Source organism: Natrix helvetica, assembly GCF_964273705.1.
Source record: "Natrix helvetica genome assembly, chromosome: 1".
NCBI classification, from domain to species: domain Eukaryota; kingdom Metazoa; phylum Chordata; class Lepidosauria; order Squamata; family Natricidae; genus Natrix; species Natrix helvetica.
Window position 1 is genome coordinate 123605693 of NC_138548.1, and position 72089 is coordinate 123677781.

At 40.4% G+C, this 72089-nt stretch overlaps 5 protein-coding genes across 5 annotated transcripts; 2 read left to right on the forward strand and 3 right to left on the reverse strand.

The window, feature by feature from the left end:
* Positions 1-7848: 7848 nt before the first annotated feature.
* On the forward strand, positions 7849-8808 carry LOC309392267 (olfactory receptor 5AR1-like; the record flags this gene model as incomplete). The annotated part of the gene is made up of 1 exon (XM_081953324.1): positions 7849-8808. One exon carries the CDS (start codon positions 7849-7851, stop codon positions 8806-8808), a length of 960 nt encoding a protein of 319 aa, XP_081809450.1.
* A 12881-nt stretch (positions 8809-21689) lies between these two features.
* LOC309392330 (olfactory receptor 5AR1-like) lies at positions 21690-22649 on the forward strand (the record flags this gene model as incomplete). Its single annotated transcript, XM_081953439.1, has 1 exon — positions 21690-22649. One exon carries the CDS (start codon positions 21690-21692, stop codon positions 22647-22649), a length of 960 nt encoding a protein of 319 aa, XP_081809565.1.
* A 5452-nt stretch (positions 22650-28101) lies between these two features.
* On the reverse strand, positions 28102-29040 carry LOC309392392 (olfactory receptor-like protein OLF1; the record flags this gene model as incomplete). Its single annotated transcript, XM_081953574.1, has 1 exon — positions 28102-29040. The coding sequence occupies one exon, from the start codon at positions 29038-29040 to the stop codon at positions 28102-28104; it is 939 nt and encodes a 312-aa protein (XP_081809700.1).
* Positions 29041-37798: 8758 nt separating this feature from the next.
* LOC309384858 (olfactory receptor 4S2-like) lies at positions 37799-38755 on the reverse strand (the record flags this gene model as incomplete). The annotated part of the gene is made up of 1 exon (XM_081938702.1): positions 37799-38755. One exon carries the CDS (start codon positions 38753-38755, stop codon positions 37799-37801), a length of 957 nt encoding a protein of 318 aa, XP_081794828.1.
* Positions 38756-63880: 25125 nt separating this feature from the next.
* LOC309382641 (olfactory receptor 4S2-like) lies at positions 63881-64837 on the reverse strand (the record flags this gene model as incomplete). The annotated part of the gene is made up of 1 exon (XM_081934362.1): positions 63881-64837. The coding sequence occupies one exon, from the start codon at positions 64835-64837 to the stop codon at positions 63881-63883; it is 957 nt and encodes a 318-aa protein (XP_081790488.1).
* Positions 64838-72089: the final 7252 nt, after the last annotated feature.

The following is a 72089-nucleotide window of genomic DNA, read 5'->3' on the forward strand; positions in this document are numbered from 1 at the left end:
GCACGAGTTTGTCCCTTTAACCTAATCTGTGCAGGAATATGCACCCATGCAGGAACTCCAAACGTGTGCAACTAGCTCAAGTCAGGTTTCCTACCATGCCAAAGAGTAAATGGTACTTCTCCAGTAGAAGCATTTACAACATTGTTCAGTAAATGATTAGCACACATCATGGCTTCACCCCATAATGTTTCCGGCAATCCTGAATCGGATAACATGGTTCTAGTCATAGCTTGTAACATTTGCCCTCTCCTTTCCACAAATGCATTGTGTTGAGGTCTATAAGGAGCAGAACATTTATGCTCAATACCAGCTGTTTTTAACATAGTTTGAAACTTATAATTTGTAAACTCCATCCCAGTATCAGTAACTGCAGTAATAACCTTGGCTTTTATCTTCCTTTCCGCAAATCTCAGCCAATTAAAAAATTGTTGGAATGTTTCTGCCTTGTCTTTCATTAAGTAGCAGAAACCATATCTTGAGTAATGATCCATGATACTCAAAACATAACAGGCACCTCTCAAACTGGGTTTTATAGGTCCAATCAGATCAGCAAATACTACTTCTAGAACTTCCTTCATTTTAAACCCATTATATCTGTTTGCTGGAGTAACCCTGCTCTTTTCCTTGCTACATACATTACAATTTAAATACTTACTGCAATGTTTTAATTTCACTCCCTCTGACAACTAACCAGTTTGTTGCAGCATCTTGAAATTAATGTGCCCCATATGCCTATGTAACAGATGTATACATTCATCATGTGGCTTAGCATTTTTATACACAGAATTAACCACACTTTCATGAGACATTACATACAAACCATTCTTTAAATTAGCAGTAACCCTTTTACCTGCTTTCTCTATGAGACATTTATCTCCCCTAAAAGTTTACTACATAACCAATCTTAACTAGAGCTCTTACTGATAGCAAATTGAATTTCAGTTTAGGTATATACAACATGGATAAATGCTCATTTACAAATGAACACCTCGCCATACCTTCACCAGATGCTTTCACCCTCCATTCATTTGCCAAAGATACATGTTGCTTGCTGGCAGACATTTTTATAAAACAATTCTTATTTCTAGTAATGCACAGTGAAGCTCCACTATCAACAACCCATGAATTATGGCTTATTGGTGCATTTCTAGAGATAGTTAAAGTAGACATACCTAAGTTGACATTATCATTTTTCTTAGCCTTTCTAGTATCCTGTTGTTTAGTATTTTTACAGAATCTAGCTATACGCCCCTTAGCCCCACAAGAAAAACATTTTCTAACAGTATAGGCAGTTGAAGGTGTCTCTTCATGTTGTGGTGGTTTCACTCTCAGTTGCTCTCTTTCCAACCTTCTTCTGGACTCTTCCAACAGGCGTACAGTTATGTCAGTCAATGTTAGTTCATTTTGGGTTAGGACCTCGAGGGACGATACAAAATCATCATAAGTCTCATCCAGTGATGACAGAATGATGTAAATTTGATGTAATTCTGAGAAAATAAGTTCTTTTTCATGTAGCTCTTGGAAAACTTGGAAAAAAGTTTTCGGGTAAGACGTATATGTGCACCTACAGTGTCACATACATATATCTTCTTCAAATTCTCCCAACATCTTGCTGCAGAATTCTCCCCACAAATATGAACTAATTGTTGGTCGGTCAACCTCAGACCAATTATACACAATGCTCGTTTGTTGCATCTTTGAAACTCTGCTATCTTCTTGGCATCATCCTCGTCATCTGGATCCCAAGAAGTCACGTCCGGTGGATTCTGTACAGCATCCCACAATCCCTCAGTACGCAGAAGTAAGCTGCACTTCATTGACCAGGAAACATAGTTTGTTCCATCCAACCGGGTTATCAGTGATAAATTTGCTGATGGTGCGTGTGCCATCTTCTCCATAATAGTAAACACTTACAAACTAAACAGCTATCTGTATACGGTATTGTGTTTCAACACCAACTCTCTTTTCAGCTACGTTTGGCACACTCGGGGTACACAGGGTACACTGGGCCCATAACCAGTGTTAAGTAATTAAGCTCCCCATTAGAAGAGCGAGTATGCAGAGAAGCATAATGAGAGTGATATGGAATAACATGCACAAACCAGCATACAGAGACACTGAATAGTATAAAAATATAGTAGTTTATTATGTAGAAATATAGAGGTATTCAGAGTCCGGTTAACAGTCCAAGTCATACGCAGTTCAGTAATTCAGTTATCAAATAGTCTCAGTTTAACCCACAAAGTAGATAACAGTTGCAAACCACAATACCTCAAAATACACCTGATCAGCTTCTAACAAAACAGAGAGAGAGCTAACAACCATTCTGGCTCCCTCTTATAGCTGCTTGAGGTAACAAGCCAATTACATATCTTAAGCATTTAAAGTAACAGTAAAGTAATCATAGCTTATATACATTGCCATGCCAAGCCTAGAGTTACATCCCTACATACCAGATTGGGGATATATGAATTTTTAAAGGATGTGGCCCTAGACAAATTTAATAGACAACTTACCATATTTTTCGGAGTATAAGATGCACCCTTTTCCCCCAAAAAAGAGGGTGAAAATCTGGGCTCGTCTTATACACTGAATGCAGCATTTTTTTTGCCTCCCCAAAACCCGGCCCCTTCACCAAAATGACTGTGCATAGCCTTTAGGAGGATTCCAGAGTGCTCCTGGGGGCTGGGGAAGGCAAAAATGAGTGAAAAACCAGCCATTTTTTGCTCATTTTCCCTGCCCTCCCAGCCCCTAGGAGCACTCTACAAGCCTCCTAAAGGCTATGCATGCCCTTTTTAAGAGAAAAAAATGGACTCGTTTTTGCGAAATACGGACTGTTTTTTGCTCGTTTTTGGCCCCCCCCTGCCCCCAGGAGCAGTCTACAACCCTCCTAAAGGCTATGCATGCCACCTTTATGCAAAAAAATGGGCCCATTTTTGGAAAAACGGGCCGTTTTTGGGAGGTCTGCAGAGTGCAAAAACTTTTTTTTTTTTTTGCCTCTTCAAAATCTTGGTGCATCCTCTACTTTGGTATGTCTTATACTCAGAAGAACATGGTAATAATAATTTCTACTACTTAAAAAAAAGAGGAAATTCAGTGGAAATAACAATACAGATATAATGTGTCTTAACCAAGTGTGAAAGCCACAACCTGTCAGCTAGTTTATGTAGAAAATGTTTGTGGTCAACCTAGGGGATATTTGTGGTCGACCCCTCTAGCTCTTGCTGATAGGTGTTAAAGAAATGCTACTTCTAGCAGGCAAAAACCCAAACAAGCTAAGCCTCTGGCTAAAGATAATTTATAGCTCACAAAAAACCCTCTAAGTACTTATTAATAAACTATTAAGCCACCAGGCCCTCCAGCTGGAGCGTTAATTAAAAATCAAGCAAATTTCCGTTCATCCTACAGTGGATCAAAATTTACATAATATTTCCAAATTGTTAAGTAGTATTTTACTTAATGTATTAACAAATGAAAACTATGAGAGTTGGGGGGTGCCATTCTCTGCACAATGTAGCTGCCATAATTTGTACCCTTTCCCACTACCCTTTTTCCTAAAAATTTTGTAAAACCAATAAAATTTTTGTTCATTAAAAAAAAAATTACATAATATTTCCAATATTCATTCCAAAATAGATTTTTGTAGAAATGGTCACACCACTAGCACAAATTATTAATATGTGTTCTCACGTGCAATGCCTCAGCAAATGAAGTAAATATTAGAATATCTGTACACATTGTCCTACTTTGTATTTTTGCTTAATGCATATTGATCAATCAATTAGATGAATGCAATAAAAATGTGGCCCTGGTCTTCTGGGTTATTGAGAAGCCAAAAAAGGAGGAACTCCAAAAAATGCAGATCATCTTCCTTCCTTTGATATATTTGTTATTTTTATGATTGTCCTCTCAATTTGTGTCACGGGGTATTAGGGAATGTTGGGATGATTCTATTGATTTGCACTAAATCTCAACTTCATAAACACATGTATTACTTTCTAGGAAACTTCTCCATTGTTTATCTTTGCTCCTCAGCCATTGTTCCTAAAATTCCAATTGATATATTAGTTGAAACTAAAATATTTTCTTACAGTGTTTTACAGCTGTTTTTGTATGCCATGCTTGTAGACATAGAGTACCTTTTATCACTCTGGTGCCTAATGGCAGATATTGGCCATCTGTAATCCATTTCTCTATTCAGCTATAAAATCCAAAAAAAAAAAAAACTCTGCCAGCAAATCATTGCTGTTCCATACAGTATAAGCCTTATGGATATGACAGTAGACACTTCCTCTACATTCTGATTACCATTCTGCACATCAAATAATATCAATCACTTGTTCTGAAACATATTTCCAAACTTAAGGATCTATCTATTTATCTGCTTTCACTTCTTTGAAGTGAGCAGGACAGCTATGATTCTGCTATGCTTTGTTTATATTTGGGGTACAATTCTGAGAATGTGCACTGCTGAGGGGCAGGCATAAGGTCTTTCTTGTTTGTGCTTCTCATTTGACAGCTTTTCAGATATTCCATAGAACCATAGTCTTCATGTACCTCCAGCCCTCATCCTAACCCTACCAGACATCCCAAATGCCACTGTCTCTTTGCTATCTGTGAAAGAGAGCCTTTCTCCTTTCTGACTACATTTCATCACCTCAAGAGTCAAGACATACTTAAATACTTAATACTTAATTCTCCTTTGATTGTAATTTTTAATTCCTTCTGTGTCCCTCTAATGTCCAACATTCAAGGGCCCATCCTATCATTTTTTTAAAAAGATCTCAAAATAAAAGCATGTTCTTATGGGAAAGAGTCTTATAATTAATTCCTAAGTCTTATTTCATCTGGATCTTTAATCCATTTATAATGTTCCAAAATCAAGGAACAAGCGGAAACAAGAGTCACAAGTTGTGAAGCCAAATGGTTGTCTCTAATAAAGACTATAATCAAAGTAGCTATCGCAATCTGTCTTTTGACAATTGGCTGTAATCACTCATGCTTTGTCAAGTGAGCAGTCTTATTGAGAGCCATAGTTCTACTGGCCTCTATAGAAGTCTAGATTTAGAGCTTGGGGATTGTGCCTTATCATCTAATTGCTCCAGACAAGGAGAGAAATAGTCTCCAATTAAAACTATCACAACAAAGTATGAAAATCCAACCACTTATTTCCAGGATCTGAGGTATTGAAATGCATAAGGGATAATATCCCAAGTGATATAAAAAAAGATTTAAGATCTCTGCCCCTATTTACAAGTTTTGTAAGAGCAAAAAAGCAACTGAATCAACTCCAGGTATGTTTGCTAATTCACAATAAGATTTACTTAAATGTTGAGATTAGCCTTTACACACTGAATATTTATAACAATCCATATGGGAAATATTACTGAGAAGTTTCTGAACTATATTAAAATCAGAGGCAATCTTAGTTTTAGACTTCAGTGGATTTATAATGGTTTGTACTTTTCAGATATTAAAACCTCTTAAAACTCTCTCTTGATTCCAGATTGATTATTTTGCTGTAAGAAAAGAGAAAATGCATAAATAAGAATTAATGCTGATCAAATGACTAGTATCAGAAAGATTCATTTAATAAGACTAACTCTTCCTCACCTAAAGAAATTCTTTCTTAATGTCTGATCTAAGCATTGCTAAATTTTATTTAATCTAATTAAATTGAATCACTCCAATTTGAGACCCATGTAAATCTAAATAAGAATAAGACATCACCTAGAGGCAGAATTAGGAAAACGTATCAAAGAGTGGCAGGAAATTGTTTGGATCATTGTCATGAAAATGGGAAAAGACATGCTTCCTGCCTTCTTGTCTATGGGGTGAATTGTCCAAGGGAGCTTTTCAGGCTTTCCTATTTGAAGACCAGCCTCCACGGCTTATGTCTGTCCAAACACCATCTAAACTCCATCATGAGAAGTTCGGATATTCTTTGTGGAGAAAAAAAACACATATTTATGACAAACATTGTGTCTTTTGAAGAAACATCATACCTAGGGAATCCATTTTGCTGTTTCAATGTGTGATTTCTTGTCTTCTCAGAAAGTGCATAAGATTTCATCTTCATCCAGCTTGCTTTATTAGGATGTCTAAGGACTTATCCTTGACAACAGTCAGTCAGATGAGATCACCAATACCTGATTTTCACACTGCCTCTTAAGAAGAGGTGTTGTGAATTTCTGAATTAAGAATAATCTCAGCCAAATTTTTGAAATTTAACCAAACTTACAGAGAGGGTTTTACTGATCATACAGTTTCAAGACTTCATAAATTAACCAAATTATCTTGAAGAGGCACCAGCCACAGATTTGACATACAGAGCTTTTGGTTATCATTATGAATGATTTATACTAGTAGAGACATTAGGAGAATGTAGCCCTCTTGGTACATCTACCTCTTTCATTGTGTTTTTACATCATTGATCATGGAGCAATATTTGAATAGAATAGAATATAGAATAGAAAATAGAATAGAATAAAAATAGAATAGAATAGAATTCTTTATTGGTCAAGTGTGATTGGACATACAAGGAACTTGTTTTTGGTGCATATGCTCTCAGTGTACATAAAAAGATTCATCAAGAATCATAAAGTGCAACACTTAATGATAGTCATAGGGTACAAATAAGCAATCAGGAAACAATCAATATCAATATAAATCAAATCAATATAAATAGTAAGGATACAAGCAACAAAGTTACAGTCCTGCAGTCATAAGTGGTGATTGGAGGCATTGCTTTGCAAAAGTTGAACTCCTGCCTTTTAAATGTCTCTAGAAATGATATTGACTAATATTTCAAGCTGTTATGATTGAAATATCAGTCAAAATTTATTTATTTCTTTGTTTATATATATCCTGCCTTTTATTATTTTTGCCAATAGCTCAAGGCAGTGAACTTATCCAACGCACCTTCCATCTTCTATTTTCTTCACAACAATACTGTGTGGTGAGTTGGACTGAGAAAGAATGACTTGCCCAAGATAAATAAACAGATTAATTGAATATCTTTACCTACTATATTTTGACTCCACATAAAAAGAGGTTCAACTATCAACACAGGCAAGAGATACCCTAAATATAGGAAGGTAACACTTGGGAGACAAGGAAGAAAAAATATGGAAACACAAACACAAATTTTGATAGAATATTGAGAGCCATGGAAATCAAGACTCTTTTAATGGCTGGTTGAACCTGAAACTTAGAACCCAAAGAAACAAAATTGGAAAATGGTATGGGAATTTCATGTGCTTTGCTACTCTCAACCTACCATCTACCTTCTGAAGGGAATATTTGGATAAATGGAACCTAAAATCGAAGATCTGGAGCTTTCAAATCATTCTCATTTCTAGGATATATTGCACGACTTAGAATGTGTGGAAGATGAGGGATTATGGCTGCTAGCAGACATAAATTCATTAAAATTTGACACATAGTTTTATAGCAACATATTACTCTAGTAATATATTACTCTGATTCGTTCACTTAACTGAAACAGGAAATGAAGCAGAGATAGATAGATAGATGATAGATAGATAGATAGATAGATAGATAGATAGATAGATAGATAGATAGATGCATGCATGCATAGATAGGGAGGGAGGGAGGGAGGAAGGGAGGGTGAGAGAGAGATATTCAAAGACTACATTTTTTTCATAATAAACAGATTCCACCAAGCAAATATGTGGTCTGTTGGAAAAAAATCCATATTCTTGTTGCATGAAAATAGAAACAGGGATGAAGCTCTAAGTAATATAATTTTCTTTTTCCTAACAAGGAATCAGAAAGTCGTTTCAGGATCAGCAAATCACCTGAACCAATCCATCTACTCAAGAAATCATGGATAAAGGAAATGGTTCTGCCTTTACTGAATTCATTCTTCAGGGCTTGACAGACAATCCCAAAATACAGCTTGTTCTTTTTACTGTCTTCCTTTTGGTTTATATCATCACTGTATTAGGGAATGTGGGGATGATTCTGCTGATTTGCACAAAACCCCAACTTCACAAACCCATGTATTACTTCCTGGGCAACCTCTCCTTTGTTGATCTCTGCTGTGCTTCAACCATTGCTCCTAAAATGCTATTTGATTTATTAAGTGAAACTAAAAGAATTTCTTATAGTGGCTGCGTTACTCAGCTCTTTGTATTTGCTATCCTTGCAGATGCAGAATGCCTTTTGTTGGCTGTCATGGCCTATGATAGATATGTGGCCATCTGCAATCCACTCCTCTATCCAACTGTAATGTCCAAAAAAGCCTGCCAGCAAATGATCTCTATTGTGTACTTTACAGTCCTGCTAGATTCAATGATACAAACTTCCTGTACATTCCAACTATCTTTTTGTAGTTCCAATGTTATCAACCACTTCTTCTGTGATGAACCTCCACTTCTAATGCTCTCCTGTTCTGACACATATATTACTGAGGTTGTGCTATTTACTATTGTTGGCTTTGGTGAAGCAGGCAGCATTGGAATGATTCTTGTATCCTATGTTTACATTTTGACTACAATCTTGAGAATGCACTCCGCTGAAGGCAGGCATAAAGCATTTTCCACTTGTGCTTCCCACTTGACAACTGTTGGGATATACCATGGGACACTACTCTTCATGTACTTCCGACCAAATTCTAGTTACTCCATGGACCAAGACAAATGGGCCTCTATGTTCTACACGGTTATGATCCCCATGCTCAATCCTTTGATCTACAGCCTGAGGAACAAGGAGGTGAAAGATGCTGTGTCAAAATCTCTTGGCGGTATATGGATTTGTATTGGGGGTAAAATTGCTTTACAATAACTTGAAAGAGTGACCATTTGAAGGAGGGTACATACAGAAGATCTATCTAGAAGGCACGGTAAAATCAGTTGGGGATATGTGAATTTTTAAAGAATGTGACCTTGGACAAATTTAATAGACAATAATATTCTCTACTACTTTGGGGAGGGGGACCCTGGAAAAATATATACATTGTATTCTCTTGTTTTTTCAACTGTGTATACACAGAATTGCATAATCCACTGAATATTATCTCAATATTAAGCATTTGTTATTTAAATATAATATGGTACACCAATACAAATCACACTTCTGCCAAAGGTCACTATTTCAGTTTAATCAGAGAAACCTGGCACTTCCAACTGGTTCAATTCTTTTACTCCCTTCCCACGATATTCACCCATGAAAAAAATGGCAGTTTGACAGCAGTCTATCAGAAAAAAAGGGTTCCTGGCAGTCATAAATCAAAATCACTTATTGTACAAAGCACAGACTCAAAACACGTTTATAACTATGGGCTTTAGAAATCAAAAGACTCTAACCATATATAATATTACATCATTCCACATGTGTAAATTAAATACTGCTGTTGGTTCTGAATTTGTCAAGTCATAAGCAGTTCAGTATGGGGTAAATCAAGTATTTCAGATATTTTTATTTAGCCATAATTACACAAGCTACTAGGCTTAGCTGGCCAATGTCTCCCACCCAATGACTAGGGTGGGAGTTGCAGGACTCCCACATTGTAAAGGAAGGTGAATTCTCAGAAGATTTTTTTTTTAATTCAGAGACTTCTCAAGAAAGAAGGAAAAAGAAGGTGTATTAGCACAGGGTCAGCCAGAAGGTGTGGGAATCCAGTATGAAGAAGCCAATGCTCACACAGGATCAAAGAAAGATAAAATTCTTTTATTTCTGCAGAACCAGAAGAGGACACCTTTGGGCTTCATTCCAAGGAGCATGCCAGAAATCAGGCACAGGTGTTTTTATATTATTATTTGCTGCAGGAAACAAAATAAGAGAATTACTGATTGGTACATGACAGTCACGCATGCAGATAAAGCAAAACCATTCCATAATATACAAAATGATTTAATTCTACTTCATTCTCATAGAAGTTGCAACGAAGAGGAGGGGGTGAACTTATTTTCCAAAGCACCTGATGGCAGGACAAGAAGCAATGGGCGGAAACTGATCAAGAAGAGAAGCAACCTGGAATGAAGGAGAAACCTCCTAACCATGAGGACAATTAACTAGTGGAACATTGCTTACAGAAGTTGTAGGTGCACATCACTGGAAGTTTTTAAGAAGAGACTGGTGTGGGGTCTCATGCTTGAGCAGGGGGTTGGACTGTGCTAATAGGTTTTACTTACCTCCAGACCTTTGTCTAGATGTCAGGGCTCCAAGTAACATACCCCAGCAAACAAAACTCTGAGGCAGGTAGATTCCTCAAAGAATAAGTTTGTTGGCTATTCCTGTGCTTCTGATTTTATAGCTTTTTGGATTTTCCATGGAACAATAGTCTTCACATCAAACTATTTTCCAGATACCAAAAGGCAAGACAAGAAACCATGGATGAAAAGTAACCAAGGAGAGAACCACTTAGAACTATGGAGAAATTTCCTAACAGTGAGAGCAATCAATCCATGGAATAGCTTCCCTTCACAAGATGTGTATACTGGACACATCACTGGAGACTTTAAAAAAGGCCTAGACAGCCATTTGGTCTGAAATGGTATAGGGTCTCCTGCTAAAGAAAGAAGTTGGACTAGAAGACCTCCAAGGTCCCTTCTAACTCTATTATTCTATGTTCTATGTTCATATACTCCAGTCCACTTCCAGATAGTCAATGAACCAAGACAAAAGGGCTTCTATGTTCTACATGGTCATGATTCCCATGGTTAATCTCTGATCTGCAGTCTGAGGAAGAAGGCTGCCTGGTGTGTCTTGCAAGAAGACAACTCCGCCCTTCTATCCTCCACCTGTAGGCCTTCCGCTGTGTCGGAGGGGAGGATGGCCAAAGAGATAGAGGAGCATCTACAGTTGGAATTTTAAGGAGCTCCTCGAGTTTCTGATCCACCCCATACAATCTCTTATCAATTCCGCTAGGGGCAGCAATGGCACTAGGTTGTTGCCACTGTCATTGAATGACATCTATCAATAATTTTGGGGAAGGAATGACCTCCTGTTCTGTCACTTGTTCCATGAACAGAAGGACATTAGGGTCTTGAGGGACTGGAGCCGAATATGCCATATTATCTGCCACCCCAATAGTGGCCATTGTTTTGGCCTTAAACAATAGGGTCTTGAATAGAGGGGGGGGTAAAGGAAGGCTTGTCTGGGATGAGGTCTTCATCTTCTGATAGATCCTGCTCCCTTGGCTCCTGTCCCCCATGATCGAAACCTCACTACGAAGGAAAGTGGGAGGGGAATGGGCATCCTGCCTATAAATCAACCCAACTGAAGCTTGTGATTGTAGGCCTGATAAGCAAGAAAGCCCTGGCGGAGGATGGCTCAGAAAGTCTCTCTGGAGCAGTGCAGACGCTATGCCCAGTGTAACAGTCTCAGCGATAATGGTTCACCATTCCTGAGAGAGACCAGGGCCTGGATTCTCCCCAGTGTGGAGGCTACTGCTGTGGGAGTAAAGGTAGCTGATGTGGCAGAAGATCTAGTAGCAGAAGCAGGCTCTAAAGTTGCAGGTCCTAAGCAAGAGAGAGGAGCAAAATCCTCCTCATAAGAAGCTGCCTGAAAGCAGTGCATCTCATTAGTATCATTGGGTGACCAATCCAGCTGACTATCTTCGAGAATCTGCGATGGCATTTCTATCTCTAAAGGGTGGGAAATCTCGGACCTACCCACTGGAATCCTGGAGGCCCTGTCTGCTTCTGCTTGCTTCTGGGCCTTGGAGAACTGTTTCTCCAATGCCTTTTGCATCCTTTTTGCATCCTTTTCAGCAGCTGATGAGGCCCTCCTTGAATCTGGGGCCTGGGACTTGTCTGAGGCTCCCCTAGAAGATGATCTCTGCTGCCTGGGGGAAGGTTCTGTCAGGCTGCCACTTGCAGGCAAGGAATGGTCCGCCATTTTGAAAATGGCTATTAAAACTTTGAATCTTTATTCCTGCTCTAGTGGCCAAGCAAAGGTGGGGCAAATCCTAAGCCTGAGAAGAACTCCTTTCAATGCACTGCTAGAGAATAAATGAAATTCAACTTTGCCTGCACCTTCATGCAATGAAGGGACTGCAAAGAAATACTCATTGTGAATGCTAGCCACCGAAACAAAATGGCGTGAAATCAGCAACACGATTTGCAAGCACCCCAGATGATTTGTAATATGGCTCAGGAAAAGTGGTGAAATTTAAATTTTTTTTACTACCGGTTCTGTGGGTGTGGCTTGATGGGCACGGTGTGGCTTGGTGGGCATGGCAGGGGAAGGATACTATACAATCTCCATTCCCACCCCACTCCAAGGGGAAAATACTGCAAAATCTCCATTCCCACCCCACTTTGGGGCCAACCAGAGGTGGCCTTTGCTGGTTCTCTGAATTAATCAAAATTTCCACTACTGGTTCTCTGAACTACTCAAAATATTTGCTACCTGTTCTCCAGAACCTGTCAGAACCTGATGGATTTCACCACTGATCAGGAACCTTAGGGCCTCAGTGCTTTATGCTGAGCACGATGATCCAAACCACATAGAAATGCCTGTGGGCTCTGAAAAGCCAACAGTGAAGATCGGCTTGATAAGGCTGCCACACCCTTCTGGAGGAAAAAAGAGTGCAAAAAGAGGCTTTGGCACTTCCTCCCTCTTTGGAAGCTTCTGGAGCTCTAAACACCATAGTGACGAAGTTTAACGTTGCCACTGCAACTCAGTTCAGGGAGAAGTCTCCAGCTCAAACTAGCCTTTCTGTCCTTTTGGTGCTGTTCTAAGCCTTTTATTTTCACTAATTGAAAGAATCCAAGCATGGATAATGAGAAATTGAGTCTCTCTAGCCACACTGAGAAGAAAAAACAGAGGCCTCAGCTGACAGGAAGAGGCGTGTCCAAAGCTTTTCACTTCTCAGTCTCTGACTAAATAGAAGATAACCCATGCTCTGACTCTCCAAGCAGCACGCAAGAGAATATTGCCAGATTTAATTATCTTCAATAACTATAGATGTACTCTGTAAATTACTAAGGAAGGTCCAACCTTGCTCTCATCCTGCCTACCAGATATTCCAAGTTCCACTGTCTCTTTGCTCTTTGTGAAAGAGCCCTCCTTCCTGGAACTCCTGATTGCATTTCACCACATCATGTCATACTTAAATACTTAATACATAATTCTCTGATTGTAATTTTTAATTCAATCTGGCTCTCTCTAATATTCAATTAATATATCCAACTGAAATCTAATATCAGGCTTGCCCCAGCAAGGTCCCTAGGAAAGAAATACCTTTGATTCAATTTGGTGTTGTTGTTTTTTTTTGCTAAGGATTAGTTATTGCAGCAAAAGCAAGGTTAGACCTGAGATTCCCAGACAAAATGTTACATCCCCCCCTTCCCCAGCCCTCTGCCCTTGACTGGTCCACCACTGTCTGATTCTGGGGGAGGAGCTTCCAGGGGAATGGCTGCTGACCTCTGAGCTCCATACGACTACGGAGCTCGCTGATGAAGGGGGGGTGCCCCCGACCCTCTTTCCATCTGGAGGGTCAAGGATTAAGAGCAGCGACCACCCTGGCTTTCCATAGAGCCTAATTTGGCCTTTCAGGGTGGTCAAATAGCCAGGATGATAAGAAGATTGTCCCAGCTGGAGCCGAGATGGGAGTTGGAGGCAGAGTTATGGTCGGAGCTCCAGCTGGAGGGCGGCGATGGCGGCGAGGAGCGAGGCAGAGCGAGGCAGAATGAGAGAGTGGCGGCGACGGCCCTTAGCAGCCCGGGCGGCGAGACGGCGGTATCGGCGATGCCAGCAGGGCCGAATTGGAGGGTGAGGACTGCCGGAAGGCCGTTCGGGGGCGGAACGAGGCTCGAGACGTTGGAGGCCAAAGAAGGCCTGCGGGAGAGCCGTAGGCCGGCCAGAGCAGCACTTGGGCCTGGACCAACAGCGGGGGGTCGTTGAAATAGGGGGGTGGGCAGGACACGACAAGTCCAGCCCTTAAAGATCTATGGAGTCTGGAGCCTGGAGCCTGGCAGAGGGAGGAGACCTGTGGCACCAGGGGCAGGAGACATAGTGCCAGGAGGCAGAGGATTTATCAACCCCTGCCATCTGCCATCTGCCTGCCAAGACTGTGCCCAGGTGTCCCTCGTTGATTATCAACAACTTTTTACAACTACCTGCCCACTTGTCATTTTGACTATCTACAACTGCTCCCGAGCCAACTGTTGTGTGTGCCTGCGTGACTACCCCCACCATCTTTTACCAGCCCACTATCAAAATCCATCAAATATCAATTTAAACCGTCTGCCTACCTACACCACAGATTGCCTCCCGGCCTCCACATTTCTACCTTTCTACCATCTTCCTACCACCTACTTTCCATCTAGTTACTGTCTTCTCATCATCCCCTTATTTATCATCTGATGTGGAACCTGGCTTGCTGACTCATTTTAACATCCATAGCACCCTGGCCCTGGTTACAGCGCTTCCAGTATATATTTGAGGTCAGACTTGCTCCAGCTGCGGGAGTCCCCCCTCTTGCAGATATGGCCCTTTGCCCTTTCAAGGGCCCACCTTAATGACGGGTTTGTTAACCCCGAGAGGTGGAGGAAGTGAAGACTTAGGGGTTTTTTAACTAGACGTTGTTTATCCATTTTAGGGGGTTCCAGGGTGGGTGGGAGGGATCAGGCCAGGAGGAGGACTTTAGCCAGGCGAACAAGTGAGATCAAGGAGGGAGTGAGCGGAGTGGGGAGGGGGAGGGAAAATGACATTCCTACAGAGGGTTGTTTTATTCCAACGGTCGTGGGGAGGGGTGGGTGCGAGGACCGAATAAAATCTCGTAGTCGGTTGGGAGACCGTGGCTGTTGGACACGCCCGGTCACTCGTACCAACCCCCACAGCCTAGGTGGCCAGGACCTACAGAGCCAGGGCCTGAGGCTGATGCTCTGCAATGCAAGATCCGTTGTTAACAAGGCCCCCCTCATTAATGAGTTGATCTCAGAGGGGGAGCCGGACCTTGCAGGGATAACGGTGGTTTGCCCCTCGTGGAGATGTGCCCACCAGGTTACCATGCATTTCATCAGCCGCAGGCCCTGGGTAAGGGTGGCGGGGTGGCGGTAATTATACGGGAGAGTCTGGAACCGAAGGAGTTCACTGTGCCACAGATCTCCGGGTGTGAGTCCCTTGGTGTGAAATGGGGCCCAGGGAGGCAGTTGGGCTTGCTGATTGTATACTTGGCTCCTCGCTATGCATCAGCGGCCCTGCCTGAGGTCCTCGAGCTGATCGTGGAGACGGCAGTTGATACCCCCAAACTTGTGGTTATGGGGGATTTCAACCTGCCGTCGACGGGCGAAGCATCCAAGGTGGCTCGGGAGTTCATGGCTTCCATGACAGCCATGGACCTGACCCAATTAATTCAGGGCCCCACACATGAAGGTGGGCACACACTGGACCTTGTTTTTGTATCTGGACAGTGGACGAGTGATCTGGGAATAGGGGATCTAGTTATTACACCCCTGTCATGGTCAGACCACTCATCTCTCCGGCTTGACTTCCCCGGCGCTACCCCCCACCGCGGGGAGGCGGAACCTGATTGTCCCAGATGGTTCCGCCCCAGGCGACTGATGGAACCGGATAGGTTCCAGACGAAGCTTGGGCCACTTCCTGTAGCCCTGACCCGCTCCCGGACGGAGGACCTAGTGGCCGCTTGGAATAGAGCGGCTGCGGCCTCTCCTGCGGCAACGAACCACCCTGGCTCCTTGGTTTACTGAGGAACTGAGGGTGATGAAACGCCACAAGAGACGCCTAGAAAGCAGGTGGAGGTCCTCACGCTCCGAATCTGACCGAACACAGGTAAGAGCCTATTTATGGATCTACCTTGTGGCACTGAGAGCGGCCAAACGTAGACACTGTGCCACTCTTATTGCGTCCGCGGATAACCGCCCTGCCGCCCTGTTTCGGGTGACCCGCTCCCTCTTATCACAGAGGCCGCGGGAAGCCCCTTTGCAGCGTAGAGCAGAGGAGTTTGGGGAATATCTGCAGGACAAAATCGATCAGATCCGGAGTGGATGGGCCCGCTTCAGTGGACCAAGGGAGACGTTGGAAGCAAGTCTTGAGACACCACGCTGGGAGGGGTTTGACTCTGTTGCCCCCGAGGATTTGGACAGGTTATGTGGGCGACTGCGAGCCACCTCATGTTTACTGGACCCGTGTCCCTCCTGGCTTGTACTGGCATCCTGGGAGGTTACACGAGGCTGGCTCCTGGGTCTGGTGAACGCTTCACTTGAGGAGGGGTCCTTGCCGGCTGCCTTGAAAGAGGCAGTGGTGAGGCCTCTGCTCAAGAGGCCTTCCCTGGATCCGGAGGAGCTAGCTAATTACCGTCCTGTCTCCAACCTTCCCTTTTTAGCGAAGGTTGTAGAGAGTGTGGTGGCACAACAGTTCCCACGTCACCTGGAGGAAGCAGACTATCTAGACCCGCGCCAGTCCGGCTTTCGACCCGGTCACAGCACGGAGACGGCCTTGGTCGCGTTGGTAGATGATCTCTGGAGGGCCAGAGATATGGGTTGCTCCTCTATCCTGGTCCTATTAGATCTATCAGCGGCTTTCGATACCATCGACCATGGTTTCTTATTGCGCCGGCTGGAAGAGGTGGGCGTAGGGGGCACCGTTTTGCGGTGGTTCCGCTCCTACCTCTCCGACCGGACGCAGTGTGTGTTGGCAGGGGAGCAGAGGTCGACCCTGAGGCCACTCACTTGTGGGGTGCCACAGGGGTCGGTCCTCTCGCCCCTCCTGTTCAACACATACATGAAGCCGCTGGGTGAGATCATCCGTGGTTTTGGGGTAGGATACCATCTGTACGCTGATGATACGCAGCTGTACATTTCCACCCCAAACCACCCCAACGAGGCCGTCGAAATGATGTCCCAGTGTTTGGAAGCCGTCGGGGTCTGGATGGGGGACAACAGACTTAAACTCAACCCCTCCAAGACTGAGTGGCTGTGGCTACCGGCGCCCCGGTTCAACCAGTGGATGCCATCGCTGGCCATAGGGGGCGAACAACTGCCCCCCGTGGAACGGGCGTGCAATTTGGGCGTCCTCCTTGATGCCCGGCTGTCGATGGATGACCATGTGACAGCCGTGGCGAGGGGGGCGTTCCACCAGGTTCGCCTGGTGCGCCAATTGCGCTCCCTATTGGATCGGGACGCCCTACGCACAGTCACTCATGCGCTGGTGATGTCTCGCCTGGACTACTGCAATGCTCTCTACATGGGGCTCCCCTTGAGATGCACCCGAAAACTACAGCTAGTTCAGAATGCGGCCGCGCGGGCCATCATGGGAGGAACAAGATACTCCCATATAACACCACTCCTGCGCGAGCTCCACTGGCTACCTGTGGTTTTTCGGGTGCGTTTCAAGGTGTTGGTTACTATCTTTAAAGCGCTCCATGGCACGGGACCTAGTTACCTGCGGGATCGCATCTCACCTCACACATCTCTATGACCTATCTGCTCTCACAGGGAGGGACTCCTCCAGGTGCCATCCGCCAAGCAGTGCCAACGGGTGGCGCCTAGGAGTAGAGCCTTCTCTGTGATGGGCCCAACCCTCTGGAATGACCTCCCCCCCGATATTAGAACTATTAACGACCTCCGCTCCTTCCGACAGAAGCTTAAGACCCACCTGTTCCAATTAGCTGGCTTAGCCGATTTATAGCTCCATCTTTCACCTCCTGGCAAACATCTTATTGTGGAATTTTTAAGGGAATTTTAATCTTATTTGTATTTTAATTAAATATGGTACAGTATATTTTCTACCTCCTCCGTCTATGTTTAAGTTTATGTATATGTATTCTATTTTGATATGTATATGGTTTTTAATAATGACTGTACACCGCCCCGAGTCCTGTTTAGGAAAGGGCGCGGTTTATAAATAAAAGTTTGATTGATTGATTTGATTGATGGCATGCTGTTGATGGCATGATGTTTGGGGAACAGCTTGAATGTTTGGCGCCACGGTGCAATTTCACATTCTTTTCCCAGGTTAGGTGTTCTTGAAGACCGAAACAGGCTATTTCTCACCCATCTGATGTCCGTCAAACCTACCAAACCTCTCCCCTTCTCTACTCTCTATATTCTGATTGCTCCTCTCCACCCACTTAACAATTTATGGGAGGATGCCAGCAAAGCACAGAGCTGAAGATGGCAGATATGACAGCCTGTATCATTTTTAAAAAATATTTCAAAATTATTTTTTCATGGGAAAGATAATTAATTCCAAAGTCTTATTTCAAATCTATTTGAAATAGATCCTTAGACCATTTGTGATTTTCCAAAAACAAGGAAGAAGCAGGAAAAAGAGTCACAAGTTGGAAAGCCAACAGTCATCTCTAACAAAAACTACAAACAAAGATGCTACCTAATGTGTCTTTTGACAGCTAGCTGTAATCACTCATGCCTTTGACAAGTGAGGAGTCTCACTGAACACCATAATTCTGCTCACCTCTCTAGGTGTCTAGACCAGAAGCTTGGGGATTGTGACTTACCATCTAAGTGCTCTAGCTAAACAGGATATACTTGTGGTTGATCAATCAATTGAATGCTAACTTATTGGATCCTTAGGTTGACAATCCTAAAACACAAGGTCATCTGCAAAAACATTGTCAGATTCCAGGTCAGAGTCATGTTCTGAATTGTGGCTCATAACACTTGCTTTTAAAACTTCTATCACTAATGACTGGGAAAATTTCACATGGTTCTATAAAATGTGTTAATCCAAAAGGTTCACAATAGATGAAAAGCAGTGAACAAGCAACTTCTAAAAGTAATTAGAAAATGAAATATGCAATAATAATTAGAAAAGAAAATATGCAAATTTTGTAAGCATTAACCTCAGTTTGAGAGAAAATAGCTTTCCTTCATCTCCCAGAGCTATAAAGCTGATGGTGACTGCTGTTTTGTGGTGTCCTTGTGAGGAGCAGCTATCTGGAGCACTTGTGATTGATCTCAAGTTCTCCCCTTGTCCAGAGTGGAATTATCAAATAGCTAGACTGCTTGCCTGCTCTTCTTTAAGGTTAGAGTTAGAGTAAGATTGGATTAGACTGACAAGATTCTGTCTATGTGATGTCAGCAAATAAAAAAAAGATTTTTGTTAGATTATTCAATGTCGTTCTTGGGCTGGATCTCAAAATTGTTGAGTTGTGGATTGGGACTCAAGGGGTTATTTACTTAACGATGGTCTCCAATTAAAACTATTGCAACAAAGCATGAAAATCCAACCACTTATCTTCAGGATCTGGGGTATTGAAGTACATAAGAGGCAATATCCCAAGTGATATGAAAAGAGATTTAAGATCTCTGCCCCTATTTATAAGTTTTGTAAGAGCAAAAAAGCAACTGATTCTACTCCAGGTATGATTGCTAATTCACAATAAGATTAATTTCAGTGTTGAGATTAGCCTTTACATACTGAATATTTATAACAATCCATATGGGAAATATTATTGAGAAGAATATTCTGAATTGTACTAAAATCTTAGGCAATATTAGTACAAATTATAATGGTTTGCACTTTCCAGATATTAAAACTCTCTTAAGATTTGATTCCAAATGGATTATTTTGCTGTAAGAAGAGAGAAAATGCATAAATAAGAATTAATGCAGATCAAATGACTAATATCAGAAAGATTTGTTTCACAAGACTGACTCATCCTCACCTTAAGGGATTCTTTCTTCCTTAATGTCTGATCTAAGCATTACTAAGTTTAATGTAATTAAGTTGAATCTTTCCAATTTGAAACTCCTGTAAATCTAAATAAGAATAAAACATCACCTAGAAACCTGAATTAGGAAAATGCATCAGAGTGGTAGAAAATTGCTTGGATCATTGTCATGAGAATGGGAAAAGATATGCTCCCTACCTTGCTATCTATGGAGTGAATTAGGAGCTTTTCAGGATTTCCCATTTGAAGGCCAGCATTGTGTCTATCCAAACACCATCTAAACTCCATCATGAGAAGTGGGGAGAGTTTGTGGAGAAAAAAACACGTTTGTGACAGGCAGGATATCTTTTGAAGGAATATTACACTTAGGTTATCCATTTTGCTATCTGTTTCAATAAGTGTGATTTCTTGTTTTCTCAGAAAGTGCATAAGATTTTATCTTCCTCCAGCTTGGTTTATTAGTATGTCTAAGGACTTTTTGACAACAGTCAGTCAGATCATCAATACCTGGTTTTCACCCTGTGTCTTAAGAGGAAGTGTTGTTGAGGTTCTGAATTAAGAATAATCTAAGCCAAATATTTGAAATTTAACCAAATTGACAGAGAGGGTTCTATAGTTTCAAGACTTCATAAATTAAACAAATAATCTTGAAGAGGCATCAGGCACAGATTTGACGTACAGCCTTTGGTTATCATGATGGATGATTTTTACCAGCAGAGACATCAGAAGAATGCTGCCATCTTGATGCACCTACCTCTTTCAATGACTTTTTACATCATTGATCATGAAGAGATGTCAATGAATATTTGGAGGTATCACTTTGCAAAAGATCTCTCTAGAAATGATATTGCCATATGTTGACTGATATTTCAAGTTGATATCATTGAAATATTGGTCTAAAATTATTTATTTGTTTGTTTATTTATAACCTGCTTTTTACTTTTTACCAATAACTCAAGCTGGCAAACATATCTGTTCCTCCTATTTTCCCATAACAACAACTCTGAGAGGTGAGTTGGGCTGAGAAAGAGTGACTGGCCCCTGATCAATAATATCTCTACCGCCTATATTATTTGGCTCCCCATAAAAAGAGGTTCAGCTATCAATAGAGGCAAGAGACACCCTAAATACATAAAGGTGGAAAATGTGGAGAAAAAATTGTGGAAAAGATATGGAGGTTTTCACCATAAAAAGACATGAATCATGAAATGGTAGCTTAACCTCTAAGACAGGTCAGACATGTTAATTGAATATCTCTTCTTCTTCTATATTATTTGGCTCCACATAAAAGAGGTTCAGCTATGAACACAAGCAAAGGACACCCTAAGTACAGCAAAGTATATCACTTGGGAAATATCGAGGAAAAGGTTATGGAAAAGCAAGCAAATGTTTTATTACACCATAAAAGAACATGAAATTCCATGTTGATAGAATATTGGGAGCAACGGAAACCAAGACTCTTTTAATGACTAGTGAAACCTGAAATATGGAACTCAAAGAAACAAAACTAGGAAATGAATGGTGTGGGAATTCCATGTACTCTGCTACTGCCAACTTACCATCTACCATCTGAAGGGAATATTTGGATAAATGGAACCTGAAATAGGAGACCTGGAGCATTAAAATGATCCCCCTTTCTATGATATAATGCAAAGTTTCCAAACAAATGGAAGAGAGGGAATAATGGCTGCTAGCAGATATAAATTCATTAAAATTTGACACATACTTTTATAGCAACATATCTACTATAGCAATATATTAATCTCCATCCTTCACTTAACTGAAACAAGAAATGAAGCAGGGAGATTAGAATTTTATACAAGTATTCAAAGACTGTAATTTGGCAAAATAAATAGATTAGATCTAGCAAATATGATGTGTACTGAATTAAGTAAGTAGCGGGGCCCCAATCCTCTTGAAAAAAAATCCAGATTTTTGTTGCACTAAAATAGGAACAGGGATGAAGCTCTAAGTAATATAATTTTCTTTTTCCTAACAAGGAATCAGAAAGTCGTTTCAGGATCGGCAAATCACCTGAACCAATCCATCTACTCAGGAAATCATGGATAAAGGAAACGGTTCTGCCTTTACTGACTTCATACTTCAGGGATTGACAGACAATCCCAAAATGCAGCTTGTTCTTTTTGCAGTCTTCTTCTTGGTTTATGTCATCACTGTATTAGGGAATGTGGGGATGATTCTCTTGATTTGTACCAAGCCCCAACTTCACAAACCCATGTATTACTTCCTGGGCAACCTCTCCTTTGTTGATCTCTGCTGTGCTTCAACCATTGCTCCTAAAATGCTGATTGACTTATTAAGTGAAAGTAAAAGGATTTCTTACAATGGCTGTGTTGCACAGCTCTTTGTATTTGACATTCTTGCAGATGCAGAATGCCTTCTGTTGGCTGTGATGGCCTATGACAGATATGTGGCCATCTGCAACCCACTCCTCTATCCAACTGTAATGTCCCAAAAGGCCTGCCAGCAAATGATCACTATTGCTTACTTTACAGGCCTGCTAGATTCAATGATACAAACTTCCTCTACATTCCGGCTATCTTTTTGTAGCTCCAATGTTATCAGTCACTTCTTCTGTGATGAGCCTCCACTTCTAATGCTCTCCTGTTCTGACACATATACAAGTGAGATTGTGTTATTTACCTTTGTCGGCTTTGTTGAAGCAAGCAGCATTGGAATGATTCTTGTATCCTATGTTTACATTTTGGCTACAATCTTGAGAATGCGCTCCACTGAGGGCAGGCACAAAGCATTCTCCACCTGTGCTTCTCACCTGACAGCTGTTGGGATATACCATGGGACAATACTCTTCATGTACTTTCGGCCCAGCTCCAGCTATTCCATGGACCAAGACAAATGGGCCTCGTTGTTCTACACAGTTGTGGTCTACATGCTGAACCCTTTGATCTACAGCCTGAGGAACAAGGAAGTGAAAGATGCTGCAACTAAATCAGTAGGCAACACATGGATTTTTAAAGGGAATAATCCTAGATACATTTAATGGGCAACTTCATTACAAACACTGCCATTTCCAAAGAGGAAGACTATCAATGAGAAAAAGAATTTACTTGCTAGCAATCAACAAAGAGAAGGTTCCTGGTAACCTTAAATCAAAATTATGATTTTTACACATCACAGGATCAAAAGCCTTTAGGGATAGTAAAAATCAGAAGTTTGGAAACCGCCAGTGGTTCTCAGCCTTTTCTTTACAATGGACCCCCTTTAAATATCTTTTGTGGCCCATGGCCACAAAAGGTATTTCAAGCGTAACAACCCCCCCCCCCAAGACCCCCAACACTTAGTTCAAGATGCATGTGGGGACATTACGCCCTGTTGCATCATACCAGTTGTAACAGGATCCGGAACTCACAATTTTTATATATATCATCTTGACAAACTTAAAAATATCCAAATCCAATTTGGTTTTCTGGAAAATGAGATCACCTGTTCAATTAGCCTTGCCAAACTACAGTAATACTGCTTAGGATTTATGTGATTTGGAATATCAAAGAGCTCATAAATGCCCTGAGAAAAACACTTGATAATAAATGGCTTTTGTTAGATTCGGGCAAGGAGAGGACAGACTCCAGACGAACGTGACAACAGCTCTTTATTTAGTCAAGCAGATCCGATCCAACTGAACTATAGGGTTGTGCAGCTCCCCTTTTATGGGGAGCTGGCAGACCTCCCGACCAATCAGAGTAATCCTTTGTTCCCGCCTAAACGGCGGACCTGAGTGAAGACTACAGCAGTTTATGCAAATATCTAACACCCCTCCCCTCCTAGTAGGAGCGTTCCAGTTCGTTATATAATCCTGTAAGTATGCGGGCTTTTGCTTCGTTCTGGTAGACCTGCGTAATTCGGGTTGAGCCGGTTCCTGTACTTGGTCGGAGGAGCCTTTTTGTTCCGCTGCTCTGGTTGGAGTTCGTTGAGCCCGTTCGTTTGGGGCGCGCTCCGCACTTACATCAACCTCGGGTACGTCTCCCGGCTCTGATGAATTGAAGTCGTCTGTGAGGGGTGTGAAGACTTGCTCCTTCTGTGCTGGCAACGCCCCAGTGGGTGCTAGCTCTTCATTTGGTGACCTAAGATTGGAGTGGGTTAGGCAGCCCTGGAGTTGGTCAACGTGCCTCCTCCAGTTCCTACTGTCCTCCAACTCTAACAGATAAGAGTGAGGTCCGGTGATGCCTATTACCTTGGCAGGAATCCATAGAGTTCCCCCTGCATAGTTGTGGGCGTATACTGAATCCCCTATGCTAAAGTTCCGAATTTTGCTTGTGGAGTCTGGGGGTGATGTGGCAGAGTAGTTTGGGTGTAGCCGGTCTAGGTGGGACCGCAACCGGCGACCCATGAGAAGCTCGGCAGGGCTCCTCCCCGTGGTGGCCCTAGGCGTAATGTGTTGAATCAAAAGGTAGTGATCCACCCGTGTTTGCCAATCACCCGGGCCCATCCTAGCGAGGGCCTCTTTTGCGGATCGCACCATTCTTTCCGCCTGGCCATTGGATGCCAGTTGGAATGAAGCGACCAGGGCATGCCAAATTCCCTGGCTGGCTAAGTAGGTCTCGAACTACATGGCCGGGAATTGGGGCCCGTTATCGGAGACCAGAACATCGGGCAGGCCGTGAGTGGAGAAAAGTCTCTGTAGTACCTTGATGACCGCCTCTGCCGTGGTAGAGATCATCAGGACTACTTCTAGCCATTTCGAATATGCGTCCACAACTATTAAGAACGTTTGGCCTTGAACTGGTCCTGCGAAATCTATGTGTACCCTTGACCAGGGTGCTTGCAGTCACTCCCACTCCTTGGCGGCCGCCTCTGGGGGAGCTGGTCTGGATTCCTGACAAGGATTGCACATGGCCACCCATTCCTCTATTTCCCTGTCCATGTTAGGCCACCAGACGTAACTCCTCGCCAATGCTTTCATCCTTACGCTACCCGGATGCCCCACATGTAAAGCCTCTAATACATTTTTTCATAGTTTGTTTGGTACAACCACTCGATCCCACCACAATAAACAACCTTTCAATACCGACAGTTCATCGCGCTTAGACCAAAACTGTTTAAACTCGGGCCCCAAAAGTCCTCTGCTGGATTGAGGCAGGAAGATTCTCGTCGTTCCCCAGTCGCTTTCGTGGCTTCGTCATTTGGGAGAGCCGAAAACATTTCTGCCTCCGCAGCTCGCAGGCGTGGACGGACGGAGGTAGCCAGAGTGGCGCCGAGGCAGTCCGGCGGGCGAGCAACCAAGGACCTTCATCGCTCGCTCGCTCGCTCTTTCGTCCGCCCGGACCGCCTCGGCGTCGCTCTGGCTACATCCGGCCGGCCGCGCCTGGGAGCTGCGGAGGCAGAAATGTTGTCGGCGCTCCAGGATGACAAAGCCACGAAAGCGACTGGGGAACGACGAGAACTACGAGAAATAGATCTATCCTAGTCTCCCTTTATTTATTTATCAGTACAATTACAACATATATATGTATGTATGTATGTATGTATGTATGTATGTATGTATGTATGTATGTATATATATATATATATATATATATATATATATATATATATATATATATATATATATATATAGTATACAATATTATATACTATTATTTCATGAAGAGAGGTGAGGCTCTGCCTCCCTTGCCTCCCCTGACCGCACGTCCCTGACATCTATTACAGGGGTGTCAAACTCAAAGCCCGCAGGCTTTGTGCTTAGATCTGGCCCACGGGACTGCCCTGGAAACAGCAAAGGACTAGCCCACGGTGCCTCTGCCAGTGAAAACGGAACTCCCAGGTGCTGTTTTTGGCCATGCACGGCCCCCTTCAGCTCCATTTTCACTGGCAGGAGGTTGCAGGAGGCCATCCTGACCAAAACTGGGACATGGAGGGCTATGTAGGAGGCCATACCAGCCAAAAATGAGCTCAGTTTTTGCTGGCAGAGGGTTACAGGAGGCTGTCCTGGCTGAAAACAGGGTCCGGGGGTGCCACATGTGGGCCGCCCTGGGTTCCATTTTTGCTTGCAAAGGGCTAGCAAAACAAATGAAACAAAAGGAGAAATGTTTCCCCTTTTGCATTTGAGCATGCCAGAAGGGACAGGAAAGGAGAAAGAGGAAAGAGAAAGAAAAGGAGGGCAAGAAAGGGAAAATAGGGAAAAGGGGGAAGGAAGAAGAAAGAAGAATGAAAAAGTAGGAAAAAGGAAAGGGAAGGAAGGAAGGAAGGAAGGAAGGAAGGAAGGAAGGAAGGAAGGAAGGAAGGAAGGAAGGAAGGAAGGAAGGAAGGATTATGAGAGTGAGGGAGGGTCTGAGGGAAGTCCTGCCTTAGCACTTGACCACTACAGATACCCCCAACACAAGTGATGTCAAGTTGGCCATGCCTACCCTGTCCACCCCTGCCCCGACCAGGCCTACCCCAGCCCCCCAAGGTCAAACACAACCCTAATGCGGCCCTCAAGGAAATCAAATTTTTACACCCCTAATTTCTAGGTTGGACTTCTAGGTTGGAAAGGCAGTCCTTTCATAAGTTACACATCAACTGTATTTGAACAGCAGAGGTGGGAAGATGCTTCATATGATCCAGCTCAATCAACGAAAATGGGCTGAACTACAGCACGCAAGACGTATTACCAACCTGCAGTTTGTCTGTAGGTAGAACAGTTTTTTAATTTAAAGCTGTAATAGTTCTAATCTTTGGTTAATTGAGATTTTTCTGGAAACAAGGCAAAAATAAAAGGTTCTTCCTTCTATTACTTTCTCTTTTGAAAATCTATTCTGTATTAGGAAGGACGACAAACATTCTTTTGATTTGATGAAATGCTATTCTATTACATTTGTCTTTATAAACTTCCAATTCCCTACTATTGAAAGAAATGTCCTTCTGGGTTCGGCTCCAAGTGGGGAAAAAGACACTGGAGACATGGAGGCTGCTTGGAAAGATGGTTTAATGGTGGACAGGACCACATGGCTTGAGTCCTAAACAGAAAAGGTGATCACATGCTTCAATGTTGGGTGGAGAAGAAGAGAAGGAAGATGCTGAAAGTCCCTGATTTATGCCCTCTCTGGCCTTTGATCTTGAGCTTGTATTCTGATTGGTTGTCAGACTCCCATGGGGCCATGCAGGGGCAACTCTTCAGGCTGCGTTTTGAATCCAGGTTTGGTTGAGTTCTCAGATGCCATGTGATGAGTTGGGTAAAGGGCCAATATTATCATGCCTTAATCCCATCCCCCTGGATCTGAAGGGGAGAACTCTTTATTATGTAAAGGGACTGGCTTGGGCATCTTAATGGCCCATTGATAAAGTGGGTGGGGGCAGGAAGCTGCAAGGAGCTATTCTGTCTTTAAAACATGTTTCTTCCTTTTCACATCGAGGGAAATGTAATATTCTGCCTTTTCAATATTTCCTAGGATATTTCATTTTTCTGGAAGAGGGTTGGGTGATAACTTCCTACACTACAAAGAAGAGTAATCATTTAGTTAGAAATCATTGTCTTGGATCAGTGATTATTTTTTTAAAAAAACAATAGCTATAAACTCAGGCAGGATATCTTTGAAGATGGAAGGGCAAAAATTGTTCTCAATGCATGTTTTGTTCCTTTTGCCACAACATAAACTGAAAGAGGAATTTGCAGATAAGATGGGATAAGATACGATTACCTTTATTGTCATTTTTTACTGCGAGCACACATTAAAAATGAAATTCTGTTGCCTGCTCTCAAAAGAAAGTATATATCTACCCATATACAAACATATACTGTACACATGCTATATACAAACATATATATATATATATATATATATATATATATATATATATATATATATATATATATATATATACATACATACATACATACATACATACATACATACATACATACATATTAATCACTGTCCATTTTGAATACATAGCGGAAAGAGGAAGCTTGAGAGGTCACAAGGTTGATACTGTATGGAACAAAACTGAATCTGGATCTGCTTCAGATACGATGAAGCCTCCTCCCAGAAGGTGACAATAAAAACGGGTCATGAAGAGGATGTGTAGCATCCCTGACAATCCTGTGTACATTGCTCAAGCAATGCTTATATGCTGTGTCCTAGATAGAAGGAAGTGAATTATCAATGATCTTTTCTGCCATCCTCACCATTCTCTGCACCACCTTCCTGTCTGAAGCAGTAATGCTTCCATTAAGCTAAATAAACAGTTATATCCCTAGATCTTTCCTTCAGCCTCTGAATCAACACCTCCATGTATGTAAAAGTATTCTGTTGATCACAAGGCTAGAGATCACTACATAATGAAGTGATTAGTTTGCTGAGTTAGCATTGAGAGATCAGGGTGAAAGCTTACTCAGGATTCTTCTCCTTCAAACTTCCCTCCCAATACTATTGTGAAGATAAAACAATGCTGGGAGACAAGAATATGCCCCACCTTGGGAGAAAGATGGGAAGCAGCTATCCAAAATAAGACCATCAGTGAGGGTTTATTGTCTTCCTTAGCAATCTTTTGAGGGCCTCCTTTACATTGGCATTTCTCAAACTGTAAATGAGAGGATTCAACATGGGGATGATCAGAGTGTAAAACACTGAGACTTTTTTGTCAGTGTGCATGAAGAAGCTGGATTGGGGTCGGAAGTACATAAAGAGGATGGTGCCATGGAACAAAGCAAAGGTTGTCAAGTGGGAAGCACAGGTCGAGAAGGTTTTCAACCTGCCTCCTGAGGTGGGCATCTTAACAACTGCTATGATGATGAAGCTATAGGAGGCAACAATAGTCACAGTGTTCAAGCCTTCAACCAAGATGCCAAAGGTGAGGAGCAACAGCTCATTGAGGGCAGTGTCTGAACAGGCAAGGGCCATCAGAGCAGCCAGGTCACAAAAGAAATGGTTAATGGAATTCCTTCCACAATAAGAGAGCCTTAGAGATGCACAGGTATGAATGAGAGAACTCAAGACACCCCCAGCATATGCTCCCCAAAGCAGCCAGAGACAGAAGGATCTAGACATGATAACTGTGTATGACAAGGGTTTGCAAACAGCTACATAGCGGTCAATTGCCATGGCAGCCAGAAGGAAGGCTTCCACATCTGTAAAAGTGCAAAAAAGGAAAAATTGGACAATGCAGCCCCCATAGGTGATGGTCTTTCTCTTTGCCAGGAAGTTCAGCAGCATCTTAGGAGCAACAGTTGAGGCTATACAGGCATCCATTAATGAAAAATGTTGCAAGAAGAAATACATAGGGGTCTCAAGCTGAGGAGTATTCCTGATCAACACCACCATTCCCAGATTCCCTAACAAGATCCACAGGTAGATTACAAGAAATATCAGGAAGAGACTGTTCTGTACCTTTGGGTACTCTGTAAATCCTTGCAGAATGAATTCTGTCACAGCAGTGCTGTTTATCTCCATCATTTCTTTTAAAAAACATATATTTTTGTGGGGTTGGGAGGGTATTGATTTAGCATATTATCATCTTGTGACTTCCTTACAATAAAGAACTGAATGTATCTGAGATCTTCCTGGGGTTGGTTCTAGTTGCTCCACAGTGTGAAATCTTGAACTTCCTGGAAGGCACAGGAATTGATGATTCATTGTTTCTGAAGGGAAAGACAGCTCCCTGGCTATAAGGAATGAACTCTAATTAATTCATAGTGCAAAGAGTTTGCATTTCGTCATGCAAAGGACATTCAATCCAACTGAGTTATTCTAGATACTAATTTTATTTACATGCAAGCATCAGCTGATTACAATAAAGAAAGGAAACAAATGATTAGCCAATTTATATATACCACATTTAAATAAGTTTGCAATGAATGACAATATGCTCTCATATAATCTGTAATGCACATGGTAATTGCTAAGAAGTTCTCTGTGGGTAGAATGTGTAGGGCATTGCAACACACACAGTAAGCTATTTGCAACTATAAAGAAAAATATGAAAAAAAAAATTAAAGAAAGCTCATTCCCCCCAAACACTCATAGAATCCCATAACTGTATGTCTACAAGGGTCATCTAGCCCAACTCTCTGCAATATGCAGGAAATCCTGTTAAGCCATCTGTAGCAGGTGGCTCACCAGCTTCTTAAAAACTTTCAGAGATAGAAAACTCACAACTTCCACTGTTCTTACTGTCAAGAAGATTTTTTCCTTATAGTTAAGCAAAGTCCATACTTTAATAGTCTACTACTTAACCTGCTTTGAGCAATACTTTAGGAGCTATGCAGATTTGAACATAACTTCTGATTTTACTCATCATTATGAAGCTACCTAAGTAATTGCAAACTCCTGAGAAATAATGTGCAGGTACCAATCTTCCTATCTTGAGCCAAAAGGTCTGAAAGAGGCTTCTACTCAGGTTTTCCTGGACTTTGAAAAACAACTCCACAATCCCAACAGTATGTTGTCGATACTGCTTACTTTTAGGTTTACTCATATGCTTTAAATCAGTGCTTCCCAAACCTGGTAAATTACCCAAAGGTTGGTTAAAAAATAGTTTTCTCTGGATAACAACACACAAATTCTACTACCCAATCACCATAGGGACATTTAAATTGACGAAAAGAAAAAAAATGGAAGCACTGGTTTAAATGCTTTTCTTGAAAATATGCCCTACCTGTCCTTCAAGAGCAAAACATTGTATGGCAAATCAGTCCACTTTTTCTTCACAAAAGCCACTTCTTGTAGTAGACTAAGTTTGAGAAATGCTAATTGAAAGACACCTGGTGTTTTTCTGGTTTCTATCATACTAGCTGTAATACAAGTTAGTATGTTAATTTATTTTTTTTCATTGATATTCACTTTGAGCATCCCTTCCTTTGAAAAAGAGAAATGAATCCTTCTGCTCACTCATTCCCTCACCCTCTTGGAGGAAAAATGAGATACACAACAAATTTTAAAAAAAATAGATTACAAGGGGATTTTTTCCATGTTCTTTTTGTCTGGACCTATAAAAATGGCTTAAATAAAGATGTTTGAATCTGGGTTTGCAGCCATAAATCTTGAAAAAAATAATGTAATTCACTTGTTAACTCTTTGCTAGAATGTTTTAGAAAGTAATGCTAACTCTAAGTTAGATTTTTAAAAAATATTTCTATACTTTCCATTTGCTATTTTTAGGCATTTTAAGCGTTCAGCTGGGCTTCCTAGCCCAAAGCAAAAGTAACTTAGAACCCTTTATTGTTCTAATTGACAGATGGTCTCATTTCCAACCCGAACTCAAAATTACAAGATTTACCTCTTGTAAAAATGCATTGCCTTAACAGACTTTCAGTGCTTTCCACTACTGCAGCAATAAATTGTGGTTTAGCATCTAGCTTAAGTCCTTGGACCCCGAAGTTATAAAGGCAGCTTTGCTCAGAATGGGAAGAAGCATGCAGTGAAATGTTTTTTTTTTCCTTAAGTAGAAAATCATTTAAATAACAGGGAATTCCTCTATGGATTGAACGAACACCAAGTTTTTTCTTCACTATGCCCACAGGAATATATGTTCATTCTTCCTTGAACAGTAACGTTTTATATTAAACTTGTGATAATTTAATGAAGTCTACAATAAATGTGACATGGAATATTATTTCATGGGGAATGTTTCAAATAAATGATTTATCTTACATAAAGCTAAGGCAATTTATAAAGTACTTTAACCTTAGCTGCATGTTTAAAAATCCAAATATTGCTAATCTTTGAAGAAAACAAAAATGAGCTACCATATATTTTTGTCTCTGTAAGTCTAGGGAGCAGAATTGATTGAACACACTCTTTTATTTTGTTCTACATAAATGGTTGCTTCTGTTTAAAGAAACATACCAGTCATTTTTCAGAATAATACTGTAATTATAGAACTAGTATAATAGTCATTCCTTTCAGTACAGTGGTGGGTTTCAAATTTTTTTAGAATCTCTTCTGTAGGTGTGGCCTGCTTTGTGGGAGTGGCTTGGCAGTCATGTGACTGTGTGGGAGTGGCTTGCCAGCCATGTGACTGGGTAGGCGTGGCCAACTTGTAAAATGTGGTGAAACTCATTTAACAACGCTCTTGCTTAGCAACCAAAAGGTTGGCTCAGAAACTCTGGCATTTGAAGCACACAAGTCTTAAAGCTGTCAAGTTACAAGATCTTTGCACCCCTAACCCTTTAGAAAAAACCCCAGGGGTGTTCAAACTTGACAGCTTTAAGACCTGTGGACTTCAACTCCCAGAGTTCCTCCTCTCGCTCTTCATCTTGATGATGTGCAGATGGGCGGGGAGAGGGAGCTGGAACCGGTTCTAAACGGCACTGTAGATTTGTGGAACCTCTTCTTTAGAAGAGGTTAGAATTGGCAGGAACCCACCCCTGTTTCATTACCTCTTCCAAGTATTTATTTCCATAGTTTGACATTCTCCCTCCCTTGAAAAGTGCCCAAGGGAACAAATATCGTGTGCCATGGGTTCTGCTCTTTTCCTCCTCCCTTCCCAGTGGTGAATTGCAGCAGGTACGCCCCAGTACGGGCATACCGGTGGCTGCTGGGAGCAGAAAGCACTGTACCGGAATGGTGCTTTGGAGGGCCCACCCACTCGCCTGCATTCCTTACCTGTATTTGAGCCAACCAGGCCATGTACGGCATCTGCATGACATTCCACCAAGCAGCTGGAACGTCACAGGGCGGTGGGTGCGCATGCGTGTGCAGTGCGCATGCACATGGTGGACGCCTGGCCCCATCACAGTGTACTGGTTGCGACGGGATCAGGAACCCACCCCTGTCCTCTCCCTACCCCATACTCCAGATGTCTCCTGTCTATCTTGTACCTCCATAGTCTTTTACAACTTTCCTAACACTTCTGGCTTTTATTTTTACCTCTTTAGTCCTTGGCACAATCCCTGGCTTATCTGGTGGGCCATAATTGAACCTCCTACTTCAAGAGGTTTTGATCACATCTGGTTTTGACTACCAGTTATGGACCAAAACTGGCACATAGTTTTTGAACTTCCTTATATCTCATGGCAGTAATTATTTATTTTAATGCCTTCCCAGTCGGGTGGCTGATGGAGGCTTCCTAGCATTCTAGTTGGAGTGTGGCAGATAGAGTGCACCATTGATCAGAAGCTGACTAATAAGGTGGCACTGCCATTCCAGTCGGAGGAACATAAAGCTAGAAGACAGATCTTTCTGAAAGTCAGTGGGGGCTGCATCTTCTATTCTGGCTGTTATGCCAGGCTTGCTTGGTTGTGGGAGCTGCACAAGCCACACAGCTTTCAACGAATTATACGGGCAACAACAGCTATGGAAAGCCCATTTTCAGCCTGACAGTGACTACTTGATGTCCAAGCTTGAAGTGGAAATGAAATTAGGAGCAGTTCTGTGGCTCTGGGAGGGAGCTTACCTGTGTCCTGCAGCTGCTCTGTACCCTACCTACCAATCCAATCTTTCATTTTCATATACATAATGGACTGAACCACATTATAACTTTCTGATTTAATAGATTTATCCTGGGAGATTCTATGATGTGGCTACTCTGAACCTCTTCCTCTTTCCCCATCCAGCTCAGGACTGCACATGGAAAACTGGCTCTAACACATCTTCTGACCAAAATGAAAAATACCCAGTCCTTACAGGTGTCCATGGAAATGTGCAAAAATATGTACATGATAAGAAACAAATAAAGTAATTAAAGGGGATGCAAGAAAAAGGAAGAGGAATGTTGTAATTTAGTGGGAATAATCCCAGGATCTAAAGTTCCCACAATCTTTAATCTTACAGAGTCACAAGGCAATCCTATTTCAAGGATTCATTCATACCTATAATCCAAATTCAAATTGTTGTAAAAGAAAACAAATTTGGGTGATTACAGGACCTTTGTTACATTCACCCTGTCCCGAAAAATGCACCCAACTTTCCCCCAAGGAATCTTGGAGGGGTGGGACTGCAGAAGGTCAGCAGGGCAGATGCAATGAGGTAGAAATGCTGGTTGTAAGTCATTGTGACAAACCGATTTTTATTGATCGATTCAACTCTTCTCCTTTCTCTTTCTCCCCTAATTATTTCTTCCCAGTGTCTGTGTTGAAACTTAGAAGTGGAATTTGCATAGTATCAAATAGAGTCTCAATCAAAATCCTGCAAATGGCTCTAAACAAATCTAAAAAATAATGATTTGGGATATTCTTTTGAGGTTCATTTTGGAAATGAAGATTGTCTGTCTCCCATTCATATTCTCATCCTTAATGCCTTCTAGAAGAAAAAGAAGAACATTTTGGTTCCCAAGAAGTTATATCACCTCTTCATTGGATGATATACTGAAACTTTCAAGAAAGTTTAGGGGCTGAATATACCCACTATTGTTCAAAGGTTGCCTACTGTCAAGGCAAAAGATCAGTAGTTCATCATAACTGGGCACTCCTAGATGATACAGCTAGTAGTAAGAGACAGCCAATGATATGCCAGTGGATTTTTTTTCTACTTCTGGACTCTTAGTACTATATTTAGTACAATGGTAGATACCATGAGTCTACCATTTCTGGGCTAAACTGGAAAAAAAAAATAGTTTCCGATTCCTGAGATTTTTTTCTTTTGAACCAATAATGAGACTGACCCAGACTCATTGGAAACGTGGAAGTTGGTTGGGTTTGTATCTTCCTTTAGTAGAGATTTATTTTACAGAAGGAAAGCTTAGAATTCAATCTGCTTTATCTTTTTTCTATTGTTTTTATTAAAGTTTCTGCCTTCTATTTATGTTCTGCCAAAGCCTTGACTTTTTCTTTGCCTTTTCTGCTTATTTGTTCCGGGCTGGGCTTCTTGTGTTTTCTTCTCTTCCCAATCTTTGCACCATCATAGGAAACAAATGGAAGAACTTTTCCCTTTCACTAGTCTGAGGAAAAGAAATCAATGCCTCTCTCTCCCATTTTCCTCACCTGCTGCCTACTTTCTGATTGCCTCTTCTCTTCACAACTGCTTTAGTTTGCTTCTTTATTTAGACTAGGCTTGGACCAGGGTTGAAATTCTACTGTTTCGCACTGGTTCGAGTGAACTGGTAAGGACATTTGTTGTTGGTTCTGCAAATTGGTAGTAAAAAAAAAGCTTCCAAGTATCGTGCGGCTCAGCTCCCCTCCACCCCCACGTTTTAAAGCATTTTTTCCTGCCTATTCACCTGAACCGGCAGGAAAAAAATGCTTTAAAATGTGAAAAAAAGCTTCCGATGATCGTGCGGCTCACAGCTGATCTGCATGATCATCGGAAGCTTCCCCACCCCACTTTTTAAAGCATTTTTTTCCTGCCAGTTCGGGCGAATAGGCAGGAAAAAAATGCTTTAAAAAGCAAAAAAAAAAAAAAAAGCTTCCAACGATCACGCAAATCAGCTGTGAACTGCGTGATCGTCGAAAGCTTCCCCCCCCCCCCCGCCCATTTTTTAAAGCATTTTTTTCCTGCCTATTCGTCTTAACCGGCAGGAAAAAAAATACCTTAAAAAGTGCGAAAAAAGGTTCCCACGATTGCCCGGCATAGCTAAACCTTTCTTTCACTTATTAAGCAATTTTTACTACTGGTTCGGGCGAATAGGTAGTAAAAAATTCTTTAATTTTTTTTAAAGTTGGCCACGCCCACCCAGTCACATGACCCACCAGCACCAAGCCACGCCCAGAGGCTGGCAAAAAAAATTACATTTCACCACTGGCCTGGACTCTATATATTCAGCCTCTTCCTCACAAGTTCTGTGGCAGCCATCTTGCCTCCTGCCTGCATCTCCTGCCTGCATCTCTTCAAACTGCTTTTTGATTGGCAGTTGCAAATTGATTGGCAGATGGATCATCCTGAACAAACATGGATGAGAAGGAAGCAGCACTGTGCCTATGAACTACTCAGGCACTCTGCCCTCCCAGATCATGGTTACAAGTTTAATTGGGGCTCCCACACACCAGGGCAGCTTTCATTATTTTAAAATATCTTGAGGATATATCCAAGATCTCTTAGCCACCACAGATTAGCTGTTTCTTAATATAATCAGTATTGTTAAGAAAAGTCTTTGCATAACAGCAATGTGAACGTGTCTCCAAAGCAAAGTAATCTGATAGATACACTGTCTGTTGACAGTGTATCTGGATCCTTTTGTGTCCAATGGCCTAAGCCTACAGCTGCATCCTCTCCCTCATCCCCATCTGCTTCAGCTTCATGCTTCCACTCTAGTGATAACCAAGAATTAGTTATTTCATTAACTAACCAAGCTTCCTAAAGCATCCAACTCATCAATGACTCTGGATGGCATACACAGTTCCAAACAACAGTCCAATTTAAAAGTCAATAAATAAATGAGGGGAAATATATGTCAGGCATGTGCTAATCTAATTGTGGCATGCACCCTGCCTTATCTCAAGGTTCCTGTGAAGGAAAGCAGCGTTAGGTAGCTCCGGCACAGATGTTGCTGAAGAGCAGAGAGGCAGAAGAATAACACAAAACCTCCAATTAATCTCAAAAGACTAATATCAGTTCCAGGATCTCAGTTCTAGTTATCTGCAGCATAGGTTAGGAAACAATGTAGATATGGCCCTTGTTCATCTGTTGCTATAGATGCTTGGCAGATAGTGGAATCCCCTGGGAATTGGAGGTCATTCCTAAAAGTCTTCTCTTTGAAAGAGAGCATGAGACTTGGAAGATTGATGCCAGCCTTATGAGAACACAAGACAGAAAACACAATGAGATAACCTAATTCTACTTTGTTGAAATGCTACATTATCAGGATCTTGAAAGTCTGAAAGTACTTCTGTACCCTCACCGCCTTAACAGCCCCCAAACTAGGGCACATCTCTTCTAACCCTCTGGTCCACCCACATTCTTGCTGCAGGATCAGCTGCCTTTTATATGATCATTCGCTTGGTCATGTCTCTTTGCCTTGTGTTCCAAGGTCATTCTCACATTCTATTTCACTACAGTAATACTGTATATCTGATTTTGCATCTGCAAACTACAACACTTTCTCCAGTTTGGCTACATTGTGAAAAAAGCTCTTTTCAGCAACTAATGGGGCCTCAAGGATACAGGTAGCCCTTATTTAACTACCAGTTGCTAAACAACAATTCAAAATTATGAGAAAGCCTACAATGACCTGTCCTCAAAGTTATGACTGCTACTTCCTCCCAATGAACACATGATCACATTTCAGGTACATGGCAACTATCTCACATTTACTATCGGCATCCACAGTCAGTCCATACTCATGCTACTTTGGTTGTTGGTTTCTGACACTTTTTGCTCATTAAGTGGAATGGGAAATTCAGTTAACAACCATCATTATTCAAATCAGGTGTGATCCACTTAACAATCAAAATGACTTACAACCCAAATTCCAAGCTAAATTGAAATTATTGTGAATTCTGTCCCAAACCCAACTGTATCTTTGGGAGTAGCGGGTGACATGTTTCCTGGATATATTTGAGCTGGTCCTCTCAGAATATGCTGTATTTTTCAGTAAAAAGGAATATCTATGCATGAGTTAGAGAAATTGTCTTCGATTTCCTCCACAGCCCAGCCTTTTTTTTTTACACTAGAGAATCCCTACATGGGTTTAGATTCATAGACCTGTTGTTATTATGGTAAGAAAAAATACAATAATGTATTGCAGGGTGGGGATGATTCAAAGCTGTGATCTCTTTAGTGTATTTATCAATATACTACAGGATATTTTTGCTGAACTAGTGGCAACTGCCTAGTCTCTGCATTTTTATGTTGGAAAGTGGTTATTAGCAGCATTCCTCTTGGTTGTCTTGCTTTGTGTTTCCGTATCAGTGTGTGATGGTGCTGTTGCTAGAGCATTTTCTGACCTGGATTTGAGCTTCCAAAAGGTGACCACCAATTATGGTCAAAATCAATTTGCAGTTTCACATACCTGCTAGAACCTGTGCATATACCTAAATAAAGTTAATGAAGAGGAACTGTATAAAATAATGAAATCCCAATGGGAAATCTTGAATGCTTTGTCAAACCAAACTTGATTTATTTGTTAACTTATTCCCTGCTACAAAGTTATGTTCAAGCCAGTGTTATATTGCTGTATAATTAAATCATCAAATGATTTACAACAAAGCATCTCAAAATAAAATGTGAAGTGTCAGTGAAATAACTATATTAAAAGCAGCATAATATATTGACAGAAGTAAAATAAAAAGTTCACAAAAAGATGGACATCCTGTTTTTACTATTTCTACACATGCTCTGTTTACATATTTGTTTTTTCAGTTGAAAATATTTTTCGGCTCCATAATTTTTTAATGGCATTCTTCATTTCTGAATTTCTGAATGTGTAGATTAATGGGTTCAACATCGGGGTGATAACCGTGTAAAACAAAGCTACTGTCTTATCTTCTGAGAAGTTGCTGGAAGGGCGTATATAGGTAAAGGTACATGGCCCAAAAAATAAAATCACTACTGTGACATGGGAAGCACAAGTAGAAAGAGCCTTATGACGTCCTTCAGAAGAATGAGATCTCAAGGAGGACAAGATTACAATATATGACACTACTAAGATGAGGAAGCAGCTTAAAGCAATCATCCCACTGTTCGCAACCACTATGATGCCAACCATATAGGTATCTGTACAGGCCAGTTTCAATAGAGGATGGATATCACAAAAATAATGGTCAATTTCATTTGGACCACAAAAAGGAAGCTGGGTGGTGAAAAGAGTTTGCACCAAGGAGTGCAGAAACCCTCCAACCCAAGAAGCTGCTATCATCTGCCCACAGACTCGCCTAGTCATAATGCTGGCGTAGTGCAGTGGCTTGCAAATCGCAATGTACCGGTCATAGGCCATCACTGTAAGAATGAAGATTTCTGTGCAGCCGAAGAAATGGACTCCAAATAGCTGAGCTATGCAGCCAATAAATGAGATGGTTTTTCTTTCCAGAAGAAAATCTGCAATCATTTTGGGAGCTGAGACTGAGGAATAGCAGATGTCCACAAAGGATAAGTAACTAAGGAAGTAATACATGGGAGAAGTCAATTGGCTGCTAAAGATTATAGTGATTACTATAAGAAGGTTGCCAAGCACAATGTTTAAATAGAGGAACAGAAACAGGACAAAGCATATTTTCTGGGCTTCTTCATTTTGTGCGAGGCCAAAGAGGATAAATTCAGTCACATTGTTTGTGGGGAATGTCATGGATGAGAAGTCCATATCTAGATGATCTGCAAAACAGCACAAATATTGACTGACATATTTTATTAACATGTATTTTTGATGATTTATGTCTGATCTTACATGCCTAAAAGAATTTTGATAGATGTCTGAAAATACAGAGTACATACTAATCATTTCAGATGGCAGACTTGGTATCATACACTTGAATTCTTGATTGAGAGTCTATGCATAAATCAATAAATGTTCTCATAACATTTTTAAAAACAGCGATGCATCAGGGGAAAGTACTTCATGCGGTTTTATTTTCCAGTTGCTATTACCTTTTTTTCTTAAAAAACAAAGATGGGAATATTAAAATAGAAATTGATAAGCAGAAATTCCAGGGCTTCTTTTCATACCACTTCAGAATTCTATCTATCCACCCTATTTACCCCATTCACCCATCCACTATATCTATCCCCATCATGCAATTCCCATTCAGGGTAAATAGTTCTTGAAAAACATTATATGCTTCTACCACATCTATATTCACATATTATCTGTTTTGTTCTCTTCAACTCTTTCTGAGAATCAACTTCATTCAATTATAGCTTTCTCATCTTTCCTTTCTCTTGACCATGCTCTTTCATAAGTTTGTGATGTGATTCAGTCTCTTAAGTTATCTCTATATGACTAAATCTCTTCAACATACTTCTTCCATACTAATCATTCATGTTTGTATTCCATCCATATTAATTCAACACTCGTCTACCCTATCTTCTTCTTTTATTACAAATACACTTACAATATTAAGGGCTCTGTTCCTATTGCATACAACTTACTCTCATGTCTTTCCTTACACCCAAATCACACTTCTATATAACAGAGTGGAGGAAAGCACATTCTCACACATAAGCATTGTTGCTTCTGTAAACAAACATTTCTTTTTTGCAACAAACCACATACCTCCCACCATGTTTATATCAATATTTGTAGCTCATAAAATTTTCAATTGTTTTTTCCTCTTTAGTAAATCATTCTATCAAGGGACACAAATTCATCAGTTTGCTGTATTTTTCTTTCATTTATTGTATAACATTTTGTTAGCATTCACTCAGTTTTTCTGTCAATTACAAATTACATACCGGTATCTTGATCTTGAGCTTTATAAGATCCCTACTTCTCATTTTATCATACAATTTATCTTGCATCTAATAAGATAATTCAAGGTCACAGAAACAATATATGCACACAAAACTGCATCCTCATTCATCCTCATTCACATCCTCAGTCAGATGCCTCTAATATTACCACAAACATTCCTTATACACACATCCATAAACACATTAAAAACTAAGGGACTTTTATACCTCCTTTTCTTGCTCAATGTTGAACAGTTATATATATGATTTATTCTCATACATGCTTGATTTCCATCATATACTGCTCTTATCACATTCAGAACCATCCTTTAGCTCTATGTTAATGCCAAACATTCCCTAATTTAAGACTATCCACTTTATTGAGTGCTTTCTCTAAATCAACTAATGTACAATAAACCTTCATTCTCACAGTTTTGCATTGCTCAGTGAATATTTCTTACATTTTCAGGTGTGGGAGAAGGAGATAAGAGTTTCATTCCCCTAAGAGAAAAAAAGTATTCAAAATTCTGCCCCTGCTATTTGCATTGACATTTTTATATGATTACCTTGCTAAATATGTTCAGCTTCTGACTGCCAAAATGTTGCCCACCACTTCAGTAAGAAGAGGTATTTTTCACAGAAAGTATATAAAGAATTCTTAAAGTCTAATAAATGCTGAAATACGTTTCCAACATATATGTCGATTACACTGAACATACAAACTGTTAGGAGAGACATGTTACAGATCGTCATCACTTAAATCAACTATGCCTGAAAAGTTCATAATAAGTAAGCTTCTTATTTTATTATTGTAATATTGTATTTCATTATTGTAAAATATTGTAATATTTCTAAAGCAAATCTTTCTGCATTCTATGTAACCTGGTTAAACAATATGTCTACTCTGCATCGGGTAATTTTATTTTTAAAAAACCCACTGAGACCAATAGTAAGACTACGAACAAATAGAACGTGTATTGCTTTCATGCCGTTTTAAATCAGTGGGCAAAATTCCATCAAAGTTAAGCATATTTAGAGCTTACTGATTACAGTGGAATTATTTGGAAACCTGTTTTTTTTTAAAGGAAGGGAAGTAATTGATACATACAACAAGACACAGTATATTTTTAAAAAGAAATGCATTCCAGAATAACATATTGTGTTTAGGATTACATTTTTATCCCCCCCCCCCCTCTCTCTGATATTATTGTTGGAAAACAAAAAGCACATAAAAACTAAGAAGGCTTAGAGAAATCCCTATATTTTATGCTACTGGATGAATAAAATCTAAGTTATACCTTATATTTTTGCCAGCACCACTTCCTTCAAAAAAGCAGTTTACCAGTATTCTGCTGCTCCAGGAAATGTCTGTCCTATTAATATAATGACTAATAAGTTATATACCAGTGGGATGCATACAATCAATGTCCCTTAAGTTGTTAACTTTCTTGGAGTATTCTCAAAAACAGAGTATTTTTAAATTTTCTGGTATTGGAAAATATTATTAGCTTTGGTCATTACTAAACGAAACTTGCCCATTGGTAGAATCCTTCGGGAGGTGAGTGGTGGAGCTGGAATATCTCACTATTATTCTTTTTGCAGAGTTTGAACAGACATTTGAGTCAGGGACTAATATAAAATCATAAACCAAAATAAAAAGAGCCCAGCAAAAAAATGAAGGACAGCAAGCATCGGAACCAATGAAGGAGCTAAATTTCATATTACTCTCAAATAAGTACTGGTAGTTTGTTTAAAGACCTCTTTTATGTTTCATCCTTATGTTTATTTCTGGAAAGTGATTATTATTATTTATTTATTATTTATTACTTGAACTTATTAGTCGCCCCCTCTCCCCACAGGGACTCGGGGCGACGTACAAAAGTATTATATAGCGTACAGAGGAGGTAAGAATAAATAAATAAGTTACAATACCTAAAAAAGTTAAAACCACAGTGAAATTAACCCTTAAAAACTAAAATTACCAATTAAAAATGCCCTGGGCTGGAGAGGTTGTAGTATTATGCCAGGTCAGCTAGTCGAAACAGGTAGGTTTTCAGCTTCATACGGAAGGAGCGAAGGTCGGTTGTTGTCCTGATGTCTGGGGGGAGGTCATTCCAAAGGGTGGGGCCCACTACAGAGAAGGCCCTACTCCTGGGCGCTGCCCTCTGGCACTCTCTGGAGGACGGCACCCGGAGTAGTCCCTCTCTGTGTGAGTGGACGGGTCGCAGGGATGTATGGGGCAGGACGCGATCCCGCAGGTTGATTTAGGATGCTTGCTATGTTGCACTACTAAGGGAGGTAGGGCATTACTTTTCACCTTTTCATAAGAAAATTACTAAGTCTTGTTCCTTGCTTCTCCCCTCCTGTAATATCAATTTTCTTAACAATTTCTTAACAATTTTTAATCTGAGCATAATGAGAAGAATTATGCTCTCTTGTCCAAGATGTAGAAGGCAGTTGCTTTTGAAGGTGAGATGGGTGGCAGATAAATTTAATAAATGAATAAAATCAAAGAGTTCAAAGCTAGTATAGGCCCAAGATATAAAGATCTTTATAAGTAATAACCACTACTTTAAGTTGGACTCAAAAATCAACTGGCAATTAATGCACCTCCTGCAATATTGGTGTTATTTTGCTATACAATTTTGAATAGTTAGAAAATGAGCAGCTGCATTTTGTATATACTATAAGGCTAACACTGACACTGCATGGTCAACATAAAAGCTCCTTAAATTCTTTTGACCTTGTGATAGTTAATGTGAATGCATGAAGCATTTCAGCATAAATACTAAAGCACAGTGCTGAAGAATATAATAAGAGTCCCATCATAATCACTAGGAGTTGAGTTGATAACGGTACTAGAGTATATTTAAGCAGAAAGTGCAGAGGCAGATGGCTGTGCTTGATGTCAGAAGAGGAAGGGATGAATAACCAAATTGTTAAAAAAAATAGAAAATCTGTCTAGTGCCAATCAAAAGACAGTAATATACTATTCTTCATTAATCTTATAAATTGCTACCGGTAGTCTTCAACTTACAACAGTTCAAAGTTATAATGGCACTGAAAAAAAGGTGACTTATGACCATTTTTCACACTTACGACCGTTGCAGTATCCCCATGATCAACATTTAGACACTTGGCAAGTGATTCTTATTTATGGTGTTTGCAGTGTCCTGGGGTTATGCAATCATCTTTTATGAAATTCTGACAAGCAAAGTCAATAGGGTAGCAAGATTCACTTAACAATTGTATTACTCATTGAACCGCTGCAGTGAACAATCATCATTGGCAAGGTAGCACATCACAGAAGTGTGAAAGATCTAGAAATTGCTATACTAAATAAAAAATCTGCTGGCTTGAAGGAACATTGATTCTATCCAAATTAAAGTAAAGTAATTAAAGTGCCCAACCAGTGACACATTCGGTTGGTGATCTATATTGCTTCTTCTGATAGTATTAATACTAGTTTTCAAGTGTTCAAATTTACAGATATTTATAGATGAAATAAATTAGTATGAAAAAGGGAAGACGATTCTAAGTCCATCTTATAAACAATGTATATTTTTGGTATTTTTCCACAACCATTTCATATAAAGAATCATATAGATCTCAGACTCATGATAAAATATCTCCATTTGAAAAATTGCAGGGGAAAATCCTCCTTTATTTATCAATATTTTATCCATGCTGGACTCACACATTAATAAAATAACATGTTAAATATGGCAGCACATTCACAACAGCTTTACAAAATATATTTCAATTTTCATTTGCAAAGTGTGTCAGGAGAGGAAAGGAAAGTGTGTGACATGAATGAATCCAGTTCAGTGCAACAGAGCATGCATTAAACAAAACCATATAGTTGCCTGAGGCATCTGATTTGTAGTTCCAGGGAAGGGCAAAAGAGAAGAGAGGCTAGCAGATCAGTGTCAATTTATGATATCTACAAATACAACAACTGTGACAGAAGAAAGAAAAGATAGTATCAATGGTAATAGGCACCTTGGGTGCAATCCCAAAACATCTGGAGCACCACTTGAACATGATCAGTACTGACAAAATACTATCAGTCAATTGCAAATGGCAGCTTTGCCTGGAACAGCTTACATCACATGACAAATATCTGCCCATCTGAGGTCCTTGGGAAGGACTCAGTAAGTGGACAATAATGTCAATCCCATCCAAACATCTGGATGATGGTGCAACCAATCATCATTATTGTCATCGTCATCATCTTATTGCCAGTGAAAGGGACATGGGGAATCTGCTATCTGAAATTCTCCCAAAATCCTTGCTGAGAAAACTGATCTATTCTTTGCAAAGGACCCATTTGCTATCTTCTTTTAGCAACTATTTAAGCCAGTTTTGAGGGAGGAATATTTAGATAAGCAACTGAATGTACAGAAGAATCTGTTCACACCTGTGACTCTTCCGTCTCCCATAGTCTCCCAGAAAAGCAGTAACTGAGTAAAGCACATTTATAGGAGTCTTTGAACAAATGCAGGATAGGATGGGATAGGATGGGATAGGATGGGATGGGATAGGATAGGATAGGATAGGATAGGATAGGATAGGATAGAATAGAATAGAATAGAATAGAATAGAATAGAATAGAATAGTTGGAAGGGACTAATAGAATAGTTGGAAGGGACTTGTAGGTCATCTAGTCCAACCCCCTGCCCTAGCAGGCCACTTACACCATTTCTAACAAATGGCAGGCCAATCTGTTCTTGAATGCCTCCAATGATGGAGCTCCCACTCTTCTCTGTGGCAGCCCCTCAGATACGGAATACTTTATGAACAGGAGTAGACTAGACAAAATCATGATGGAGCAAAGGTCACAAGATTTACAACAGCAGTTGTTTTATCTGTATTTTATGTTCTCCTTTTTCTTTTAAAGAATAATTGAATTCAGAAATAAGGGGAGCAAAGGTCTGCAGCAATGCTGAGGCAACACTTGGTGACTGCTGGAAATGCTGAGAAAGGTATCAGGATGGGCGAAGGACACAGTATGAACACTGCTAGAAAGTGTGTGCTAAGGCAATATAAAAACAGTTCTACTTGAAACTGCTATAGAAAGTGATAGCTGACAAAATAGTGGCAAAAACTGTGGTGATGATAAACTGACCGACAAGCAGTTGAGGAAAATCAGGCACTGCTAAACTAAAAATGTTACTCACAGCTTCTCAGGTTATGGGGCATGATCTCCTGGGGGTGATGAGTAATTCTAAGAGGGATAGAAATTGTCCAAGCTTGCACAGATAAAACAGGAACACTACCAACATGTTCTCCCATTCAGCCTAGACAGGTATTTAACCGGACAGGACAGAGCATGGTTGTCAAAGATCTGAAGAATGAAGGCAGGTAAGTGCCATTCCACTTCTCCTTGGGTTCACCTTCCTCTAGCCAGTTAGTAGACATCACTCGGGCAGGATAGAAAAGGTTGTTTGCATACCTGACCTAGAGAAGATCTGATAGATGTGGGAAGAAGGTGTGGTCATCACCAAAATCACTGCCACAGTGTTCTGCTCCCTCTGTAATGGTACCTACAGCTACCTTCAACAAGCTGGCTATCTGAGAGAGGCTGAAACAATTATAGCAGTTTCCACACTGAGCAGAGCAGAAGCAAGTGAAGCATTGTTCCAACAATGAACCAGCATGTACCCACATGTAGACACTGATCCTCTAGGGTGAGTGCTTCGCTCTGAGTTTTTTTTCCCTTTGTGAAGAAACCCTAGGAAGAAAATATAACATTTGGATTTTCCCTTCAAATATTTCATATGTGGACTTCAGGGAAACAAGACATCACATGAAAAAATGTACCTCCATAAAAGACAGGAGAAAAGAGACTGTCCTCAGTTTCACCATCACCACCACCAAAGCTGGACCCAAGGAAGTGATGACCAGGGCACTTGTCTAGAGAAAAAGACTCAATGCAGCTTGGAGGCTTTCTACAAATAGGTTCTTCGTGCAAGTCAAGAACTTGAAAATATCAGATTATAAGTCTAACAATACACTTCTTCCCAGAATCCCAATTTGGATGGATTTCTGAGGATCAGGGAATTCCACGGTTAAGCTAATTATTATTTTTTATCAGAATTGTCACATTTGCTTATAGCAGAACAAACAGCAACTAACTTACAATTTGCTAAACATAACACCTTTGCTAACGCTAATAAACCTGGTAGGTGGTTGGCTTATACTTTGAGAAGGAACACGAATGACAGAATTATTGATAGAATTGAGTATGGAAGGAAGACGGTATATCAACAAGATTTGATTAAAAAATCATTTGTGGACTATTATGCTAAGCTATATGTACAGGATAATATACAGAACAAGTCAGTAAATGATTTTTTGGAAGGAAAAAGGGTTGCTAAAATTTCTGTGCTTCAAAAGGCAAATCTGGAACGTCTGATAACTGCTGATGAGATCACTTTAGCTATAAATCAACTTAAATTAGCTAAGGCTCCAGGGACTGACGGTTTGACTGCAATGTACTATAAAACTTTACAACTGGAAATGATTGAATATCTTACACAACTATTTTGTAATATACAGCAAGGAGGTAAAATACCCTCCTCATGGAAAGCGGCTTTTATCTCATTGATACCTAAAGACAAAGAGGGCCCTAAGAAACCAGAGGATTACAGGCCGATATCTCTTCTGAACACAGATTATAAAATATTTGCTAAGGTACTAGCCAACAGATTGATGCTGGTTATTCAAGAGATTATTCATCATGATCAAGCAGGATTTATTGAAGGCAGACATATGAAGGAGAATGTAAGGCAACTCATAGATTTAATTGACTATCTTGATAAGAATAAGCAGATCTCTGCAGTGCTGGTCTTCTTGGATGCAGAGAAGGCCTTCGATCTAGTGAATTGGAACTTTCTAACCAAGACTTTGGAAAAGATGGATATGGGACCACGATTTCGGCAGGCGATTGGAGCAATTTATCAGCAACAAAATGCACAACTTACTATTAATGGAAATTTGTCAACAACTTTCGAGATACAAAAAGGCATAAGACAAGGTTTCCCATTATCCCCATTGTTATTTATTTTAACTTTGGAAGTCTTGTTGAACGCAATTCGGGACTCAAAATCCTTAGATGGCATAGCTATCAGGCAAAAGGAATACAGAACTAGAGCATTTGCCGATGATCTGGTTGTTACCCTTTCACATCCTTTGAAATCAATAATCCAGATGAAAAATATCATAGTAGAATTTGGCATGGTGTCTGGGTTTAGACTAAATCAAAACAAAATGAAAATGATGGTTAAAAACATGACAGAGACTCAAAGAAAGAGACTTGTAAGTTTAGCAGGTTTTGAAATAGTTTCCAAAGTCAAATATTTAGGAATACAAATAACAGAATCAAATACAAAACTTTTCTTAAATAACTATGAAGTGTTGTGGCAAAAGATACAGAAAGATCTTGAAGTGTGGAAAAAGTTACAATTGTCTTTGCTTGGAAGGATCTCAGCAATTAAAATGAACATTCTACCTAGATTTATCTTTTTATTCCAGATGATACCGGTGCTTAAATCAGATAAAACTTTGTTAAACTGGCAAGCAACATTAAATAAATTTGTTTGGAAGGAGAAAAAACCGAGAGTAAAGATGAAGATTATGCAAGATACTCGTGAAAGAGATGGCCTTAGACTCCCAAACCTTCGATTGTACTATGAAGCTGCGGTACTAACGCATGTAGCAGATTGGTTTGGGAAAACAAAAATGGATTTGCTGAATATAGAAGGCCATGATCTTGTTCTGGGATGGCATGCATATCTTTTCTATGAAGATAGGGTGGATAAAGTGTTTAACAATCATGTTCTCCGAAGTGCCTTGATGAGAATATGGAAGAAGCACCGGCCCAATTGGGATTATAAAATACCGCTTTGGTTGGATCTTGCAGACACCATAGGGATTATGAATATTAAGTCACTCGGGGGTTGTTTATATAAAGATGTGCTTATCGCTGATGGGGACGAATGGAAGTTAAAAACTTTGGAACAGCTGTTGGAAGAAGGAATTACTTTAAATTGGTTACATTACATACAGCTTCAGAAGAGATGGGAAGAAGATCGCAGTGTCGGTTTTATGGATAAAGAAGTGGAACTGATTAAGCAGATAAAAGAGACTGGCCCAAAACAAGTTAAAAGAATATATAATGTACTGTTAGAAAGAGACTCAGAAAGTGAATTGGTTAAGGATTGTATGATTAAATAGGCTCAGAATTTTGGTGAAGTGGTTATGTTGGAAATGTGGGAAAAAATATGGGTTCAGAATGTTAAATTTACACAGTCACAGAATTTAAGGGAGAACTTTTATAAAATGTTTTACAGATGGTATTTAGATCCTAAAAAATTATCATGCATGTACCCAAATGTTCAACCAAAATGTTGGAGATGCGGGTGCCTAGATGCTACCTTTTTTCATGTATGGTGGACTTGTAACAATGTTAAAGCTTTTGGGATAAAAATATGGTGGGTTATGCAGAATGTATTTAAGAAAAGAATACAATTCACTCCACAAATGTTTTTATTGGGTATAGCTAAGGATTTTACCAACGGGGAAACAAAATTGGTCTTGCATATGGTCACAGCAGCGAGGTTGTTGATTGCGCAACATTGGAAGAAAGATTTTTTTACCGACAATTGGTCAATGGACTCAGAAGGTGGCGGGGTTCGCTGAAATGGCAAAAATCTCAGCTTTCTTAAAAGGTCAGAAGCAGGAGAATTATACACAGGAATGGGTAAAATGGATTGATTACATACAGAATAAATACCAGACTAGGAAGTACTATGTAGCCTTTAGGTAAGAATGTTTAGACTGATAGATGATCAGAATAAATAATATATGGGATGCTTGGAATTGTTAGAGTGGTGTACAGCGGAAGTCAGGGGGGTGGGTTTGAGTGGGAGGTGGGTGAGGGTTAGGGTGGAGGGCGGGGCAATATATATGTATAAATAAACTAGAAGATGGGATTAATGAAATATTGTTATTTTAAGAGAAATTTATATTATGAGTTATATATGTTAAATTAGCTTAGAAGATGGGATTAATGTGCTATTGTTACTCTAAAAGAAATTTATATTGTGATTGTTGGGAGGAGAGGGGGTACAATATGTGAACGAGTAATTTACTTTAAGGCGGAGGAAGGGGAGGGGGCAAAGTATTTGGTATAATATTTGAATGAGAATTTCTGCGGGGGGGTTGGGGGGGCATAGCATCTGTATGAGATTTACATTGTATGGCGGGGGGGTGAAAAGGGGGAAAATTTGTTTGTATAAAACTTTTAATTTAAAAAAAAAAAGAATTGTCACTTAGTTTTCCACCTAAGTCAAGTAGGTCAGAGAAAAACAATTTATTTTGTTTATTATTTTTTTGTTGCAAAATTTTTATTGATTTTAAAATATATAGGGAAGGGTAAAAGGGTGTACAAAAAATTTTTTGCAGCTTCCACCCTGGTGCCGAAAATCCCCCCAAGAAACTCACAGATTTAACAATCTTAAAAATAAAATATAAAAGAAAACATCAGAACAAATTTAACCAATATTATCAAACATGTGCTCTACTATTTTTTCTTTGTTACTTTTTGTAGTATCAGCAATTACAATTATTCCAAATGCATTCATTTTTGTGATCTAAGCCTTTTCGATATTGCTTCTTTTTTCCTGCCCCCCGGAGGGGCCTCAACGCCCCCCTCTCCTTATCTTGCATCTTGCTGTCCTTTTCTCTACTCCCACTAAATTCCTCCTCTGGGGGGGGAAAGATTCTTTTTAATAAAGGCTTCCGCCTCTTGAATTGTATTAATTCTGATCCTATTTCCCTCCCAGAAGACCATCATCCCCTCTGGTAACAGCCACTTAAACCAGACCCCCATGTTGTATAATTTTTTGATAAGGAGGAATATTTCCTCCTTCTCTCTCTTATTTTTTGGGGGATCTGTTTAAGAATGGTGACCTGTTCCTCTTTGTATTTCAATGGTCTCTCCCTTTGGGTCGCAAGCACCTCATCCCTTGTGGATCTCCTGACAAATTTAACATGTACCTCTCTGGGAACGTTGTGACTTCTAGCATATGCTGAGTTTATCCTATATGCTAGATCCATATCCCACCATAATTGTTTCTTATCTCCCTTAATATAATCTGCTAAAATTGTGCTCATAATCTCTTTAAGATCTTCTTTTCTTCCTCTGGCAGGTTCTGGAATCTAAGAAAAAAGGACATTCTTTCAAATTCTATTTTTGTCAGAAAATTTTCTACATCTGCGTTTCCCTTGCATGTTGCTTTAAGCTCCTCCCCCAGCTCCGCCGCTCTCTCCCCCAACACCATAATTCTCTGTTTATTTCCAGCAATATGTTCTTTAATGTCTCTGAGCTCTTCTTTAACCTCTGCCATTTCTTTCCTCATTTCATTCTGCCCCCTCATAAGTTCTTTAAACATTTCCGTGACAGATAGTTCCTTTGTGTCCTCTCCAGCCCCTCCTTTCTGCAACAATGAGGTGATCTTGGACTGTTGTGTTGTGGGGCTGGGGGCAGCAGATGAGGGAGCTGAGTGCACCTTGCCCGTCAGTGGTTTTCTTGCAGCCATTTATTAGGTTCAGAGATGCAAATCCTTTCCAGGGAAAATGGTGTCTGGGGATTCCACAGCGGAGCTGGCCTCAAAAGGCAAATAAAAGCAGGGAAACCCACAGTTCCAAGAGAGAGATACTCCAAGAAGTAATTCCAATAATCAAAGCTCAGAAGAGCCACATACAGAAAGAGGTCCCAGTTTCCCTTTGAGAGAGTGCAACAAACAATCCACTTTTCTTTACTTTCTCTTTGGGAGCAGTTTCAAAGGACAAGTTTCTTTCATATGTAGACAAAGGAAGGAGGCCGGGCGCCATTTTGGCCCTCCCTTCTGCAGGGAGAGAAGTCACAAAAAGTTTTTCTTTCCCTTTTTTTTTTAAAGGCGAAGATCAGCTTTAAAATCATTTCTGGCAATTGTAAAAGCCATTCTCATTCACTGTCCAAGTAACTAATCAGTCATTATTCTCTCTCTCCAAGAGAGTCCCTTTAAATGCCGCTTATTCCAAGGGGGGGTAATAGAAGAACCACCCCCCTCTAATTTCCATTTCAAAAGCCAGAGCACACCAACTCACGCACATCTGTAGCTTTCTTTCAAAGTAAACAAAGAGCCCCAGGTGGGATCCGCGCCTCCAGCCTTCAGCCATGCTTCTCCTTTGATCTGAAACCTCCCAGGGCCGTCCAGCGAAGAGGCGACGTCACTCACCCCCCTCACTGCTCCCTGGCACCTAGGCGAAGCTGGGAAAAACACCCCCACCGGCTGCCGCCACTGCGGGGGGTCCCAGCAAGCCACCTTTCGGCAGGAGACCCTTCACTCGAGTCTCCTGTGCTCATTTCGGAGCCTGCCAAGGGAGCGATCGGCGGACTACACGTCCGTCGCCATTCGGTCCCGGAAGCAGAACCTCCCTATTTTGTTTATTGTGAAAATTAATAAGGATCATAAGTATTCCAAGAAAGTGTAGTAGAGAAATAAAAATGTCAACACATGAGTTTTGATAGTTTATTTAAAATGGATTTTCCCTTTGGAGCCCCACAGCTTTGTTTAACCTGTGGCCAGTCTCTTATTCCACTGATGGGACCTCCCTCACCAATCCTTCTTGGTCCTTTTTCTCCTTTCTCTTATAGAGTGACAGCATTTGTCTCTAGGTTTCTATTCTGCCCTCTATTCTCCTCTGACAGGAAGCCCTGCTTGCCTCATGGTATTGTTAGTGTTTTAAGACTGACACTACCTTTTCCAAATATCACAAAGTTCTCCTTATAAAGTTTTATTGAGATAAAAGAGCAGGCATACAAGAATTTCTACAATGGAATTATTTTGACTTGTCTGTGGATATTAGGGCAGAGGCTTTCTGTTTCTTTTGCACATATTTTAAATGGACCAGTGAGGAGGCATGTCTCTTCACTGACAACAGTAATGTTTTTAACTGTTTACATTACCACCTCTTGAATTTTTATCATTCTGGGAAGCAACTCTTACAAATTGATTGGAGAAAATAAAAGGAAAAGAAGAAATGTCATGTACTAATATGTTTTCTCACCTCAGCTTTACTCTACGATTCTTTTTAAGTAAAGTAATGCTGTTTTAAGATATAATATTATAGTTAGGGGAAAAGAGGCCAGGCAAAGGCCAGCGTACAAAGGGGGGAGGGGGGAATGCGCAACAATTGATTTAAAGAAAAATCTGAACAGTTTAGTTATTGTAATGTTAATACAGCATTTATAAAACAACACAATTAAAATATAAATACCTTGTTTCCCCCAAAATAAGACCTCACTGGATAATAAGCCCAATTGGGCTTTTGAATGCATGTGCTAAAATAAGCCCTCCCCAAAAATAAGCCCTCCCCGAAAATATTGCAACACAGCAGCAGCCATGAGGTGAATATACTCGCTGCCTCCTGCACTTCAAAAATAATAAGACCTCCCCGAAAATAAGGCCAAGTACTTATTTTAGGGGATCAAAAGAAAATAAGACCCTGTCTTATTTTCGGGGAAACACAGTGTGCTGTGGAGTACAGTATTGAAATTCTATGAACCTTGTGGACATAGTAAAGTTGAAGTGACCCTTGGGGAAATGGATATGGGCCTGCACTTGGTATTCCCCTCCCTCTCCTCTCAAAAAATCCATATTCATTTGGGTATGGACATAATTGACATGCCATTTTACCTCTTGAATCCTATGCAAATAATATAAATATGCTGCACTTTGATCAACAAACCAACAGTTGCCACTGACTCAGAAATATAGCAGGGAAGATAAATGTGGGCAATTTGTAAGAAGTGGAGAGATCGTAATTACAGGAACACATATCTCACCCACCAGCATTCATTATAGTTGCCTCCTGTGTAAATTACGAGGTAGTATTGAAACACAGCATTAAAACACTGAAGCACCAGTTTAAAGAGGAAAAGTGCCAAGTATTAATAATCATGTCACTACAATGAAAAGGAAGATACCTAATACTCTTAGCTGATGAGTTTCATAGCAGCTACAGACATTTACTTTTCCTTGTAATATATATTATGCAGAAGTGGACATTAAACATTTGTAGAGTATCTTGAGAAAAAAGGTATTTCATTTTGGATGCAGAAAGGTCTCCTGGAGGGTCAACAATGGAAGGGTTCATTTGGAAAATCAAAGTAGGCATTCACAAACCAAATTAGGTTCTGTTCAGAGACAATTTCATTCAACAAAATTAAGGAAAAGTAGAGTCAGAAGTGTTAGTGACTTCAATAAATGCAGAGAGGTGTCCTGTAATAATGCTGCTAAAATGGCAAGAAGATGTAAAGCCATGCATCAAAAACTTCCAAGAAAATATATTTATATCCATACATGCATGCATACATGTACAAATAAACATACAATCACACATCATGTGCTGCATATTCATTAAATCATTTAGCCACACTGTAGTAGATTGCTGCATAGCTACAGAAAAATGGTAGTTTCCTTTTGTGAGTGAGTGAGAGGAAGGGAGGGAGGGAGGGAGGGAGGGAGAGAAACATAATTTTCTGCCTCCACAAAATGCTCAAGTATTTTTGGATCTAAATTCTACAGTACAGTAAAAAAAAGAGTGCATGCAAAGTTAACTTCAATCACATCGGGACAGGGGTGGTATTCATCCAGTTCTGACAGGTTCTGGAGAACCGGTAGCAGAATTTTTGAGTAGTTCGGAGAACCGGCAAATAGGCTGGTTCTGCCCCCACTGTCTTTCAGCTGATCTTCTTTTGTTGCCCTGAACAGGAGAACGGAGCTTGAAAGCAGGTTAGTGAGGTGGAGAGAAAATGGGGATTTTGCAGTATCCTTCCCCTGCCACGCCCACACAGCCATGCCACACCCACAAAACCCACAAAGGTAGTCAAATTTTTTGAATCCCACTGATCAGAGAACTATGGTTCAAGTATTCGTGTTCTTTTTTTATTTTCTTTATTTAAAATTTTAAATAAATTTTACAATTATCACCCACCTTACCCTTCCCTCTTCCCACCCTCCCTCCCCCAGACCTCCCAGAGCAAAATACAGGGTATAAACATTTAACAACCATACGCTAACATAAGCTAACTAATTTTAACATGTTACTATTCTTGTGCTTTAACTCCCCCTTTATTAAACTAACTTGGAATAAATTGTAACATTCTTTATGTCTTCATTCATAAGCTAATTGAAATTTTTTAGTCCCGTATTTGTTTTGAATATAGTCAATCCATCTTCTCCAGTCCAGCTTGTACTTCTCATCTGAGTGATCCTTCAGATACGCTGAAATTTTGGCCATCTCTGCTAAGTTTACTACTTTTAATGTCCATTCTTGGATAGTAGGCAACTCTTCCTTCTTCCAGTATTGCGCCACCAACAATCTTGCTGCCGTCGTTAGGTTCAAGATCAGATTAGTCTCTATGACAGTACAGTCTGAAACTATGCCTAACAAAAACAACTGGGGTGTGAACTTTATCCTCTTTTTCAAAATATTTTGAATAACCCACCATATTTTTATCCAAAATGCTTTAACCTTTTTACAAGTCCACCAAATATGGTAGTACGTGGCACCAACACAGTCACATCTCCAACATTTAGATTGTAGGTTCGGATATATACAGGCTAGTCTTTTTGAATCTAAATGCCAAGCATCTTGTAGAAATTCTCTCTCAAGTTCTGAGCTTCTGTAAATTTTACATTTCTTACCCAAATCTCTTCCCATGTTTCCATCATTATTGGTTCTTCAAAATTTTGTGCCCATTTTATCATGCAATCTTTAACTAATTCTGTTTCAGAAGTATTTGTGTTCTTAAACATACCAGTGTTAATGGATACAAAGAGATAAACTGGAATTTTTCAGTTTTCAGAATTAGTGTTTATTTCTAGAACAGTTAGATACATTTCATTAAACTAGCCCTGCACGATTTTCAGATAGTCCTTAAAATAATGTCAAGTTTTTATATTTTATTCACTTCTTGAAAGAAATTCAAGAACGCCTTGACCTAAACCAACTGGTAGCAAAACAAAAATTCCTAAATATAAATTACTGCGTGTGACTAAAAAGAAAATGATAAGGAAAAACAATTCATGCACTTAATACTGATGAAATGCTTTCATCGAGAGACAACTTTCAAGTGAAATGATTTATTTCTGCTAGGGATGCTCTTGAAACCAACATAAAAAAGATCAATGAACATTTTGTACAAACCTTTTAGCTGATTTAGATAGAGGCCACAGAAAACCAGTTTGCTTTTTGTTTGTGGCATTTATTTACCATCAGGCTCCTCAAAAGACTATCAGTCATTTACAATGTATCTGATCAAAATCATAAAGGCAGCTACATATTGTAAAATCCATAAACTGTCTACCTGCCGTGTCCCCTAATTAGCAGCAACTTTAGGGTTAAAGCTCAAGATTCAAAGCTCTCTGAAACAGCTCTGCCTTCACTGCCTTCCTAAATGCCATCAGGAAGAGTGCCTTTGAGATTTCAGGGATGGGAAAATAGTAGAAAAGCACCCTTGTTTTGAACGTCGCAGAAAGAGGGCAGCCTTCAACATCCATATTTGAGACAAATATACCAGAAAGATCTGTTCTATTTGAAGAAGATGGAAGCATACAGGCAACATGTCACAAAACATGTACAGGTTACTTTGAATTGTACTCAAAAGCGTACTAGTAGCCAAGGCAATACCTAAAGAATTAGTGTTATGTGGCTGCAAGGGCTTCTAATCATCAGCAAACAGATTGCTTTTTTTTAACATCAGTTGCCATTTTCAGAGAGCCTTTAAAGAAAATATCAAGTGCACAATAAGAGCCGTGGTAGCACAGTGGTTAGAGTGCAGTACTGCAGGCTACTTCTGCTGATCACCGGCTGCCAGCAGTTTGGCAGATCGAATCTCATTAGCTCCACTCAGCCTTCCATCCTTCCGAGGTGGGTAAAATGAGGACCAAGATGGTTGGGGGCCATATGCTGACTCTGTAAACAGCTGAGAGAGGGCTGTAAAAGCACTGTGAAGCAGCAGGGGTGAAATGCTACCAGTTTGGGGCTGTTCATCAGGACTGGTAGTAAAAAATGTTGCTGGTTCACAGAACTGGTAGTAAAAAAAACTTTAAAAAGTTTTTAAAAATGTTCCCACGAATACACATTGCACAGATGATCTTCGGACCATTTAAAAAAAAAGGTTTTAAGCATTTTTTTTGACTACAGATTCTCTGGAAACGCAAGGGTGTCTGTTTTTGCTCCTAGCAGGGTTCCCTGAAGCCTGCTATGCCAAATATGGGGGGGAGGGAAATGGGGGGAGGCAAAAACGGGGGGCAAAAACAGGGGTGAGAATTGCAGAGAATTGAGTTGTAATATACTGCTAGATAGGAGGGTACTCAAATATTGGAATACCGTCTTTTGCTGCCCTTTATGTTCTTTTCAACTGGAGGAAGTCCAAATAATTAAGACTGCAATTTGGTGCCCATTGGCTTAAATGAAGCAGTTAATCACACTGTGACTGGGATGTAAACATTTCGACAAGCACTAAATGGCATTAAAGCTGTGTAATGATCATCTGGATTTCTCCATTCTTTCTTTGTATTTCTAAGACAGTAGAAGTTTAAATACTGTATTGGCATAACTGCAGTTAGGCGTTGCAACTTAAATGAACTTGTTCTACTACTGTAAAATCAAAATCAAAAGAAACAGAGTTCAGACAAACAGCATTTGTGTTATGGTATGAGAACATGGAAATATAAATATAAATATAAATATAAATATAAATATAAATATAAATATAAATATAAATATAAATATAAATATAAATATAAATATAAATATAAATATAAATATAAATATAAATATAAATATAAATATAAATATAAATATAAATATAAATATAAATATAAATATAAATATAAATATAAATATAAATATAAATATAAATATAAATCCCTTTATATCCCTTTATTTATTTATCAGTACAATTACAACACACACACACACACACACACACACACACACACACACACACACACACACACACACACATATATATATATATATATATATATATATATATATATATATATATATATATATATACATACATACATACACACACACATACATACATACATACATACAGCATATATACAGCATATATACAGCCCGGGTTCATGGCTAGCTGATGAGAGCTAATTAGCTCGAAATAGATCTATACTAGTCTCCCTTTATTTATTTATCAGTACAAATACAACACAAATATAATAAGACAACATTATAAATAAAAATATGGTTTTCTGCCTGCATGGTCTTCTGTGATAAGCCGAAGGACAGAAAGAGGGAGTAGTGACCTTCCTCCCATATTTAGTCATACCAGGGGTTGTAACACAAATACATACCTATTTCCCTGGCTCAACTGATAAGGAAGAGAGCCCGTGGTTTAGTGGCTAAGACTCCTGCCTAAGATATATACAGCCCGGGTTCAAAGCCCAGTAAGGGTATGGCTAGCTGATGAGAGCTAATTAGCTCGAAATAGATCTATACTAGTCTCCCTTTATTTATTTATCAGTACAAATACAACACATATAAGTATGTATGTATGTATGTATGTATGTATGTATGTATGTATGTATGTACATACATACGAACACCACCCACCACCCAAGCCGTTAAAATACAAAACAACAATGCACACACAACCTGCACCAATCAGCACCAATCTACCAATCATGATACAACTACACAACCAATCATTCCACTTACTGAAACAAAGCCAGCACCCCATCCCCTCCCACCAAGACTTACAGAAAGACGGCAGCTCCGTTCCCATTTTAAGCCCACATTTTGAGCCCACGCTTGATGATGGCAGGTGAGATCCTGCCGAAACGTTGCAAAGACAATCTCAACCTTACACGGGAAAAGACCCGAATACAACAAAACCAGCATATATATATATATGTATATATGCTTTCGTAGATTTTCACGGGTGTAGGTATATATATATAACCAGCATGTTTTCCCTTGTTTTCAAAGCCGCCTACAGTGGCTAACCTGGATGTGGCATGTTTTAAAAAGGCACCAACAGAAGAGAATATATATAGTTAAGAGTTGAACTGTGAAATCCTTGGTGTTGTCTGATCCTGGTTATTTGCTTACAGACATTTTGTCACCACTCATCTTCAATAGCACTGAACAATGAAATGTTTACAAGCAAACAACTAAGCTCAGGAATCACTAAAGACACATACATAGAAAATATAACCCAATAATAATTCATGTTTTTGCAGGCAAGTATGGCAGCTATATTCACTCTTTTCCTTCCAGGTGGTTAGCTTACCCTGCAACCCTTTCATTCAGGTAGGAATTTTAAGTCATATTTTTTTGGTAATCAATAGAATAGTTCCTAGTGCTTTGGAGAGGAAAAACCAAGTTGTACATGATTTAAATTATGATTATTTTTAATTTAGATTTCAGAAACATATCGGAAGTAATTGCAAAACAAGAGTATTTCTCAATAGCATACAGTATATATGCCACAGAGTAAGTCTTAAACAAAACTTTGAAACCAGGTAGAACTTGCATCTTTATGGAATACAGTAACTCACATCTGCACACTTGTCAGTTCTAGATTAATCTCCAATTATTACCTGATTGGTTGGGGCCTCTCTAGTCTACAGGATCTTCCAGCTCTACCAAAGATGCCCTCAGATTTGCTTAATCTCTCTCTCGATCAACCAGAAGTTTCATGAAGCTCTTCAATAAATTAGGCTTTGAATGCTCTGTATTTCTGCCTACCTACATCTTTCCAATTCTGTAAGCCATAGTATCCTTTCTTCAGCTGCCCACTGTGTAAGAAAAGACCAAATGAAACCAATGGATCTTTCTTTTTCCATCAAAAGAACTTGTTTTTACAGGTTATTTCTCTTGTCTTATTAAGAACTATGAAATGAAAATTTTAAATAGGTTCTACTATTACATCACTGATTCAGTTAACAATCTCCCAGAAGTATTTCAAACTTTCCCAAAAGAAAATAAATGCTAAACTATGAGCTCTTTTTAACTATACAACTCAATCCAATTTGTTTTGTAGTAGTTAATTAGCACCTTTTTAAAGTGAAGTCTTATAGCAGTCTTCTTCAACCTCCAGATATATCCTATCATTATCTGAAGAGCACCAAAATTGGGAAAGGCTTAATATTTGTTCAGAAAGTATGCCTTCCTTTTAAATATTAAAGCATGCTCCTGAGCTAAGAGTAGAAGCCCAACACTATATGGATGAGATAATAATCCAATTTTTCATAAGCAAAATTGTGGCTAAACTGTGGAAAGCAACATCTATGGCAGTGAGTTTTGTCCTGTCCATGACTATATGTCTTTAAACATGCTTTGGAATTGAACACATGGAAAACTGGCTCTAACACATCTTCTGACCAAAATGAAAAATATCCAGTCCTTACAGGTGTCCATGGAAATGTGCAAAAATATGTACATGATAAGAAACAAATAAAGTAATTAAAGGGGATGCAAGAAAAAGGAAGAGGAATGTTGTAATTTAGTGGGAATAATCCCAGGATCTAAAGTTCCCACAATCTTTAATCTTACAGAGTCAAAAGGCAATCCAATTTCAAGGATTCATTCATACTTATAATCCAAATCCAAATTGCTGTAAAATAAAACAAATTTGGGTGATTACAGGACCTTTGTTACTTTCACCCTGCCCCGAAAAATGCACCCAACTTTCCCCCAAAGAATCGGGGGGGCGGACTGCAGAAGGTCAGCAGGGCAGATGCAATGAGGTAGAAATGCTGGTTGTAAGTCACTTTGACAAACCGATTTTTATTGATCGATTCAACTCTTCTCCTTTCTCTTTCTCCCCTAATTATTTCTTCCCAGTGTCTGTGTTGAAACTTAGAAGTGGAATTTGCATAGTATCAAATAGAGTCTCAATCAAAATCCTGCAAATGGCTCTAAACAAATCTAAAAAATAATGATTTGGGGTATTCTTTTGAGGTTCATTTTGGAAATGAAGATTGTCTGTCTCCCATTCATATTCTCATCCTTAATGCCTTCTAGAAGAAAAAGAAGAACATTTTGGTTCCCAAGAAGTTATATCACCTCTTCATTGGATGATATACTGAAACTTTCAAGAAAGTTTAGGGGCTGAATATACCCACTATTTTTCAAAGGTTGCCTACTGTCAAGGCCAGAGATCAGTAGTTCATCATGACTGGGCACTCCTAGATGATACAGCTAGTAGTAAGAGACAGCCAATGATATGCCAGTGGATTTTTTCTACGTCTGGACTCTTAGTACTATATTTAGTACAATGGTAGATACCATGAGTCTACCATTTCTGGGCTAAACTGGAAAAAAAATAGTTTCCGATTCCTGAGATTTTTTTCTTTTGAACCAATAATGAGACTGACCCAGACTCATTGGAAACGTGGAAGTTGGTTGGGTTTGTATCTTCCTTTAGTAGAGATTTATTTTACAGAAGGAAAGCTTAGAATTCAATCTGCTTTATCTTTTTTTCTATTGTTTTTATTAAAGCTTCTGCCTTCTATTTATGTTCTGCCAAAGCCTTGACTTTTTCTTTGCCTTTTCTGCTTATTTGTTCCTGGCTGGGCTTCTTGTGTTTTCTTCTCTTGCCAATCTTTGCACCATCATAGGAAACAAATGGAAGAACTTTTCACTTTCACTACTCTGAGGAAAGAAATCAATGCCTCTCTCTCCCATTTTCCTGCCTACTTTCTGATTGCCTCTTCTCTTCAGAACTGCTTTAGTTTGCTTCTTTATTTAGACTAGGCCTGGACCAGGGTTGAAATGCTACTGGTTTGCACTGGTTCGAGCGAACTGGTAAGGACGTTTGTTGTTGATTCTGCAAATTGGTAGTAAAAAAAAGCTTCCAAGTATTGCCCAGCTCAGCTCCCCTCCACCCCCGCTTTTTAAAGCATTTTTTTCCTGCCTATTCACCTGACCCGACAGAAAAAAATGCTTTATAATGTGAAAAAAAAGCTTCCGATGATGTGCGACTCACAGCTGATCTGCATGATCTTCGGAAGCTTCCCCACCCCCATCCCCACCCCCACTTTTTAAAGCATTTTTTTCCTGCCAATTCAGAAAAAATGCTTTAAAAAGCAAAAAAAAAGCTTCCAATGATCACGCGAATCAGCTGTGAACTTCGTGATCGTGGAAAGCTTTCCCCCCACACTTTTTAAAGCATTATTTTCCTGCCTATTCCTGTTAACCAGCAGGAAAAAAAATACCTTAAAAAGTGGAAAAAAAGGTTCCCACGATTGCCCGGCATACCTAAACTTTTCTTTCACTTATTAAAGCATTTTTTACTACTGGTTCAGGCGAATAGGTAGTAAAAAATGCTTTACATTTTTTTTAAAGTTGGCCACGCCCACCCACTCACATGACCCACCAGCCCCAAGCCACGCCCAGAGAACCGGTGGCAAAAAAAATTAATTTCACCACTGGCCTGGACTCTATATATTCAGCCTCTTCCTCACAAGTTCTGTGGCAGCCATCTTGCCTCCTGCCTGCATCTCTTCCAACTGCTTTTTGATTGACAGTTGCAAATTGATTGACAGATGCATAATCCTGAACAAACATGGATGAGAAGAAAGCAGCACTGTGCCTATGAACTACTCAGGCACTCTGCCCTCCCACATCATGGTTACAAGTTTGATTGGGCTCCCACACCCCAGGGCAGCTTTCATTATTTTAAAATATCTTGAGGATATATCCAAGATCTCTTAGCCACCACAGATTAGCTGTTTCTTAATATAATCAGTATTGTTAAGAAAAGTCTTTGCATAGCAGCAATGTGAACGTGTCTCCAAAGCAAAGTAATCTGATAGATACACTGTCTGTTGCCAGTGTATCTGGATCCTTTTATGTCTGGCTGGTCCAATGGCCTAATCCTACAGCTGCACCCTCTCCTTCATCCCCATCTGCTTCAGCTTCATGCTTCCACTCTAGTGATAACCAAGAATTAGTTATTTCATTAACTAACCAAGCTTCCTAAAGCATCCAACTCATCAATGACTCTGGGTGGCATACAAAGTTCCAAACAACAGTCCAATGTAAAAGTCAATAAATAAATGAGGGGAAATATATGTCAGGCATGTGCTAATCAAATTGTGGAACGCACCCCGCCTTATCTCAAGGTTCCTGTGAAGGAAAGCAGCGTTAGGTAGCTCCGGCACAGATGTTGCTGAAGAGCAGAGAGGCAGAAGAATAGCACAAAACCTCCAATTAATCTCAAAAGCCTAATATCAGTTCCAGGATCTCAGATCTAGTTATCTGCAGCATAGGTTAGGAAACAATGTAGACATGGCCCATGTTCATCTGTTGCTATAGATGCTTGGCAGATAGTGGAATCCCCTGAGAATTGGAGGTCATTCCTAAAAGTCTTCTCTTTGAAAGAGAGCACGAGACTTGGGAGATTGATGCCAGCCTTATGAGAACACCAGACAGAAAACACAATGAGATAACCTAATTTTACTTTGTTGAAATGCTACATTAGCAGGATCTTGTAAGTCTGAATGTACTTCTGTATCCTCACCGCCTTAACAGCCCCCAAACTAGGGCACATCTCTTCTAACTCTCTGGTCCACCCACATTCTTGCTGCAGGCTCAGCTGCCTTTTATATGATCATTTGCTTGGTCATGTCTCTTTGCCTTGTGTTCCAAGGTCATTCTCATATTCTATTACAGTAATACTGTATATCTGATTTTCCATCTGCAAACTACAACACTGTCTCCAGTTTGGCTACATTGTGAAAAAAGCTCCTTTTAGCAACTAATGGGGCCTCAAGGATACAGGTAGTCCTTATTTAACTACCAGTTGCTAAACAACAATTCAAAATTATGAGAAAGCCTACAATGACCTGTCCTCAAAGTTATGACTGCTACTTCCTCCCAATGAACACATGATCACATTTCAGGTACATGGCAACTAGCTCACATTTACAACCGGCATCCACAGTCAGTCCATACTCATGCTACTTTGGTTGTTGGTTTTTCTGACACTTTTCGTTCATTAAGTGGAATGGGAAATTCAGTTAACAACCATCATTACTCAAGTCAGGTCACAGGGTGATCCACTTAACAATCAAAATGACTTACAACCCAAATTCCAAGCTAAATTGTAATTATTGTGAATTCTATCCCAAACCCAGCTGTATCTTTGGGAGTAGTGGGTGACATGTTTCCTGGATATATTTGAGCTGGTCCTCTCAGAATATGCTGTATTTTTCAGTAAAAAGGAATCTCTATGCATGAGTTAGAGAAATTGTCTTCAATTTCCTCCACAGCCCAGCCTTTTTTTTTTTACACTAATGTAAGAGAATCCCTACATGGGTTTAGATTCATAGACCTGTTGTTATTATGGTAAGAAAAAATACAATAATGTATTGCAGGGTGGGGAGGATTCAAAGCTGTGATCTCTTTAGTGTATTTTTGCTGAACTAGTGGCAACTGCCTAGTCTCTGCATTTTTATGTTGGAAAGTGGTTATTAGCAGCATTCCTCTTGGTTGTCTTGCTTTGTGTTTCCATATCAGTGTGTGATGGTGCTGTTGCTAGAACATTTTCTGACCTGGATTTGAGCTTCCAAAAGGTGACCACCAATTGTGGTCAAAATCAATTTGCAGTTTCACATACCTGCTAGAACCTGTGCATGTACCTAAATAAAGTTAATGAAGAGAAACTGTATAAAATAATGAAATCCCAATGGGAAATCTTGAATGCTTTGTCAAACCAAATTTGATTTATTTGTTAAGTTATTCCCTGCTACCAAATTATGTTCAATCCAGTGTTATATTGCTCTATAATCAAATCATCAAATGATTTACAACAAAGCATCTCAAAATAAAATGTGAAGTGTCAGTGAAATAACTATATTAAAAGCAGCATAATATATTGACAGAAGTAAAATAAAAACTTCACAAAAAGATGGACATCCTGTTTTAACTATTTCTACACATGCTCTGTTTACATATTTGTTTTTTCAGTTGAAAATATTTTTCGGCTCCATAATTTTTTAATGGCATTCTTCATTTCTGAATTTCTGAATGTGTAGATTAATGGGTTCAACATCGGGGTGATAACCGTGTAAAACAAAGCTACTGTCTTATCTTCTGAGAAGTTGCTGGAAGGGCGTATATAGGTAAAGGTACATGGCCCAAAAAATAAAATCACTACTGTGACATGGGAAGCACAAGTAGAAAGAGCCTTATGACGTCCTTCAGAAGAATGAGATCTCAAGGAGGACAAGATTACAATATATGACACTACTAAGATGAGGAAGCAGCTTAAAGTAATCATCCCACTGTTCGCAACCACTATGATGCCAACCATATAGGTATCTGTACAGGCCAGTTTCAGTAGAGGATGGACATCACAAAAATAATGGTCAATTTCATTGGGACCACAAAAAGGAAGCTGGGTGGTGATAAGAGTTTGCACCAAGGAGTGCAGAAACCCTCCAACCCAAGAAGCTGCTATCATCTGCCCACAGACTCGCCTAGTCATAATGCTGGCGTAGTGCAGTGGTTTGCAAATTGCAATGTACCGGTCATAGGCCATCACTGTAAGAATGAAGATTTCTGTGCAGCCGAAGAAATGGACTCCAAAGAGCTGAGCTATGCAGCCAATAAATGAGATGGTTTTTCTTTCCAGAAGAAAATCTGCAATCATTTTGGGAGCTGTGACTGAGGAATAACAGATGTCCACAAAGGATAAGTAACTAAGGAAGTAATACATGGGAGAAGTCAATTGGTTGCTAAAGATTATAGTGATTACTATAAGAAGGTTGCCAAGCACAATGTTTAAATAGAGGAACAGAAACAGGACAAAGCATATTTTCTGGGCTTCTTCATTTTGTGTGAGACCAAAGAGGATAAATTCAGTCACATTGTTTGTGGGGAATGTCATGGATGGGAAGTCCATATCTCGATGATCTGCAAAACAGCATAAATATTGACTGACATATTTTATTAACATATATTTTTGATGATTTATGTCTGATCTTACAAGCCTAAAAGAATTTTGATAGATGTCTGAAAATACAGAGTACATACTAATCATTTCAGATGGCAGACTTGGTATCATATACTTGAATTCTTGATTGAGAGTCTATGCATAAATCAATAAATGTTCTCATAACATTTTTAAAAACAGCGATGCATCAGGGGAAAGTACTTCATGCGGTTTTATTTTCCAGTTGCTATTACCTTTTTTTCTTAAAAAACAAAGATGGGAATATTAAAATAGAAATTGATAAGCAGAAATTCCAGGGCTTCTTTTCATACCACTTCAGAATTCTATCTATCCATCCTATTTGCCCCATTCATCCATCCACTACATCTATCCCCATCGTGCAATTCCCATTCAGGGTAAATAGTTCTTGCAGAACATTCTATGATTCTACCACATCTATTATTCACATGTGATCTGTTTTGTTCTCTTCAACTCTTTCTGAGAATCAACTTCATTCAATTATAGCTTTCTCATCTTTCCTTTCTCTTGATCTTGCTCTTTCATAAGTTTGTGATGTGATTCAGTCTCTTAAGTTATCTCTCTATGACTAAATCTCTTCAACATACTTCTTCCATACTAATCATTCATGTTTGTATTCCATCTATATTAATTCAACACTCGTCTATTCTTGACCCTATCTTCTTCTTTCATTACAAATACACTTACAATATTAAGGGCTCTGTTCCTATTGCATACAACTTACTCTCATGTCTTTCCTTACACCCAAATCACACTTCTATATAACAGAGTGGGAAAAAGCAGACTCTCACACATAAGCATTGTTGCTTCTGTAAACAAACATTTCTTTTTTGCAACAAACCACATACCTCCCACAATGTTTATATCAATATTTGTAGCTCATAAAATCTTCAATTGTTTTCTCCTCTTTAGTAAATCATTCTATCAAGGGACACAAATTCATCAGTTTGCTGTATTTTTCTTCCGTTTATTATATAACATTTTGTAAGCATTCACTCAATTACAAATTACATACCGGCATCTTGATCTTTGATCTTGAGCTTTATAATATCCCTACTTCTCATTTCATCATACAATTTATCTTACATCTAATAAGATAATTCAAGTTCACAGAAACAATATGGTATTGTCTGCACACAAAACTGCATCCTCATTCATCCTCCTCCTTATTCCCACCCTCAGTCAGATGCCTCTAATATTACCACAAGCATACCTTATACACAAATCCATAAACACATTAAAAACTAAGGGACATTATACCTCCTTCTCTTGCTGAGTATTGAACAGTTTTATATATATATATATATATATATATATATATATATATATATATATATATATATATATATATATATATATATATATATATATATATATATATATATGATTTATTCTCATACATGCTTGATTTCCGTCATATACTGCTCTTATCACATTCAGAACCATCCTTTAGCTCTATGTTAATGCCAAACATTCCCTAATTTAAGGCTATTCACTTTATTGAGTGCTTTCTCTAAATCAACTAATGTACAATAAACTTTCATTCTCACAGTTGTGCATTGCTCAGTGAATATTTCTTACATTTTCAGGTGTGGGAGAAGGAGATGGGTAAGAGTTTCATTCCCCTAAGAGAAAAAAAAGTATTCAAAATTTTGCCCCTGCTATTTGCGTTGACATTTTTATATGATTACCTTGCTAAATATGTTCAGCTTCTGACTGCCAAAATGTTGCCCACCACTTCAGTAAGAAGAGGTATTTTTCAGAGGAAGTATATAAAGAATTCTTAAAGTCCAATAAGTGCTGAAATACGTTTCCAACATATATGTCGATTACACTGAACATACAAACTGTTAGGAGAGACATGTTACAGAACGTTATCACTTAAATCAACTATGCCTGAAAAGTTCATAATAAGTAAGCTTCTTATTTTATTATTGTAATATTGTATTTCATTATTGTAAAATATTGTAATATTTCTAAAGCAAATCTTTCTGCATTCTATGTAACCTGGTTAAACAATATGTCTACTCTGCATCGGGTAATTTTATTTTTAAAAAACCCACTGAGACCAATAGTAAGACTACTAACAAATAGAACGTATATTGCTTTCATGCAGTTTTAAATCAGTGGGCAAAATTCCATCAAAGTTAAGCATATTTAGAGCTTACTGATTACAGTGGAATTATTTGGAAACCTGTTTTTTTTTAAAGGAAGGGAAGTAATTGATACATACAACAAGACACAGTATATTTTTAAAAAGAAATGCATTCCAGAATAACATATTGTGTTTAAGATTACATTTTTGTTGCCCCCACCCCTCTCTCTGATATTATTGTTGAAAAACAAAAGCACATAAAAACTAAGAAGGCTTAGAGAAATCCCTATATTTTATGCTACTGGATGAATAAAATCTAAGTTATACCTTATATTGTTGCCAGCACCACCTCCTTCAAAAAAGCAGTTTACCAGTATTCTGCTGCTCCAGGAAATGTCTGTCCTATTAATATAATGACTAATAAGTTATATACCAGTGGGATGCATACACTCAATGTCCCTTAAGTTGTTAACTTTCTTGGAGTATTCTCAGAAAAGAACGTTGGTCTTACCTGAACGTTATTTTGTGTTGAGTGGAAGGAGGGGTCACTGAAGGGTTAACACAGCCTGATTGGTCCATTTGACTGAGAGAAAACTTCTTAGCCTTCGGCTTCTCCCGTTGGCTCCCAGTTTCCGCGATGTCATGTTCTGCGTCTGCATGATGGAAAAACAAGGACAAGCCCCCCAGGGCCTCCCGATCCTACCCCTCCCGGACCCTGTCTAGCTAACTAGGGTGGAAAAGTGACCCCTCCCTCCACTCAACAGAAAAAAACGTTCAGTTAAGACCAACGTTCTTTTTCCAGTAGAGTGGAGGGAGGGGTCACTGAAGGGACATACCCACGCTACATCCCAGGGAGGGGAGACTGGGTCCCAGGGGGAGGATCGGCTGCCACCCTCTGGAGAACCCTCCGCCCAAAGGATGCCTCAGCCGAGGCGCAAGCATCCAGGTGATAGTGTCTTATGAAGGGAGTAGGAGAGGCCCAGGTAGCCGCTCGGCATATGTCCTCGAAGGGCGCCCTTGTGGCCCAGGCCGCGGAGGAGGCTGCACTACGGGTGGAGTGAGCTGTTATCCCTGAGGGAGGAGGCTTCCCCGAGGCTCCATAAGCCTCAACTATGGCCAACCTGATCCACCTCCCAATAGTCGAAGACGAAACCTTTTTGCCTAGTGAACCCGGGTGAAACGAGACAAATAATGCCTCGGTCTTACGAATGCCCTCCGTCCGTTTCAGATAAATACGGAGGGCCCGGCGAACATCCAACCGATGCCACACCTGTTTGTCACGATGTTAAAAAGTTTGCTAGGCCTGAACTGCCTAAACTGACATTCAAGAGTTAAACTAAGAAAGCTTTATTGCGCAGGTCATAAAACAAAATGTTATCTGAAAGTGATTTATTGCGCACGCGTTACACATTCCAAAAATTCTTCTCTTCTTTGTTCAGCAGCCAACTTGGCAAACGTAGCTTTCATTATCAAAATGTAACCATTAGTTATTTTCTGTTTCATTTACTTTTATCATTTTCGTATTAAATAATAATAATAATAATAATAAATTTGGATTTATTAGCCGCTCCCTTTCCAAGTAGGACTCGGGGCGGCGTACAATGGAGCATAAAACATAAAAAATATATAACAGCACCAAACGTACATACATACACAACACACATACATACACGGAGGAGGAAGCAAATTACATCAATAGACAGTTAAAAATCAGCTTTAAAATACCCCAATTGTAAAAACCCAATAAAAATTAATATTTAAGAACAATTTAAAAAACAGTTAGGAGGAATAAGAAAAATTACGATTGAGCCAGGCCAGATAATTGAAAGAGGTGGGTCTTCAGCTGTACACGGAAGGAGCGGAGATCGGAAGTAATCCTGATGTCACGGGGGAGGTCATTCCACAGGGCTGGGCCCATCACAGAGAAGGCTCTGCTCCTGGGTGTTGCCCCCCGGCACTGTTTGGCGGACGGCACCCGGAGAAGTCCCTCTCTGTGTGAGCGAATTGGTCGTAGGGATGTGTGGGGCAGGATGCGATCCTGCATATAACTAGGCCCTGTGCCATGGAGCGCTTTAAAGATCATAATCAAAACCTTGAAACGCACTCGGTAGACCACAGGCAGCCAGTGCAGCTCGCGCAGGAGAGGTGTTACAGGGGAGTATCTAGTCCTCCCCATAATCACCCGCGCGGCCGCGTTCTGGACCAACTGTAGTCTCCGAGTGCATCTCAAGGGAAGCCCCATGTAGAGAGCATTGCAGTAATCCAGGCGAGACGTCACTAGCGCATGGGTGACTGTGCGTAGGGCATCCCGGTCCAATAAGGGGCGCAATTGGCGCATCAGGCGGACCTGATGGAACGCCCCCCTTGCCATGGCTGTTACATGGTTATCCATGGACAGCCGGGTATCCAGGAGGACGCCCAAATTGCGCACCTGTTCCATGGGGGCTAGTTGGACGCCCCCGATGGCCAGAGATGGAAGCACCTGGTTGAACCGGGAGGCCGGAAGCCACAGCCACTCCGTCTTGGAAGGGTTGAGTTTTAGTCGGTTGCCATCCATCCAGACCCGTACGGCCTCCAGACACCGGGACATCATTTCGACGGCCTCATTGGGGTGGTTCGGAGTGGAAATGTATAGCTGAGTATCATCAGCATACAGATGATATCCCACTCCAAAACCACGGATGATCTCGCCCAGCGGTTTCATATATGTGTTGAACAGGAGAGGCGAGAGCACCGATCCCTGTGGCACTCCACATGTGAGTGGCCTCCGGGTCGAACTCTGCTCCCCTGTCAACACACGTTGCGTCCGACCAGAGAGGTAGGAGCCAAACCACCGTAAAACGGTGCCCCTGACTCCCAGCCCCTCTAGCCGGTGCAACAGGATACCATGGTCGATGGTATCGAACGCCGCCGAGAGATCTAATAGGACCAGGATAGAGGAACAACCCCTATCTCTGGCCCTCCAGAGATCATCGACCAATGCGACCAAGGCCGTCTCCGTGCTGTGCCCGGGTCGGAAGCCGGACTGGCGCGGGTCTAGATAATCATTTTCCTCCAGGTGACGTGGGAACTGCTGTGCTACCACACTCTCTACAACCTTCGCTAAAAAAGGAAGGTTGGAGACTGGACGATAATTGACTAGGTCCGTTGGGTCCAGGGAAGGCTTCTTGAGCAGGGGCCTCACCACCGCCTCTTTCAAGTTTTTAAAGTTTGTTTATTAATTAGAATACTTTTAAAGACTTTTATTTTTCTCAATATCTCAAAAGATATGCGGAAGGGAATCAGCCACGGTCCATTGATCTCAGATATCAGGCGTTTTTTCCCCTGACACTGTTCTCTCTCCCTTGTTGGATTGGGACAAAAGTTTGGTAGGACGATCTCTTGGGCCCTATGAAAAAGTGAATTCACCTTCGGGATGAACGAAGGATCCAGACGCAGGACAACCCTGTCCTGGTGAATCATGCAAAGGTCACTGCGAACAGAAAGGGCCCCCAACTCCGAAATGCGTCTGGCCGATGTAATGGCCACTAAAAACACTACCTTAAGCGAGAGGAGTTGCATGTGCACCGTCCTAAGTGGCTCAAACGGGGAACCCGTCAGTGCCTTCAGGACGAGGGTAAGATCCCAGGTAGGGAACCTATGTACTGGGGACGGGCGGATGTTAGCCGCCCCTTTGAGAAATCGCCTTATCAATGGGGAGTGGGAGAGGGTAGAGGACCCCTCCCCCCCTAAGATGGTGGATAGGGCCGCCACCTGTCACCGGAGTGTATTGTGGGACAACCCGTCCTCCAGTCCCTTCTGGAGGAACTCGAGCACGTCCGGTACCATGGCCCTAGCAGGATCCAACCCTCTTGGACCACACCACTTCGCAAAGGCCGCCCAGGTGGCGTTATAGATTCTGATCGTGGACGGTCTCCTAGATGCCTCTAAGGTAGCTATAACCCCCGAGGACAACTTCTTCCCCTTTAGTATTCCCCGCTCAAGAGCCAAGCGGTCAGATGAAGCCACTGCGGCTCTAGGTGAAGCAAGACTCCCTGACAAAGGACGACCTCCTCTGGGGGAATCCTCCAGGGATCTGTAACCGAGAGCTGGACCAGGTCTGCGAACCAAGGTCTCCTCGGCCAGTATGGGGCTAATAGGATGACAAAGGCCCTCTCTGTGACTACCTTCCGTATGGTTCTGGGAATGAGGGGAAGGGGGGGAAGGCATAAAGAAGGCCCGGAGGCCACCGGGTCCTGAGGGCATCTGCTCCTTCCGCTGCGGGAGTCTGGAACCGGGCGAAAAACCTTGGCAGTTGTGCGTTGTCGGGAGAGGCGAACAGGTCCACAAGTGGAGTGCCGAATCTGTGACAGACCTTCTGAAACAACTCTGGGGACAGCTGCCACTCGCCGTTGTCCAGAGTTGCCCGGCTCAGCCAGTCCGCCTGGTGGTTGGACTCCCCCGATATATGCTCCGCCGCAATCGAGGCCAAGTGTCTCTCTGCCCACAAGCCCAAAGTCTGTGCCTCCCGACACAGGGCATGGGAGTGAGTCCCTCCTTGACGGTTGACATGAGCTTTTGTCGCTACATTGTCCGTGAGCAGGAGGATGTGTCGTCCTTGCAGATGACGATGAAAGGTCCGGAGGGCCAGTCTCGCAGCCTTCAGCTCCAGCCAATTGATATTGTGGCTGAGATCTGAGGCAGTCCAGCGTCCTTGGGCCATGTCGGACCCCATCACGGCCCCCCAGCCGAACAAGCTCTGCGGAAGGGAATCAGCCACAGTCCATTGATCTCAGATATCAGGCGTTTTTTCCCCTGACAACTTGGTAGCAGAGGATGGTTTTGATGATACCAGCTGAGATGGTTACAATTTATGGCTGTATTTTCCCTTCATGCTATCTAAAGATAACCGACTAAGCCTAATTAGCAATGTCGAAGAGAAAGAAAAGAAAAAAACACGGACATGGAAAGCGCTCGAAAGAATCCATTCCCTCAGACACAGAGGAGCAAGATTCTTCAGGTGCCGAGCCAGATGTGGGGGAAGGAGTTACAGAAGGCAAGATCTACGGACTGAGGTCAGTAAACCTCCCTCATTATCAAGATACAATT